Source organism: Biomphalaria glabrata, chromosome 3 (assembly GCF_947242115.1).
Source record: "Biomphalaria glabrata chromosome 3, xgBioGlab47.1, whole genome shotgun sequence".
NCBI lineage: Eukaryota > Metazoa > Mollusca > Gastropoda > Planorbidae > Biomphalaria > Biomphalaria glabrata.
Genome location: NC_074713.1, coordinates 19,515,521 through 19,576,468, shown reverse-complemented (window position 1 = coordinate 19,576,468; position 60,948 = coordinate 19,515,521). Strand labels below are relative to the sequence as shown.

Below are 60,948 nucleotides of genomic sequence, written 5' to 3'. Positions count from 1 at the left end.
ATTGATAATTTTATCAAAACCTCTGATTCTATTGATTGATGATTTTATCAACACCCTGATTCTATTGATTGATGATTTTATCAACACCTCTGATTCTATTGATTGATGATTTTATCAACACCTCTGATTCTATTGATTGATGATTTTATCAACACCTCTGAGTCTATTGATTGATGATTTTATCAACACCCCTTATTCTATTAATTGATGATTTTATCAACACCCCTGATTCTATTGATTGTTGATTTTATCAACACCTCTGAGTCTATTGATTGATGATTTTATCCACACCTCTGAGTCTATTGATTGATGATTTTATCAACACCTCTGATTCTATTGATTGATGATTTAATCATCACCCCTGATTCTATTGATTGATGATTTTATCAACACCTCTGATTCTATTGATTGATGATTTTATCCACACCTCTGAGTCTATTGATTGATGATTTTATCAACACCTCTTATTCTATTGATTCATGATTTTATCAACACCTCTGAGTCTATTGATTGATGATTTTATCAACAACCTGATTCTATTGATTGATGATTTTATCAACACCTCTGATTCTATTGATTAATGATTTTATCAACACCTCTGAGTCTATTGATTGATGATTTTATCAAAACCTCTGAGTCTATTGATTGATGATTTTATCAACACCCCTGATTCTATTGATTGATAATTTTATCAACACCCCAAATTCTATTGATTGATGATTTTATCAACACCTCTGATTCTATTGATTGATGATTTTATCAACACCTCTGAGTCTATTGATTGATGATTTTATCAACACCTCTGATTCTATTGATTGATGATTTTATCAACACCTCTGATCTATTGATTGATTGATGATTTTATCAACACCTCTGAGTCTTTTGATTGATGATTTTATCAACACCCCTGATTCTATTGATTGATGATTTTATCAACACCCCTGATTCTATTGATTGATGATTTTATCAACACCTCTGATTCTATTGATTGATGATTTTATCAACACCTCTGAGTCTATTGATTGATGATTTTATCAACACCTCTGAGTCTATTGATTGATGATTTTATCAACACCTCTGAGTCTATTGATTGATGATTTTATCAACACCCCTGATTCTTTTGATTGATGATTTTATCAACACCCCTAATTCTATTGATTGATGATTTTATCAACACCCCTCATTCTATTGATTGATGATTTAATCATCACTCCTGATTCTATTGAATGATGATTTTATCAACACCTCTGATTCTATTGATTGATGATTTTATCAACACCTCTGAGTCTATTGATTGATGATTTTATCAAAACCTCTTATTCTATTGATTGATGATTTTATCCACACCTCTGAGTCTATCGATTGATGATTTTATCAACACCTTTGAGTCTATTGATTGATGATTTTATCAACCTTTCTGATTCTATTGATTGATGATTTTATCCACACCTCTGAGTCTATTGATTGATGATTTTATCAACACCTCTTATTCTATTGATTGATGATTTTATCAACACCTCTTATTCTATTGATTGCTGATTTTATCAACACCCTGATTCTATTGATTGATGATTTTATCAACACCTCTGATTCTATTGATTGATGATTTTATCAACACCTCTGAGTCTATTGATTGATGATTTTATCAACACCTCTGAGTCTATTGATTGATGATTTTATCAACACCTCTGAATCTTTTGATTGATGATTTTATCAACACCTCTGAGTCTATTTATTGATGATTTTATCAACACCTCTGAATCTTTTGATTGATGATTTTATCAACACCTCTGAGTCTATTTATTGATGATTTTATCAACACCTCTGAGTCTATTGGTTAATGATTTTTTCAACATCTCTGATTCTATTGATTGATGATTTTATCAACACCACTGATTCTATTGATTGATGATTTTATCAACACCTCTGAGTCTATTGATTGATGATTTTATCAACACCTCTGAGTCTTTTGATTGATGATTTTATCAACACTCCTGATTCTATTGATTGATGATTTAATCATCACTCCTGATTCTATTGATTGATGATTTTATCAACACCTCTGATTCTATTGATTGATGATTTTATCAACACCTCTGAGTCTATTGATTGATGATTTTATCAAAACCTCTTATTCTATTGATTGATGATTTTATCCACACCTCTGATTCTATTGATTGATGATTTTATCAACACCTCTGAGTCTATTGATTGATGATTTTATCAACCTTTCTGATTCTATTGATTGATGATTTTATCCACACCTCTGAGTCTATTGATTGATGATTTTATCAACACCTCTTTTTCTATTGATTGATGATTTTATCAACACCTCTGATTTAATGGTTTTATTATTTTATCAACACCCTGATTCTATTGATTGATGATTTTATCAACACCTCTGATTCTATTGATTGATGATTTTATCAACACCTCTGAGTCTATTGATTGATGATTTTATCAACACCCCTGATTCTATTGATTGATGATTTTATCAACACCCCTAATTCTATTGATTGATGATTTTATCAACACCTCTGATTCTATTGATTGATGAAATTATCAACACCTCTGAGTTTATTGATTGATGATTTTATCAACACCTCTGAGTCTATTGATTGATGATTTTATCAACACCTCTGATTCTATTGATTGATGATTTTATCAACACTTCTGATTTTATGGATTGATGATTTTATCAACACCCTGATTCTATTGATTGATGATTTTATCAACACCTCTGAGTCTATTGATTGATGATTTTATCAACACCTCTGATTCTATTGATTAATGATTTTATCAACACCTCTGAGTCTATTGATTGATGATTTTATCAACACCTCTGAGTCTATTGATTGATGATTTTATCAACACCTCTGAGTCTATTGATTGATGATTTTATCAACACCTCTGATTCTTTTGATTGATGATTTTATCAACACCTCTGATTCTCTTGATTGATGATTGTATAAACATCTCTGATTCTATTGATTGATGATTTTATCAACACCTCTGAGTCTATTGATTGATGATTTTATCAACACCTCTGATTCTTTTGATTGATGATTTTATCAACTTATCTGATTGATTCTATTTATTGATGATTTTATCAACACGTCTGGATCTATACGTTGATGATTTTATCAACATATCTGATTCTATTGATTGATGATTATATCAACATATCTAATTTTATTATTAATGATTTTATCAACACCTCTGATTCTATTCATTGATGATTTTATCAACATATCTGATTCTATTTTAATGATTTTATCAACATATCTGATTCTATTGATCTTGGAAACGGCTATAACGATTTTCATAGAAATTTGACAGTTTATGTATATCTTTGGGAAAAAAAGTATCTAAATGGTTACACTGACCATTAAGATTTTCCAAATATAATAATCTTTAAAAATAAATAAATGTCTTTAGGTCTAGACCATACATACATCTGTCTATGGTCTAGACATTCTATATCTTGAACACGTAGGCCTATGCATCAGTGGGAATTCTATATCTTGAACACGTAGGTCTATGCGTCAGTAGGAATCCTATATCTTGAACACGTAGGCATATGCGTCAGTGGGAATCCTATATCTTGAACACGTAGGCCTATGCGTCACTGGGAATCCTATATCTTGAACACGTAGGTCTATGCATCAGTAGGAATCCTATATCTTGAACATGTAGGCCTATGCGTCAGTGGGAATCCTATATCTTGAGTACGTAGGCCTATGCGTCAGTGGGAATCCTATACCTTGAACACGTAGGCATATGCGTCAGTGGGAATCCTATATCTTGAACATGTAGGCCTATGCGTCAGTGGGAATCCTATATCTTGAGTACGTAGGCCTATGCGTCAGTGGGAATCCTATACCTTGAACACGTAGGCATATGCGTCAGTGGGAATCCTTTATCTTGAACATGTAGGCCTATGCGTCAGTGGGAATCCTATATCTTGAGTACGTAGGCCTATGCGTCAGTGGGAATCGTATACCTTGAACACGTAGGCATATGCGTCAGTGGGAATCCTATATCTTGAACACGTAGGCCTATGCGTCACTGGGAATCCTATATCTTGAACACGTAGGTCTATGCATCAGTAGGAATCCTATATCTTGAACACGTAGGCTTATGCGTCAGTGGGAATTCTATATCTTGAGCACGTAGGCCTTTGCGTCAGTGGGAATCCTATATCTTGAGCACGTAGGTCTATGCGTCAGTGGGAATTCTATATCTTGAGCACGTAGTCCTATGCTTCAGTGGGAATCCTGTATCTTGAGCACGTAGGCCTTATCCTCAGTGGGAACTCTATATCTCGAACACGTAGGTCTGTGCATCAGTAGGAATCCTATATCTTGAACACGTAGGTCTATCCGTCAGTAGGAATCCTATATCTTGAACACGTAGGCCTATGCATCAGTGGGAATCCTATATCTTGAACACGCAGGCCTATGCGTCAGTGGGAACTCTATATCTCGAACACCTAGGTCTGTGCATCAGTAGGAATCTTATATCTTGAACACGTAGGCCTATGCGTCAGTGGGAATCCTATATCTTGAACACGTAGGTCTATGCGTCAGTGGGAATCCTATATCTTGAACATGTAGGCCTATGCATCAGTAGGAATCCTATATCTTGAACACGTAGGTCTATGCGTCAGTAGGAATCCTATATCTTGAACACGTAGGTCTATGCGTCAGTAGGAATCCTATATCTTGAACACGTAGGTCTATGCGTCAGTAGGATACCTATATCTTGAACATGTAGGTCTATGCGTCAGTGGGAATCCTATATCTTGAACATGTAGGCCTATGCATCAGTAGGAATCCTATATCTTGAACACGTAGGTCTATGCGTCAGTAGGAATCCTATATCTTGAACACGTAGGTCTATGCGTCAGTAGGAATCCTATATCTTGAACACGTAGGTCTATGCGTCAGTAGGAATCCTATATCTTGAACATGTAGGCCTATGCATCAGTGGGAATTCCCACAGAGTTAAACAGACGTGTAGAAACATTTTATATTCCTTTTTTGTCATCTCCCATTCATTAATTAGTTAGAAACATAATCGCTCTTACAAAAAGTCATCAGCTGCATAAAGGAGAAACTTTTCAAAAACAAACTAGTTTTTTTTAATGTATCTTGTATTTAAACTGCGTCGTGCAATGTGGTCGTTTACAGAGGACGAGAAACATTGTGTACGTATCAAGTAGATTGGATTGAGTTGAGAGATTCCATGAAATCGTGAGAAAATAAAAGACACGATGTAAACACAAAAGTTTGCTTGATGTCCTTAAAAACGTCTTAACCAATGGACCTCATTCACCAATCGTAAATAAACACATTTAGCCTAAAGCGTTTTCTGGCATTTTTCACTGCAGAAACGCATTCTCCTGACCTAAAGCTCATTATTCATAATATTAAAAAAAAGGACCTTTTGAATAATATTGTACTTGAAAGATAATCTAATATGAATTTATAGGCCCTCAATACATTGCAAATAAAACCGATTATTTCCTTGAAAAGATAAGATACCCCACATATTTAGATTTTAGCTTTGAGGATCGCCGCCGAAAAAAAATTATTCGATAAATAATATTCAATAACATTGTAGTATAAGTTGTGAGTTATAGTCCCAAATTTATTTAACTAGAAAAATATCCGATTGAGTAAAGGTTGGGAAAAGGCGACTATAAATGTATTTTTTTCGGTTTAGAACTCATCTCAATCATGATTCTTATACTGAAAAATTTCGTTTGAATTCTAACTTTTCCAATGCAAAGTCTTTCTTAAAATAATTATGATAAATTCATGTGAAATTACATAAACTCTGGAAATGGGAGGGGCGGTAGAATGAAAACGATTAATCCTCGCTCCTTTAATGATTTCTGCTAAAGATTGCATTTGGCATTAAAGAATAAAAAAAAAAGTAGGGCGACTCGATATAAGAATTTAATTTATAGTATATATAAATTATATTAGTGGCAGATTTTTTTACATTTTGTAATTTCTAAACTATAATACTAAAAGAAAAAGTATTGGTTTGTCCGATGGGGGAAATGCAATTGCATATACCGCCCTTCCCACCTGGTGCAACCCTTTTTCATTTAAATTTACTAATGATAAAATTTGAGATTAGAGTATGGTACGACATAATATACAATGGGTTCACATATCAATAAGTAGTTTATATTATATAGATATTCAACTAATTTTGTTCACAAACTATGATTCTCCATAAAAATAGGACCGCCCCCCCCCCACTCAGAGGGCTAGAGTGGGAAGGGCAGTACATGCAATCACTCTCCCCCCAACCCCACCGAATCGACCAAATACCAAAAAGGGAACGACATAATATACAATTTATAGATTAATTCAACTAATTTGTTCACAAACTATGATTTCTCCATAAAGTAGGACCGCCCCCCCCCACTCAAATGGTTTAGGTGGGAAGGGCAGTAGAGGTATTCGCCCCCCCCCCCACCCCCAAACGGTAAACAGGGAACGACATAATATAAAGATCGGTTAAAATATCAATAACAAGTTTTAATCATATAGATATTTAATTGATTCTGTTAGCAAGCTGTGATTTCTACAAATAAATTGGACCGCCCCCCCCCCACTCGAAAGTGTATGGGGGGGGCGGGATTGATACCATTGCCCCCTCCCGACCCCACCAAATCAGTCAACATACTAGAGGAGGGGGCGAAATAATAACAAAAATAGGTTAAAATATAAATAATTAGTATATATTATTAACATAAGTAATAAATTTGTATACAAATTGTGTGAATTCTATACTAAAATTCGTCCGCCCCCCCCCCCCTGGATCCGCCAGTGTTTCAAACCTCCCGCAGGAATAGGGGAATGACAACGGGAAGGGTATGAACCCGGGACCATCGAGACCACCTAACGACAATCCAGCGGGTATACCGCACAAACAGGCAGCTATCTTGTATAGCTACAGGTACTCATCTAGTTTTATCATTGGCATGCAATGTAACTATCTGTACGATAACATGTTTTGTGTGAGCAGGGGTCAAAATGAAAACTTGTCATAGAGTTAAAACATACAAAGCTAAGCTTCTCGCCACTGTTACATTTCTCTGTCCTTATTTTTTATGACACGCCGGGAAGTTTGACTAGCATTGAATGGGTGCTGTGGCGATACGCGTAACGTGGGATGAACTCTGATTTGTGACAAGGCAGGCAGGCCAAGTAGAAATGCCCTGATACTCTGCTATATGGCCGTAGTGCCTCATAGAGCCCGTGCAGTTCTAGTGACCTCACAGATACTGTCCCCGCAGTTCCTCTACTGTTCTAGTGACCTCACAGATACTGTCCCCGCAGTTCCCCTACAGTTCTAGTGACCGCAGCTCACGGAGACTTACCGCACTGATGGCAATTGGCATAGTAATTGGGTCGAAAATATACACCTATAGGACAGTGTCCTGTTCGCCACTGTGCTGTGATTGATTGCTCCGACCATTTAGTCTTCAGCACGTCTTAGTAGGTGCGGGGCTGCCAGACTCCCCCCTGCCTTTATTGGAACAGTCCCAGAATTTCAACACCATGTTGTGTACCCACTTCCGTATGGCAGTCGTAGTCTGTAAAGATGAAGGTTCACTATTTCAAGTTGTCTATCAGCTTTGGACGACCCTTGCTTTGTACTGTGGACACTTTACCTTGAAGGAGGATTTTCGTCAGTTTGTACACAATGATTGAACCTGCTCAGCTTTCTGCATTGTGTTCCTATGAAACGTAGACTATTGACAAAAATGTCTCAAATTATGTTACGTAACATTAGAAAGAATAATTTAAAGAAAAACAAAGTGGTCTATGTTTTAAAACAGTTTATATTCAGTATTGAGCTAGACATATCTTTCTTCCATGACTTTATTGATTTATACTTTTGTTTTCAGAAAAAAAATATCAACTTTATTTACAATATTATTTTAATCACAAATACCAACACCATTTTTAGTGCAATATACTTTACTTTTTATTGCTTTTGAAATTAATTCCTATTTTTACAAAAATTTAGATAGGTTAAAATAAATCTTGTCCCTGTATAAGCTATCAGATCCTAATGGCAGAGACTTCTCATCCAATGATGTTGTCCGAACCTCCACTAACGTACGGACATTTTGCGTTATTTTGTTGCTCTGGGTGTTCTGATCTTAGCCACAAAGACTTCAGGGCTAAAAGGCAATAACAAATAAAGAAAAAACATCTGTATATATAATTATCTTCATGGCTCAACAGTTTGAATACCAAGAAGTCATGGAAAGATCACTATTTTATTTCTGCAAGTCGGACTAGAGTTACTCCGCGTAACTTAAGAGGCTTTTAAATAGGGGGTGGGAAACAAGTAGTATTCACCCGTCACTAAATATCAGGGCCGGACTTAACCATTGTGACCAAGAACAAAAAGTCATGAAAAGATCACTATTGTATTTCTGTAAGGTGGACTAGAGTTACCCCACGTAATTTTAGTGGCGAAAAAAAAGAAGGGGGGGGGGGAGAACAAGTAATCTACTCTGTATTCACCCGTCATTAAATAGCAGGGCCGGACTTAACCATTGTAGGGCACAGTGCGAAAAGGATTTCGAGGGGCTAAATTTGGGTAGGGATAAGGATAATAAGTGAAAATTAAGAGTTTGTATTAGAAAATAAATTCGTCTTTGCATTTTATTCATTCTTTACTACGTACAGAATTACTTTACGAGCCATGCGTGTAGCAAAGTCTTACAGTATATCATAAAAATTCTATTTCCTACATAAATCACGCTCATTAGCAAGAATTATCAAATGTTTCAATCTGTCTACGAGAATTGTTGACCTCAAGTAATTCTTCATTACTTTAAGGCGCGAGAAGCTTCTTACTCCAGATTCCACAATTACGGGTATTGCATAATGCCTTTGTTTATTACGCGAAGGATTTGCGTTTTCCATGTTGACTGACACCCCAAAAGTAAATTTTTTTCGTCTATATATTTCAGGAGATTTGTATGGGTTTTCAAAAGATTTTAATAATTTCTGGAGATTTCCAGGACTTTTTCGTATATTTTGTTATTTCATGAGATTTCCATGAGCTGGTAAATCAGGAGGCCGCGGGAAATCTGTTATAATTTGTAAAATGGTATAATTTAATAATTTATACACCTAGAATTATCGCGGGTCCTATGAAAGTGCGGGGCCCACTGCGGTCGCATAAGTTGCAGTGGCCTTAGGCGGGCTCTGCAAAATAGCGGCGCATGGTACTCCGTGGATCGACTTTTATAAATATAAAATATCTTTAAAGTTTAACTTTATTTCACAACTTTGAAATGCTAAATCTAGACTATCTATTTTTTTTTATAGAAGATCCAAGGGCTCCTGTACCGAGCTTGGAGTCGAACACTAAGTGAGGTTGTGACAGAGCGTCGCGTGAGGTTTGTGGAACATGTTCTCAGACTAAATGAACTCGGCATACCAAGAGATGCGATGACATTGAGGCCAATACGAGGAAAGCGCAAACAGGGACGTCCTCGAATAACTAGGCGCCACACTTTCATGGAGGACCTCAAAAACAGTGGACACCAGGTGGGAGGAGGCTTCAGACATTGCCAATGACAAATCATTGTGGAGACAGCTTTCCGCTCGATGCTAGGAACGGCGCGGGAGGACCTAAGTCTAAGTAAGTAAGGGGCCGTAAAGGCGATACACTTATTATTTGAGGACATATTTACTTAATCTGGTAGAGGAATGCGTGAGAGTTATTCACTAAACCACTTTAACTTCAAAGTGAAGCTGCTTTGTTTAGAGAAGCTACTTTTCGTTGAGGATCTGCTGATCTAGTTCTTAGCTTAACTTTCCTATGGGCTGCAGAGACGCAATGAGTCTTGCCCTTGCACCTCCTCATACTCGCGATCAATATTTAAAAACAAAATCCTAAATCTTCTAAATGATTGTCAGCCTTTGCGAAGTAGGTATAAAGCTCTTAGCTGTACAAATGGAAAGCGAAATTAATTTCAGGTATTTCACCACTAGAGATCTCTTTTACTTCAAGAACATTAGCCATTTAAAGGAATGGGGAGGAGAAGAAAGTCTAGCTAAAGGAACTGTAGGAAGACAAAGTGGATAACAGAGACAAAAATCGAATTTTCTCCTTGTACGGAACAGAAGTAAAGGTCATCTTAAGTGAAGTAAAGGTCATTATGAATGAAGTAAAAGTAATCTTAAGTGAAGTAAAAGTCATCTTAAGTGAAGTAAAAGTCATCTTAAGTGAAGTAAATGTCATCTTAAGTGAAGTAAAAGTCATCTTAAGTGAAGTAAATGTCATCTTGTGAAGTAAAAGTCATCTTAAGTGAAGTAAATGTCATGTTAAGTGAAGTAAAAGTCATCTTGAATCAAGTAAAGAGCATCTTAAGTGAAGTAAAAGTCATCTTAAAACCATCTCGTTTCTCCCCCCTTCCTTGCGCTTCTGTCTATTAACTGACCTGCCACTGCCGACTGGAACCCCGCATTATAGTCGCAGGCCACGTCATTGTACAAGTAGTTGGTGCGCACGTCTGAGTAGCTGTCGTCGGGGCCTGGGCCACTCACGAGGGCCCCGTACAGAGTGTGGACATTCGGCTCGGTCAAGTTCAACATGGGTGGACCACAGTGGGCTGGCAGGAACGGACATGAGCTGTGAAGTTTTAAAACGTGACAAAATAATTATTATTTATACAAAACTGTACATCAATAAAAGCTGAAAGTGAAGTTCAATTAGTGAAATTATATTAAATGTAATACCCTATAAATGTAAGCTTAAAGATAACTTTTTGGTATTTTGTCAGTGTACAAACAAACACTAAGAAATTGTTGCAAACTATAAACAGGGTCGGAGTAAAGATGGCCCACTTTTATCAATGAATCTTCAAAAAGAACCCAACCCATGCTTATAGTTCTGAAAATAACATTTAAAAAAGTTGTGTTTTAATGGGTTTAAAAACTTCGTTTTCCTGTCAGGTACAGAGTGCACTGAGAGAAGACACACACCTTTTAAGAAATGTCCATTAAAAACAACAACAAAAACAAAACGATTGCACAGACCTAGATCTGTGGTGAGGTCTCAGGGGATATTTGTCCCCGAAGCCTATGACGTAGCTGAATCCTGTGTCTCCTAGAGCGTAGTGAATCTGGCACATGGCCCAGTGCCTGTACTCAAGTGTATGGATTCCATTGTCGGCTGCTACAAGGGCCACGAGTGCCAGGTTGGCTGAGAAGTAAGAAGTTTTAATCAGAATTTTAAAAAATTCAACAGAAACAAATAGAAGATTAATTGCTAGAAATCGTTTAGTCACATTTGCGTTTCCTTTGTATTGCTTTCCACATTGAAATGAAGAAGAGATGTCACATGTGTATGCAGTTTTTTGTTTACTTTTAAAAAGTATTCTTTTTCTCTATTGCTTGTTTGTTTACGTTCGTGTGTTTATTGCACTCTCTAATTAAGTGCTCTTTATTACCTAGAGCCATTAGAGCATGAAAAGGGTTGCCTGAACCAATGAAAGCAGATTTTGAGTTTCTTATTAACATGCACGAATAGATTAGAACATTGACTCTCGTAGTACTTAATGATCTAACCCTTTTGAAGGAACTTATGCAATTTATAAGATAAGATACCCTTATATGCTAGTCTAGTGGTTAAATAGGTCAGTGTTTTAGTATATATCTGAGCCTAATCGAGCCGTACAGACAGGAGACGTGACAACGTGTTGGTCTAAACTGCCGTTTAGAGAGGTAAAGAGAAAGAGAGAGAGAGAGACTTTCTTGTGGGGAAGATGTGGTTTTTTTTTGGATGGGGAAGGACATTTATATTTTGAATAACGTGTTCTATGTCAAAGAAGAAGTTTGTCATGTGACTAGTGCTTATAATTTTGTCCAACTTACCAGCGTGTCGAAGTGAGCCCCATTCCATGCTATAAGCTAAACCTTTCGGCGTGTAGTGTGAGCTTCCGCCGGGGAACCAATACTTGAAGGTGTTCTCAACAGCCATCTTGTATGTGTCGAGCTTTCTGAGTTTGTACAATAAAACCTGCTCAACGAGAGCAGCGAAGGTGTTAGGGTTCGGATCTTCACTTTACAATCACAGTAGTGACAACATTGTACAAACTTAGTCAATAAATCACCCTCAGTAAATTCAAGGACGGAAGACTTCAAAAGTAAATAATTCACAAAGAACTGATCCATACTATACAAATAAAATAGAATATAAGATACTATGAGAAACACAAAGGTAAAAGCAGATTTCTTATTCCATACGCCAGGACTAATTCTATAAAAAAAATCTTCAGTAGTGCTGTTATGATCATGAAACAGTTTGATTTAATCAACTAACAAAATCTATGACATTATGGCAGATTAGAAAAGATTAAGAAATATTTTGGCAGTAATAGATCTAAATGTTATTTGCTGTTTAAAATATTTTTGATCAACATAGGTCATATGAAAACAATAAGAAAATATATTTTGTTAAACCATGAGTTAAAAAAAAAGAATATGAATAGCTCATGATGCTACATCTTTGAGAAATATCAGAGTAACCAGGGCCGGCCCTAACATTTGCGGGCCCTATGCGAAACGGATAGCGCGGGGCCCAGTCTAAATATAGGGATAAGGATAATTAGTTAAAAGTTAAGATTTTGTATTAGAAAATAGTCTTTACAATAAATGTTTATTAAAAGAAAACTGACAATGCAAATTTTTATCGCGCATAGGATTGGCACCCCTAAATAACAGCTTTGTCTATATTTTTAGGAGATTTGAATACGTTTTCAGAAGATTTTTATAATTTCAGGAGATTTCCAGTACTTTTTCGAAAATATTTTTTTTGGGAAAATAAGGAGGCCGCGGAAACCCTGTTATTATATATAAGTTATAATGGTTTAATTAATAATTAGCTCAGGGCCTATAAAAGTGCGGCAAACTACGACCGCGTAGGTTGCAGTGGCCTAAGTCCGGCCCTGGACCTAACAATGAAATGTGTGATTTGTTTAAGCGTCTTTCTTCAACTGAAGTTGGCATGTGTGCTATCTCTCAAGAAGAATATTATTTTCTAAAGATGCCATTTTCTTTGCTAAGTAACAATTTAATGGTAAGAGACTCTAAGCTTTTCCTTTACTTTTTGGACCAGTTAGGTCCTTGGAGAGATTGGAGCTTAGCTGGGAGAAGTACCTAGCGCTAAAAGAAGACTAGGCAGAGAGATTCAAATTAATTGCGAGTACTGACATTGGATTGGGTTAGCAATTCACCTTCCGAGAGCAAGAAAAACAACAAACAAACAAACTAAAAGAAACAAACTAAAAGAAACAAACTAAAAGAAACAAACTAAAAGAAACAAAGAAAAGAAACAAACTAAAAGAAACAAACTAAAAGAAACAAAGAAAAGAAACAAACTAAAAGAAACAAACTAAAAGAAACAAACTAAAAGAAACAAAGAAAAGAAACAAACTAAAAGAAACAAACTAAAAGAAACAAAGAAAAGAAACAAACTGAAAGAAACAAACTAAAACAAACAAACTTAAAGAAACAAACTAAAAGAAACAAACTAAAACAAACAAACTAAAAGAAACAAAGAAAAGAAACAAATTTTGTTGACCTGGTTGGCCACAGTTTTGTCATCCCAAGAAAATTCCGAGGCTGGATGAGGGTCGAAATACTTTTCTGCTTCAGCCAAGTAAGTGAGGTCATTGGTTGCCTGGTACAACCAAAGTGACCCCCAGCACAGTTCATCTGTGTAGTTGTTTGACCTAAATAAGAAAGACAGGTAGCCTAGAGCATCATCGGAATATATAGTTCAGTGACTGAATATCTATTAGAAATTTGTTTAAATCTAGCTAGCTCCTCTACCGATCTTTATTTGTTATTTCTAGTGTCCAGATAAAACTAAAACATGGTGATACGAACAGCACAGGAATCAAATATCATACATTTCAATAGGCCTGCTGACTGAGTACTGACTGAGTGCTGGCTGAGTGCTCAAGTGTTTCACTTCCAAACAGAGGGATCTCGAGTTAAGGAGAAGGCGGCGATTACGAAGTTACAGGATTCCTAGGACTCTTTGGGTACCTGACATGAGTTTGGGAAAGTAAAGGCAGTTGGTTGTTGTGCTGGCCACATGACATCCACGTACATTCTCTGCCATATAAACAGATGACTTTTAAATTATCTGGTGTATAGACTAAGGCGTCTGACGGTTGCTTTAACTCTTTGTTTCCCTTTGGTTTCTGCTTTTCTTTTGTTTCTTGTAAAGTCTGTTTTTTTTTGTTGTTGTTTTTTTTTTTAAAGTCTGTTTTTTTTAGTTGTTTCTTTTAAATTCTGTTTTTTTAGTTGTTTCTTTTAAATTCTGTTTTTTTTAGTTGTTTCTTTTAAAATCTGCTTATTTTTTTTTGTTTTTGTTTCTTTTGAAGTCTTCATGTTTTTTGTTGTTTCTTTTGAATTCTTCTTTTTTTGTTGTTTCTTTTTTTTGTTTTGTTTTAAAGTCTGCTTATTTTTTGTTGTTTCTTTTAAAGTGTACTTATCCTTTTTGTGTTCTTTTAAAGTCTGCTTATGTTTTGTAATTTCTTTTGAAGTCTGCTTATGTTTTGTAATTTCTTTTGAAGTCTGCTTATGTTTTGTAATTTCTTTTGAAGTCTGCTTTTTTTGTATCTTCTGAAGTCTGCTTATTTTTCTTTCTTTCTATAGAAGTCTGCTTATTTTTTGTTGTTTCTTTAGAAATCTGCTTATTTTTTTTTTTTTTTTTTTTTTGTAAAAGTCTGCTTTTTTATGTTGTTGTTTCTTTTGAAGTCCTTTTTTTTTTTTTGCTAATAAAACCTTAAAGCATTAGACTTTATTTTTATTCATAACATTGCATACAGAAAGCTGCAACAGAATACACTCTAGTTATGGCTTAATAATAATGTCCAAATTACAATTCGTTTTAAATTTTAACAAGACGTTAGAAACAAAACCATGCTGCCTTGATCGGTCAGTAATTCACTTACCTATAAAAGGGAGATACACCTGGAAGCGAATTGCTGTACAGTTCCCTGTATTTGTTTCCGAAATCCCAGAGTTTTTTGGCATGATTCAATAAAGTTGTTGAATAACTAGGGTCTGTTGTCATGAAAAAGAAATCTATTAAACAAAGTATCTGCATATTGTAAAACTTACTCTCATATTTTAAGTTAAAAAAAAATCAGCAAAAAATATACATTTAATAGTGGTAGTATATCATACAATATCCTTATGTTCTTTTTCATACAAGTACATAGTTTGAGTTCACAACTTCACATATCTAGTATGATGGACGAACGCATGCCGAATGTAATCGTTTTTGTTGATTTTAAATGTGATCAGCGTAACATCATTTGTAAGCCTCTATGCACTAATGCTCCTTACTGGGATTAATCCCTTACAGCACGATCCGGGTATCTGGCAGTGTTCTGTAGGGTCAGCCTGTCTCCATACAAGGTGAGACCCCCGCATACACCAGTTCTATCTGTTTCAAGACTAGTCGTATCTTTTAATGTGTTTCTGAGCATCCTACATTCGTAGAGGATGTGTTCCAAGGTCTCGTCTTCAGCATGGCAGTATCGACATCTGGGGCCGTGATTCTCTCGGATCTTAGCGAAGTAGGCTCCTATCGGACAGTGTCCAGTGCGGAGTCGTGCCAAGATTGCTTGCACCTTTCTATTTAGCTGCCACCAGTCGTCTTTTCTGTTTGAGCGTTTGAGAACTCTCCAGACTTTCCGTCCTGTGCTATAAAGGTCCCAGCTGTTGTACCATTTGGACTTGATCCATTCACAAATCATCGCTTTTGCAGACGTGCCCACCAAAACGCTTTAAAGACCAGCTCAGGTGCCAGCTTGGTTTAAGTGGCATCGAAGAGAGCAGCTGGCAGCAGGCGCCTTTCCAAGACTCATCTAGACATTTCCTAAAAAGATCTAGGGACTAACCAAAAGGAAATCCTCTACCGAGGCGTAGATGTGGAAAAGAGAAAAGGCAACCAGCGGCAAACGACGCATTTGTCTGCACTGGGTGTGGCAAAATATGTAAATTACATTTAAGACTAGTCACGTGCTCTCATCCTTCAACTTCGAACTCGAAGACAAGCCTCATTATCTTCAATGACAAAAATACATAAAAAAACTGAAAGCCACCTTTGTCTAAAAAAAAAAAAAAAGAATTAAAGGATTTAATCATGTCAGCGTAATTCCAATTCATGATTAGCAATTAAAGTGTCTCTATCTATAATAAATGGTGATCATGAAAATTATTTATTTACCGGGTGGTTTCGGTCATTACATTATCAATGAGCACATTATTTTGATGCTGCATATGCAAAGATCATTAATATTTACCTTTGGCTTTGAATGCAATGGATCCTGCAGCAAAGGCTGCAGCCGTTTCCATAGCAACATCAGTGCCGGGTTTAGTCGAATTGATTCTAAATGAAGGCCTTTTCTGTATCATCTTCTCTGGTGGTCCCCAAAATGCGTGGTCCTTGGTGGCGTTACCCACCTATTGAAAATAAAAAAAAATGATAAAGAAGAAAAACAACAAACTCATTAGTTGGATAAAACTAGCAAACTACTTCACCATGTAAATAAGTAAACACATCTATTTCTTTTGTCCACGTATATCTAAATGTATGTGCATGTATACCTGAATGTATGTGCATATATACCTGGACGTATGCGCGTGAATGTATACCGGGACGTATGTGCATGCCTACCTGGATGTATGTGCATGCTCACTTGACGTATGTGCATGTATACAAAGGCGTATGCACATGTATACCTAGACATATGTGTACGTGTACCTGGACGCATGTGCATGTATACTTGGATTTATGCACATATATACCAGGACATATCTTATCTTATATAATACAGACGTTACTTCAAAAAAGAAGATGATTACGTCCTACGCGTCATGCATTTAGTCATGCATATTAACCAATGACTTAAATTCTGCCAAGTCACTGGTTTTCCTGGCTAGCTCAGGCAATCCATTCCATGCTCTAATAGCACTAGGGAAGAAGGAGTATTTGTACAAATTTGTCCTAGCATATGGGACGAGGAATGTGCCTTTATCTTTGTGTCTTTCAGAGTATTTTATTAAATTTTGTTTTTGTATTTGAAGATTATGGTTCAGTGTTTTATGTATTATTGCTACTTTACTTTTGAGCCTTCTGTCCTGAAGGCTTTCTAAATTTAGTGATTTTACTAAAGGTGTTACTCTAGTCAAATGTGAATATTCGTTTGTTATGAATCGCACTGCTCTATTTTGTGTCTGTTCTAGTTTCTTAATGTTTTCTTGAGTTGAGGGGTCCCAAACGGAGGATGCATATTCTATTATTGGCCTAACCAAGGTTAAATAACATTTTAGTTTTATGTTCTTATTTGATTTATAGAAATTTCTTTTAATAAATCCTAATGCTTTGTTTGATTTTTTTGTAGTTTCATCAATATGTGGATTCCATGACAGTTTTTCATTTATTATAACACCTAGGTATTTTGCGTTTTTAGTCTGTGTTACTGGTTTGCCATGAATTAGATAAGTGGAATTAATTTGTTTTAGTTTTTTTGTTACTCTTAACAACTGACATTTTTCTGGGTGGAAAGACATGCTCCAATTTGATTCCCATTTCTGTAATTCATCTAATTCTCTTTGTAAAATATCTGTGTCTTGTGTTGTTTTTATTGTTCTATATATTATGCAATCGTCTGCAAATAATCTGACTTTTGTTCCTGAAGTAATGCAATTGGGTAAATCATTTATGTAAATTAAAAATAGTAGTGGACCCAAGACTGTTCCTTGAGGTACACCTGAGTTTACTGTTATCGGTGTTGATTTAGAACCATTTATTATTACAGTTTGTTCTCTCCCTGTACGTATGTACATATATACCAGGACATATTTGCGTGTCTACCTAGATGTATGTACATATATACCAGGACATATTTGCGTGTCTACCTGGACGTATGTACATATATACCAGGACATATTTGCGTGTCTACCTAGATGTATGTACATATATACCAGGACATATTTGCGTGTCTACCTGGACGTATATACATATATACCAGGACATATTTGCGTGTCTACCTAGATGTATGTACATATATACCAGGACATATTTGCGTGTCTACCTGGACGTATGTACATATATACCAGGACATATTTGCGTGTTTACCTGGACGTATATACATATATACCAGGACATATTTGCATGTCTACCTAGATGTATGTACATATATACCAGGACATATTTGCGTGTCTACCTAGATGTATGTACATATATACCAGGACATATTTGCGTGTCTACCTAGATGTATGTACATATATACCAGGACATATTTGCGTGTTTACCTGGACGTATATACATATATACCAGGACATATTTGCGTGTCTACCTAGATGTATGTACATATATACCAGGACATATTTGCGTGTCTACCTAGATGTATGTACATATATACCAGGACATATTTGCGTGTCTACCTAGATGTATGTACATATATACCAGGACATATTTGCGTGTCTACCTAGATGTATGTACATATATACCAGGACATATTTGCGTGTCTACCTAGATGTATGTACATATATACCAGGACATATTTGCGTGTCTACCTAGATGTATGTACATATATACCAGGACATATTTGCGTGTCTACCTAGATGTATGTACATATATACCAGGACATATTTGCGTGTCTACCTGGACGTATAGTTCCTCATCTTTGGTGTGGCATTTCAACAAGTAGTCTAGAGGCCACTTGATACTGTCCAGGAGATAATCTTCTTGTCCAGCTGACTTGTAGGCCTCAGGGTACATGATGTAGCCCCAAGCTAAAACTGTTACAGAGTAGGCCATTGGAAAGTTGAACTTGATATCATCGCCAGCTGAAATTATGATTAATTTGTTCATGTGTTAGTATGTACGCTGGATCTGTAAATTGTATGCATCAAGGGCCACATAGACCTGGACTATCTAAATAAAGTTACCAATGTGGAGGTGTATCTTCATCCCACGGAGAAAAAAAGCTAAACCGAATGGCAGATTTCAGCAGGTGGAGGCTCTCTGTAGAATTTTTTAGAAGGCCCTACTTTCTTCAATATTTATTCTTGTTTTTAATTGAACGTTTGTGTCACCTAATGCTGCTTTGGAGCAAACGATATGAGAGAAGGAAACTTCTTAACTGTCTAGAAAAAATGTTTCATGGCTATAAATAACGTATCATGTGGTTTATGGGATTTGTCTGTTTTCCTATAAATAGTAAAATTAGCTAAAAATTAATTCAGACCTGGCTGTCAACTTCTTCAGCTTATATATGATCACCATGTAATCGTCAAAAGAGTTGAGCCGAAGGCTTTTCGAACTCTAGGCGTGTAAGCCTGTAAAACATTGCTATTTCCGATATATCCGGCACTCCGGGTTCATGGACTAGAATGCATGGCCGAAGGTCGAACACACCGGGAACCCCCGCCATTTTCCTATGTTGTACCAAGCTAACCGTGCAGGACTCGCCATTAGTGTAACGGTCCCTTAAGGAACGGCGCATGGATTATCGACAGAGACGTGGAAGCTCTCTTTCAACTCCGCACCGTGCAGTGTGAAGGCTCTCGTATTCCCTTAAACACTCCCACAGGAGTTTTGTTTTGCTATTTACTTAGCCTAATAGCTTCCTCTAGCGATCGTTTCGACCCGAGTGCCACCTTGAGGCATAATAGCGAATTTGGGTAATGGATCACCAGCCTTAGCGCTAGCATATATAACATTTTTATTTTTAAAGAAGCAAGGGTGTAAACTCTTACCGTCATACCAGCCGCCAGTGAGGTCCTCGTGGTTGTCTCCCGTGTCGTTCAGTGCGCTATCCCCCCGGTAAGGGATGCGATTATTGGCTGGCAGCTTTCCCGAGCGTTGAGCTTCGTAGAATAGTATAGATTTGTAGAGCAGGTCGTTGTAGTTGTATTTAGATGTGTCCGCTACAAATGTTAACAATAAACACATGAGTTTTAAGAAAATTATAAACGCTTTCCTCATGATTCTAAATTCAAAATTAGAAAGTCGACATTTATCAAAAGTCTGTTATATACATGTATTTATAAAGCAACAGTAGACTTATAATGACTAGTTATTAGGACCCTAATGTCAACTTATGCGCGCAGCCTCAAATGTCACAGATTTGAAACTCTATTTTAAAAAATATTAAAACTATTAAACTTAAAGATAAGACAATAAGACAAGATAAGATACAATTAAATAAAACACAAGAGATACGATACATTTAGAAAATATAATATTATATGATATAAGATAAGCAGAAAAATATACTAAGATAATAAAAAGGAAATAAAATAGAGAGAGAGAGAGAATTGAGAAGAGATAGAAGAGATATGATAAGTAGAGATAAGATACTATGAGATACCAATGTATAAAGATAAGATGAGACTGGAAAGATAATTGAACGAATAGAAGACACTTTGAATCGGTTTAATACAATGGTTTGGTACTGCAGGTAGATTTCAAAATGGAATTCTGGTATGATACAATTCTTCTGTAAAAATGGAAAGACACTTTTACCAGTCTTTACGTTGCAAGCGTGAAGTGTCAAGTTCGAAGAATGGAAAAAACAACTTTGAATATCTTCAATTCTATCACCTCTTTCTTAACACACAACAAACAAGCTTTGCTATGAACGAAAAATGGTGTCAGCAATCCATAACAATCTTACTAGTGACAGCAGGATTGACTTTCCAGGTGTCTTTACCCATATTATACAAGACAGCAGTTGCTGTGGGAGCCTTGCCATTGCCCAGAAAATGTGAAATGAATCTGTAACAGGAAGTTATAACATTTTTATTATTCAAATTAGCAACCACAACATATATTTCAATGTTTTTATAACATATATTTCGATGCTTATTTTTTTTCTAAATTTCAACAAAGACTATAATTATATTAAACACAGTGACTTGGGAATGAGTCAAAATGTGTAAATAAGTTGTTTTATTAAAGAAATAGAAACTATATAAAAGGGGAGGGGGAGAAAAAAGAGGCAAGAGAAATAAAAAGAGTGTAAGAAAGACAGAAATAGAGAGAGAATAAGAGAGGAAGCGAGAGAGTGAGGGCAATAGGAAAAAAAACAGAGAAAGAGAGCTAAAAAGAGGGATAAATACTTAAATAGAGTAAAAGAGAAAACGGGAGAGAAGAGAGGGAGAGAGAGAGAGGGAGGGAGAAATAGAGTGAGAGAAAAAAATGAGTGAGACAATATTGTACATATAGAGATAAAGTGCGAAAGAAAGAGCGGAAGTAAAAAAGTGAGCGGAAGAGAACAAAGAGAGTGAAAGAGAGAGAATGAGAGATAAATATATATAGACAAAAAAATAAATCTAGATGTGCAATAAATGTGATTGCTTGAACTGACAGGAACAATTCAGTTGACTCGGTTTTCAAAACGAATGCCATTCCATATGTAGGTAAAGAGGTAACAAATAAGTTCCCCTTTCGTTTCTCTCTTTTTTTTTTGTAAGGTTTATTTTTATATACGCTTTTAATTGTCAGTCTAAATCTATTATAAATTTAATTACTGGACTGATCCAAACTAATTGATACAAGTACGAGTATTGTTTTTTTTTTTAAGTATTTTTTATGTTTTTCATGTTGTTAAATTCACTCTTGACCAGAATTTTTTTTTCTTAGTTTTAAAAATCTAAATACAATAAAAATGTCCATATTCCTGAGTTTTTGTATCTTTACATCAATATGTATGTATGTATGTATGTATGTATGTATGTATGTATGTATGTATGTATGTGTGTTTGCATGTTTGTATGTATGTATGTATGTATGCATGTATGTATGTATGTATGTATGTGTGTTTGCATGTTTGTATGTATGTATGTATGTATGTATGTATGTATGTATATGTGTTTGCATGTTTGTATGTATGTATGTATGTATGTATGTATGTATGTATGTAAGTATGTATGTATGTTTGTGTATATGTGTATATGTGTGTATCTATCTATCTATCTATCTATCTATCTATCTATCTATCTATCTATCTATCTATCTATCTATCTATCTATCTATCTATCTATCTATTTATCTATCTATCTATCTATCCATCCATCCATTTGAAAGTAGCAGAGTTTAAAAGAACCGAAAAGAGAAAAAAAAGCAAATAATATGTTAGAGGAGAAAGAAAAAAAGAAAGAGTGAAATAGAGAGAAGTTACAGAGAGAAGAAAGAGTGAATGAGAGACGAATAAGGGGCAATTTCAAAGAGACTTCAAGAAACAAAGAAAGTAAGAGAAAGAGAGAGAAGGAAGAAGTGTCAACAAATTGGTAAACATCCACTTACACCATTCTCATTTTCTGACCCGCCTTGAACACGCCTTGGTCAGGCATACTGACCATCGTAAACACGCGTCCATCTGGGGATTTCTTATAAAATTGACCAAGACCTGCCTAGTGAAAGAATAGTTTCACTACTGTCTCATCAAGTAATATATATAAAAATAAAAACCTACAAAATATATAAACATTTCAGCAACTTTACAATTTTTTAAAATCGTTTTATGAAAATTCCAACTTAAAAACTAAAGATCTAAATCAATGGTGCCCAGACTATGTCAGCCTCGGCGCCCTTTGAATTTCCAACTCTTATGTCGCGGCCAGATGACCAAGAAGGTATAAAAACGAAATTAAATTGACCCCATACTATTTTATTAGAAACCCGAGGATCTAGTACTTACATTAATAAATGGGATCTTGAGGTTTATATTTTTTACGCGTCAGAAATAGGCTTCATTTCTCTGCTTAAAATGTGAACAACATTTTTGTAGCTGGTATTACCACTGACTCATTTTCAGTTATTTTTCGGAGGGCGGATTTTCTATGGGTATCACTGAATTTTAAATGAGTTCTGAATAACAAATACCAATGTTCAATGTTTATTGAAAAGACATTTTAGCAACTCACCGCATTTGATTTGCTCTTTAATAAGAAAAACAAATGCTAACAAAAATAAAGCTTATACAAGGAACAGAAACCAATTTAATACTGTCATATCTCTAAATACTGCACGATTTATATCCCTTGTTCTATTAAAATCAAAAATAGTTAATAACCACTTATAAATTAACTTATATTTTTTTGTATTCGTGTCTTGTCTTCGTTAATGACTATTAACTAATTGTGCAAAGTTTCAACTTGATCCGAGAGGGTAGTGAGGCGAAAAAGGGATTGGGAGGGGGGGGGGGAGAAGAACGTGTACAAGATTTGTATTAGACAGACTGACAGACAGACAGAGTTGATATAGGTTTTGTAAAAAAAATATCACTTCACCATTAGTGCCTCATGATATTTGGTTGTGATTATAAAATATAGATATATCTCTTTATAGTGTCAACACAAAGGCTTAAACCCAATACCCAGTTATATGGACAAAGAAGGCAACAAAATATTAACATATGACATGTGATTGGTGATTTATTAAAGATGTCAAGCAAAAAGGTGACAGATGACATTTGAAAGGTGACATGTAAACAGTAAAAGGATTTAAATATTTGAAAACGAAACTGCGTTTAACTTAAAAAGATTAATAAAATTCATCTCAAGAAAACAAAAAAGCACAAACGTTTAATTTCTGAAGTCTAAAAAGCTCTACAAAAAGGTCACCTAGAACTACCCAAATCAAAATATGTCAGTACATTGATCAAACTTACAAAGATAGTTCAGATATACAATGTTGAAGTCTATTATCTTCTCATTTTACTTTAACTAATAATGTAAAATTTTAAATTATTATTTAAATACATTCTTGTAGGTTTGGATTGAAGAAAAAATAAGGAATGCTTGTAGACTTACTTCTACACCTGTGACTGGTGAACTGAAAGTAATGTTCACCACCCAGCCAAGCAGATCCTCACCAGGGTAGAAGACCAGCTCCCCAGTGAAGCCCTCGCTCCATTCTCTTATTAGCGTCATCGTTGCTGGGTAACCGTTGGCATTATAAACTGGGTCAACAAAAGAAACTAGGCCATGTCAGACTAAGGAATATCAAACTAGGTTTACTATCACCCGATATCCGAGTGCTATGGATTAGGTATTGTTGCTAGTGACAAGTTATACTCACCTGGCGCATGAGTAGGCCCTGAAGCTGTAGCTGGAAGAACATCAAAGTGAAATAAGTTCTAAAGATCTCACAATACGGGAACACGAATGTCTATTTTTTTTTCTTTTGCAGTTCCTACTACGGGGGGAATGTTAATAACTAAGACTGAGACGGGAAAACTGGCAACGGCTTGGCCACCTAACAATGGGGCTAGAGTTCAAATCCCAACTCGAGCAGAGTTGTGCTTGCTGGGTGCCTACAATTAGCACAGTATTCTTCTCCCAGATACCACTTGCCTTCCCCCCCCCCCCCCAGGTCCACAAAAGAGATTGGACCATAGCACACTAAGCAGGCTATGGCATGAAAGATGAGCCTTATAAAAGTAATCTAAAAAGAAAACTAACCAAAAAAATATGTTTACGGTTCATAAGGGTGTGGTGGAGCCATGGCAGCGACTAATTCTACATTCCCCTTATGAGAGGCTAGGTGTGAAGTTAGAACTGGTTTAGCCAAAGCCTTTTATCGAACCAGCAATTTCAGTGGTCAGCAACAGGACACTTAACTATAAATCTATTCTCCCATTTCCAATTAGGAGGCTTAAACAGGTAGCAAATACGTATCATCAAAACAAGAGCCTCTATAGCACCTTGATCTTATGGCCCCTTTAATTCACTCAAGGTCAAGCATTTCAGGAAAACCACAATGTTCCTACCTACTCCTAGGCTGGAAAACCTAATACAGGAAACATCGGCTGAATTCTCTGATACTTAAATAGAGGAAATGTAGAGTTCTATAAACACTGAATAATATCGATGTTAGCTTCTTGTATCCATTAGGATGGCTGCCTGGTCGTGCTTAATGCGCGCTGGACTGTTAGGACTTCTCGATGGTCACGGGTTCATACCCTGTCCTCCTACCATCCACCGTAGTCCTGCAGGAGGTTTGAACTTGGAAGTAAATTATCTTCAACTCCGAAGGAACATCCGAAACAGTTTACAAACAAAACAATATATAGGCAATCTTTTCACATGTTTATTAATAGTAAAATTGTTCAAAACATAGGGACACTCGTAGAAAGAAAGAATCTTCTTTTTTGAAGTAAAGTCTGTATAAGGTAAGATAAAATAAGGCACAATTTTGTCTCACTCTCAAATCACTTTATGATTTTCCCCTTTGAAAGGATGAATTCTATTTTTAATATGTTATGCTCATTCTTCGCACCAATTTTTACAAAGTTAATGTCGACTCACAATGTCTGTCTGTCTGTATGGTAAAAAGGTTGTACACAAGCTGAAATTTTGCACAATTATTTCTTTTACCTGACAACACAAGAATCAATAAAAATTAAAATCAATAAAAAATATCAAACTCTAGTTAATTAATTAGTTAATTGTTTGGTATCTCGAAAAATGGAAAGAATTAGTACTTGACTTAAGTGGTGGTAAAAGCTGAATTATTCCCCTATATAGGTCGAGTCCTTGTGAACACAAAATGAAAAAGTGGACAAGACTATAAAAACAATAGATAATTATACAATCTTCCTTGTTCATAAGCACAGCAGTTACCGTGTTGGCTTGAGAAGCCTGAGAAGACTTGAGCTAAGGGTTAAAATTTTATTTTTTTATATTTTTATAAATGTTTCTTTATTGTTAGTCTTGATCTATTAGAATTTTAATTATATGACGGATCCAAACTAATTAATACAACTATGCTTAATATAAGTTTTTTTTTTCATAAAGTAGTTTTTTTTTAAATTTCCAAGTTGTCTCTTGACTTAATGATTCTTCTGTTCAATTAATAGAAGGCATAGTATTTGTTTTCAAATTAATACGAAATAAAATTCAGGATAATTAGTGTGCATGGTTAGAATAAGAAAACCAAACAACAAATACGTTTAAAAGCCAAATACTTCAACTGAACAATGGTCACTTAACTGGAATGTGTTGGTGGCTTGGTAGTAACATGGGCTGTTTGCGTCGTTCTAGCGGTCGAGGCTAAGTGTTGAAATATAATAATAACATAATGATAATGTGTTTAAAATAAAATTAACGAAATTTTTATTATAAAAATTCCTTCACAAATATTCAGAACCTTAGTTTATACCCAAGTCAAAATATAAATATTTAAACAGCTCAACCAGTAACATTAGTAACAATCAACACATTGCAACTATAATAATATGAGTTTAAAATAATATGTTAGCACATTTTCGGCTTTAGAAAAAAAATGTAGGCAATGAATTAGATTAGGATATACACTTATTGTGGTGAAGCTTGTTTATTAGAAGAGAATCTGTTGATTACACCACAACATTTAGTGACGAATGTATTGCCTGGTGACAAAGTAAGTCACTAGCTTGAAACCTACCTGTGTGAGTTGTTGGTGTCATGTTGTTGGAGGATGTTGAGTGCTGTGTGGTTGATGCTGCTGTTGATGTAAAGTTAAAGTTCAAGATCAATAACACGCAGGCACGCACATACATGAAGGAAACAAAACGTACATTGCAAATACCCATGGTCCTTTTTTTTTTTTTTTTTTTTTTTTTTTAGGATTTATTTATTTTAATAATTAAAGAAAATAGCATCTATTTATCTCTTTTAAAAAATCTAAGTCATGAGCTCACTATCTCAAAGTATAAAAGTCATGAGCTCACTATCTCAAAGTATAAAAGTCATGAGCTCACTATCTCAAAGTATAAAAGTCACTTTTTTGTTGCCCAACAAGATTTGAAAAACAGATGAGCCTAACACTGTGTAATCATTTGCTGCTTTATGGAGCATCGACCCGAAGAGAAAAAAATCCAGGTATTCATAATTACTTGTCTTAGGAAGATTCTAATGATCTCGAATGACAAACTGTGGCAAAGAACAAAGCAGCAGCCCATAGAAGTAGATATCTGGAGAGATGCTGGAGATGGATAGGTCACACCCTTCGTAAGCCTGCATCCAACAATATAAGGCAAGCCCCACATGGAACCTCCAAGAAAAAGGAAGAGAGGACGGCCCCAGGAAATACATGGCGCTGCTATTTGGAAAGTGATGCCAAGCAGATGGGAAGACGGGGTGGGGGGGGGGCCAGTTGGAAAAAATTGCCCAGAACCGAGACGCCTGGAGGAAGCTTGTTGGTGGCCTATGTCCAAGACGGGACTAAAAGCAGAAATAAAGATATAGTCATCAATCTGGCATACGTTAGCAATGACACGAAGAGTCGCAAATCTCTTTTTGAAAAATTTCACCGAAATGTTCCACATGCTTTAACAAAAAAATAATAAGAAAGTGTAATGACTAACTTTGTTGATTTACTCATATTTTAGGCTTTCATCATTTTGCATGAATTGTTTTTCAAGGATTCAAAATATTAATGCTAAAGATAACTGGAATTTCGGTTAAATTATTTCATTTCTGAAAGTACGTATTGAAAAATGTAAATAATACATAATAATAATAAATAAAGTATATTTTTTTCATTTTTAATAATTTTTTTAATTAAAAAAGATGTGCTCAGCTATAACCTGTGTTTGGTGCTCCTGTAACGTCTCCTGCGTGGATTGTACCTGTGATGACAGGTGCTATATCTCCGGTACCTGCAATATAAACAGGTTCTTGGTTGATAAGTTATTTCGATCTACTGGGATAATTAGAGTAACATCTTTAGTAAAATCAGTAAATTTAGAAAGCCTCCAGGATAGAAAACTTAATAGTAAAGTAGCAATTATACATAAAACACCGAACCATAATCTTCAAATACAAAAACAAAATTTAATAAAATTCTCAGAAAGACACAAAGATAAATGTACATTTCTCGTCCCATATGCTAGGACAAATGTGTACAGCTTCTTCTCTAGTTGTAATAGAGCACGGAATGGAGCAGGAAAACCAGTGCGACTTGGCAGAATTAAAGTTACTGGTTAACGTGCATGACTAGATGCATGACGCGTAGGACGTAATCATCTTCTCTTTTGAAGTAACGTCTGTATTGTATAAGATAACATAAGGTGTGTATGAGTTAACTACTCACCGTGACCTTGAAAGTCTAAACACAGCTTGTCCCCCACGTGCTCCTCTTTGTTCCAGTCTTTATTGTGGAGAACAAAAACTTTACCCCCCTCCAAGGTCTCCTTGACATCAGCAGTGTAGGCCTGCAAAGACATTCTTGACTTGAGATTTGAGGAAGCTTGAGGAAGCTTGCGTTACTTACCAACAAAAAGATTTTTTTAAAAGATATAATATTGATGTAGCTACATTCTAATAAATAAGGCATATTTCTAGAACTGATGAAACATGCGGAGAGGGTGTCTAGGAGGTTTCTAAGATTCCTTTAGGTGCTCAGAAAACGCAACTCCGCTCGAGTTAGAATCCGAACTCGAGGCCCCCCTTTTAGGGTGGAGTGGCCAAAGCCGTAGCCAAGCAGTTTTGGCCTCTAAGCCAAACATTGTACATTCAACAAACAGAATACTTGTCATGTTAGACAATACACAAACAAGCTTCCTGTGTCTACAGCTGCAGACATCAGATTTCGGACTTGAGAAAGCCTGACAGGAATTTCATCTCCAAACAATGGGACTGAATCGAAACAGAAGCCCAAACTATGGGAATATGTCAAACTATGAACACGTCAGATACTTGTCAAGACGAGCCCCCATTTGTCAGGTTTAGGATTTATTTGGGTTGTTAACTAGCTGTATACTATTAAGGTCCCGGGGTTCAACCTGACAAGAACATCACTCACACACAGTCGTACATACAGTAAACAACTAGGTGAATAGTTTAAATAACAACAAAAATAAATGAATTTAATTGTATGAAACATATATGTGTATGTACAATGAGGATGATAAATAGACAATATATATATTAGATAATAGGTATATATAAAGATATTATTCAATAATTAATTTAAGCACCTTTGCTACTGCTATCAACTTGTCACCCTGGTTTTATGGTCCACCAGACTCTGACCGACTGGTGTCACAAAACTGCCAACCTCGGTAATAGTAAAGTTAGACCTCAGATAATCGCCAATTTGACAATGACACTGAAAAACTGTAATATATATTTCTGAGACGGCAAGCGACGCCCACAACTCCAACACTGGCACCCTATAAACAAAATAAACACAATACTCTCAACTTCTACACTAAAAATAGAAAGAGTGTCAACCTCATACAACATACAATAATAGATATCACAAACGAATAACTCACCCTAAACAGGGGTCCCAAAAATCCAACTGAATAATAAGTCCGAGAAACTGGTACAGACAAATAACGTTTTACGGGCCAACACACCGTCCGCTACAACCAAACTCAGAGGGTGAACTGCCTCATGACAAAGAATGACCCATAGATGTCACCGGACTTTGTGACGTAGCAAAACAATTCAAAACAAAAAAAATACAAGACACTCTCGCCCCGTACACGTACTACCAGTAGAGGAAATAAAAAAAACAGAGTTAGGAGAGAGAAATAGACACTTGTCTATACTACACGACAGCGAGTCTCAAAGTGGAAACTTTCAAAGAGAAAGCCTGATAGGAATTTCAACTCCAAACAACGGGACTGAATCGGAACAGGAGCCCAAACTATGGGATTGATCTGAATATGTCAAACTATGAACATATCAGCTACTTGCCAAGGTGAGTCTCAGAGTGGAAACTATAAAGAAATATGTACGTTTGCAGGTGAACACACACTTTAAAGAAGACTGACACCAGTGAGATTCATTTAAATAGGTTACTTAGGTCTTAACACCAAGCAAGTCTTTAAATGATGTGTATGTGTATTTTGGTCTAGTTCTAAACTTCAGATACATTATACTTTTTTTTTTGGGGTAGCTTTTGTTTTTCTTTTGCCATTTACATTCAGACAATTTTTTAAAAGTTTTAAATTCTTCTTAAATCTGAAGAAAAAAATATTGCCAAAAATAAAAGATCTTCGTCAAGGAAAGCACTTATGACTGTGACATGATCGCCAATCATCACTTGGTGAGGAGCCGTGATTGTAGAAGTTACAGGTTAGGAGAATTCCATCAGAAAAAAAAATGGATCCTTCAAAGAAGTAAAATATTTTAAACAAAACTTTTTTGAAAACAAAAGTTACACTAAGTGAAGTTGTATCAGTTAGTTTGGATCTGTCATGTAACTAAATTTGTAATATATCTAGACTATCTGTGCTATTAGAAATATTTTTAACCCATTGATTTTGTTCAGCTCACTAAATGTTGTTTTTTTTTAAATTGATTCTTGTGTTGTCAGGAAAAAGAAACAATTGTGTGAAAATCAAGCTTGATCCGAGATTGGGTGTGGAAACAAAAAGTGTACAAAATGTATCAAACAGACAGACAAGCAGCTTTGTGGAAACAGTATCAAATCAAGTCAATACTGCATTATACCCAACCTACCCGTGCCACGTTGAGTGCGTCTTTTCAAAGTAAAAATGAGATTTAACAGATGTTACTTTTAACAATAAAAATTATTTGTATTATTATTACATAAACTAAAAAAAAAAAACTATTATAGTTTTTAAACTGGTGATTTTCACATGTAAAATATTCGAAACCGGAATTTGCGGTAGAATTTTACATTCGATAAACATTTAAAGTTAGTTCACTGTATAGTGGTGGCTGAGTATTAAAAATTAAAGTCGTCCGAACTGAGGGGTCGAATCCTGGGATTTTTAATTTCGGGATCTTCTGGGCGCCCAGCTCTAGCTTGACAATAGTTGGGGAAAAGGCGATTGGTTGTTCTGCTAGCCACATGACATTCTCGTTAACCGTGCGCCACGGAAACAAATGACCTTTACATCATCTGCCCTATAGATGGCATGGCCTGATCGGGGAACTTTCCTTTATTTTAAATTTTATGGTATGCTTGTTGTAAATATCGAATTGTCAGTTGTTTATTATTTTTGTCTCGAATTTTAAAACAGTGAAAATATAACAGTGAATTAGACCGACATTTGAAGAATATGTTTAAGATTGTTATGAAAATAAGCACAAGCCTGGGATACATTCCAACAATGACCTTATGCCAGAAGTAAAGGAACAAATAGCGCCAGACAGCAACAGAGCTTTCTATAACACATAACACATATTTAGAAGCAAACTTACATCTAGGAAGACAAAGATAACCCTTTACAAACTCATCATCAGACCTGTAGTCATGCAAGCGGAACCTGGACGCTGACAAAACATACACTGAAAATCTGCTCAACACGTGGGAAAGAAAAATCCTCAGAAACATTTCTGATGCCATAAGGCAACCGAATAGAGCAAAATAGACCAGCTCTATGAAGACTCCTCCATAGGGACGAACTACAAGGGAACAGATGATATCTGGCTGGTCATCTCGAAAGGATGCCAGAGGACAGAGGAGCAAAGAGTGTTCACCAACAAAAACCAAAAGGCAGGCGCCCCAAAGGCGGACCACGAGAACGGTGGTTAGATGACGTAGAGGCAGATCTACAACAGCTAAAAGTCCGGCCATGGAGACGTAAAGCACAGGATAGATCAGAATTTAGAGATGTGTTGTAGCGCCACTGGGATGAATGGCTGGATCGTTGTGAAAAACTTTTAGTTCCAATGAATTCTCTCATCAGATAGTTTCAAGTATCACAATTAAAAAAACATTTTCACGATTCAGGAAAACAATAAAAAAAAAAAAAAACATTTAATAAAAAACCTACATTTAAACTGGTAAGCGGTTGATCAAATGTCAGTGTGACCGTCCAAGAGTGCATCTCTTCAGTGATGGGGAAACAGGCAGACGCTTGGAAGCCTCCATTCCAGTGATTGGTGACAGGGACGGTGATGTCCGAGGTGACTGGACTAAAGAGGACTACCACCAGTAGCAGTAGCCTACACCACATTTTCAACTTGACAGGAGTCAAATAGACACTTTGAATGGGTTGTGAGTTGTTAAAACATTGATCTAGAAATTCAAAGAAGATATATTCAGAGTAATTTTAAAAGTTTTCAATTACATTTACTTTACAACGCGCAGTATCCACAATACGTCTCTACAATGGGACATGTTCAACTAGATGAGTCAAAGTCTTCCGAAGAGTGAGATCTGTCAATGATGATGGTCATGGTTGATCTACTAATTGTTTTTATAAATAACTTGAATGTTTCTCATTTATTGAATTTTTTTTTTTCTAAATGTGAATTTCTTTTTTGTTATATATTTTGATAGATCGATAGATAAATCAATATATCAATAGATAGATATATAGATAGATAGATAGATAGATAGATAGATAGATAGATAGATAGATAGATGGATAGATAGATAGATAGATAGATAGATAGATAGATAGATGGATAGATGGATAGATAGATAGATAGATAGATAGATAGATAGATAGATAGATAGATAGATAGAAAGATAGATAGATAGATAGATAGATAGATAGATAGATAGATAGATAGATAGATAGATAGATAGACACTGATTGCTCCACTGATGGCTGCCTGGTCGTGAGGTTTGCGCGCTGGACTGTCGTTCGGATTTATCGATGGTCGAGGGTTCAAATCCTGCCCGCTCCCATCCCCCGTCGTCCTGCGGGAGGTTTGGACTAGGAAGTAAACTATCTTCAACTCTGAAGGAACATCCGAAACATGTAAAACATTTTACAAACAACACTAATAATCACATTGCTAGAAAACTTTCCTCTAGCATTAGAGCCTATAGAAAAATGGAAAAAAAAAGTTTTATTCAAACCTTCAAAAGTCTCTCAAGTTACTTGTTACCAAAACAAAACAGAACTAGGAAATGTTAAGTCTTATCTGGTCAATGGTAAACAATTACAGTCATGACGATAGATACAAACATAAAAAACACTACAAATAAAATATATGTACCTTTGTGTATGTGTGTGTGTGTGTGTATTTTGTTTGTGCGTGCGTGCGTGGGCATGTTCTTATCTACAAAGGCTAAATTGAGTAATTAGACTAGGTCACATATTTTAGATTTTGAACTTGAGCAGTAGATGGGTACTCTAATTTGACCTGGAACTTTATTCCACACTACGTCTGTCGTAAGGGTTTGAAGTATCTTGCTGTTTCACCAGTGGTATTTAACATTTGAGATCTGCACCCTCTTTTCCTAAGACCAAATAGGGCACTCACCTAATTAGAAGTCTAAAGCGGGGGCGACCATTTTCAAGCTGTGTGTATCTCACCTCAGTCTCTTGGTCAAATTGGCTCGCGTAATAAAACGATAACATAGTGACAAACATTTCCTAATTTGACTTCTAACTAATCTGTTTCTTTCTAAAGACACACATTGGCATTTTGTATTCGAGTACTTTCTCAGTGTTTTACCACATGTTACAAAGATTTGAACTATTTCAAACTGGCATATAGTTAAGATGCAGTCACGATGGCTGAAGGGTAAAGCTCATGGCTTTCGAACCAGAGGTAGCGGGTTTGAATCCTGGTGAAAACTGTGATTTTTTTTTCGGGATCTTTAGGTCACCTGCAAGTTCACCCGACTGTAATGGGTACCTGTCATCAGTTGTGGAAAAGTAATGGCGGTTAGTTGTGGTTCTGGCCACATGACACCCTCGTAAACCGTAGGCCACAGAAACAGATGACCTTAACATCACCTGCACCATAGACCACAAGGTCTGAAAAAAAAACTTTACTTTTACTTTTTTGTATAGTGAAGTAGCAAGATGGTGGTCTGGTAGTGTGAACTAAGTTCTGAACTGTGAACTCGATTGTCTTGGGTTTGAACCCTTCACGCCGGAATTCTCACCTTCCTATCGAAGGTTTGGACTTTAAAGAAACATCGTTAAGTTGTATAAAAAAAAAACAAGAAGAAGCTGCGATCCATCGATTTATTAGATGATCTTAAATCCAACCAACTAGAACACTAAAGTAACATTTAAAAAAAAATGTCATATAGTGTAAACTTAATTATATTGCAGTCTTCCATTTATATCAAGACGATATAAAAGGTAATATTGGCTTTAGATAGAAATGTACAATGTTAACAGAATTATTCATTGGGTTTCAATAGATTAATAAAATATAATTTGTTTCGAACAAATTTAAAAAAATTGAATTTGAAAATTATTATTATTATTATATATATATATATATATATATATATATATATATATATATATATATATATATATATATATATATATATATATATATATATATAATATATATATATATATATATATATATATATATATATATATATATATATATATATATTTATGCCATTTGTATTACTTACTTACTTATAATGTAAATCAACCACCTGCGAACAATAGTTATGCTTGCCCTGCTTGTGGCAAAATATGTAGGTCACAGATGGGGCTGCGCATCCACGGGAAATACTGCATTCCTCACTAATCTTTGGACTCGAAGACAAGCCTTATTATTATTATTATTACTTACTTTAACAAAATAATTTTTTATGACAAAAAATGGAAACTTTTGTTTAAAAAAATCAATAGATTCAAAAGAGTTCTCTGTGTCGTTGTACTAAGAAAATAATATACGGAAAGGTCAATAGTCAAATGCAGATAACTGTTGTTAAAAAAGGTCATCTATTTTTAATTAATATAAGTACTACTGGACTTACTATGAAAGGTTAACCGTATAAGATATTATCTTTTCTTTTACTAATAATAGTTGGGGAAAGAAACCTATCTTGTAGGTTTCCATGTGCAGTTCTTAGGTTTTCTTTCAAGTCAAAAAATAACGCCAAACGATTTTTTAATTTTATTACTTTAAACGATCAAAACACCAGACTACAGTTTGAATAGTCCTGGGTACATTTGTGAATTCGATCGGAACTATTTGTAATTTTTTTTTGTTTTTTTTTGTGTGTGATTTTCTACACTTCGTGCCGACATTGAAAAGGGCCGGATAACACCAAGTTGCGTCAGGATATGGCCCGCGTGCTGCAATTTGTTTGTAACTTTTTTCTAGTAACGACTGTTACTATAAGAAAAGATATGAAGATGTCTTAGCTTCGCGTGGAAGTATTGTACAGTCTTAGGTGTCTAGCCCTAGTGTTTTGTTATGAATACGTACCTTGAATATGACTTAGTTGGTGTCTTGTTTTCGCATGGAAGTATTGTACAGTCTTAGGTGTCTAGCTCTAGTTTTGTTATGAATACGTACCTTGAATATGACTTAGTTGGTGTCTTGGTTTCGCATGGAAGTATTGTACAGTCTTAGGTGTCTAGCCCTAGTGTTTTGTTATTAATAAGTACCTTGAATATGACTTAGTTGGTGTCTTGGTTTCGAGTGGACGTATTGTACAGTCTTAGGTGTCTAGCCCTTGTCATTTGTTATGAAATATTACCTTGAATATGAGTTTGCTGGTGTCTTGGTGTCGCGTGGAAGTATTGTGTAGTTTAAAGTGTCTAGCCCTAGTGTTTTGTTAAGAAATAGTATCTCAGACTGTAGTTAGAGATTATGTCCTGCTATTAAGCACTCTATAATTTCGTAAAATAATTGTTGCTAAATGCCTGGAGCTTGTCTGCATTCCTATTTAGTATTCTCTATGTTTGCGCAAGGCCCCTCGGGCCTCTTCCCGTAGGCGATTGCCCACGTCGCCTTCGCTTTGCGCCGCCACTGCGCTTGCGAAATGTTTTTACAAGTTACAGATTTCTAGGACTTCATTCAAAATGAACACGTGTTATATGCTGACAGAATATCGAGATTGTCGCTTCTACTATTTAGTAGTGCTAGGTTAACTTTTAAGAAATCTTCAACTGTCTCGCTAGGAAGCAGCCTGCATATCTTCTATGTCAGTTCAACCAAGATGTCGCATAGGCGCCTAGCTTATCTTTCAGGCGTTTTCTAATGCCGCCGACACATCTGATACCTAACTTCCCCTGTTACTTTTTTAACGGTACAAACAACATTTTTAAAACCACAGAAGAGTTAGAAGGATCGTGCATGGTGGGGCCACCACTGATGGGTGTCAGGGTTCACTGAAGCTTGGCTGGACTTGGTTGGTGTGTTTCTCGACTTGCCTCTTTGGGGGGTATGAATCCTCAATAACACTTAACAATACTTGTTTAATTACTCAAATAAGAACAGTTACCACTGGATAGCCTACAAATCAACTCCAACTCCAAATCTCCAAGAATATAACAATATTTTAATATCCAATATTGCTTAAGTAAATATTAATAAACAAACACCCGTCCAGGAACATAATACAACTAACGAACTACCAATTCACTCTATCAACCAACGGAAACTACCATTCAAAGACATCACGTGTATACTGTTCACATTCATGCCTGGGGGGGGGGGGGAAGAGAAGAGGAGAAATAAACAAAGGGATATAACTCTTTCATACTTAAATAGTACAAAGAAATAACACAATCACTCTCGCCATACCTGCCCCTGACAATGGGGACCTGTGTGAAGAAGTCTAACCATCTTGGAGGGTCTTACTCTTCTTTGTGAGAAACTAGTTGGAGTGACTATTGATGCCACCAGAACTATGGTTGGATGCCACATCGGACTAGCAGCAATAGCTATCAGAAAACTTGTAAACTCAATGATGTGCTCAGCACTGTAAGTTTTCATCAAATTACAAGCGCAAAACTTTCAAAGATTGTCTGACAGAAATAGAGTCCGAATATGAAGACTATCTTTTGCACAGTAAAGTGTCCTACTTAAGCAGAGGAAAGGCAGAACTAGAGAAATCAAAGCAAGTGACTTAATTTAACAACCCCTATTTGTGGGATTGAGCTTTTTAAAATAATATCACATCACACATAAGAAAATTCAAGACCAAACTACAGGTACATCAACTTAATTTTGCATGAGTATGCTGATGTGAATTACAGACACTTGTCATGCACTTTCAAAAGAAAAAAAAGGAAACGCTGACTGACTGCCTCATTACGCGGACTCAACTGACCACACACTGACCAGCGGTCAACAACAGGAAAAGGAAACATCATCTGCTGTATTATTTCTAATTAAATAATGTGAAATAAAATGTTGGTAACTAGCTTTAAAACCTCGATAACTATAGCATTGAATAGCAAAACTTCTCTGCCACCTAGCGAGGAGGCTCAAGTTTGAATCCTGACTTGAGCAAAAACAGTTGGCAGCACGGAAATCTTCTCCCTCTTACCCCCTCCCACCCTCTCACACCCCCTCACATGTCTGCAAAGGAGATTGCTAGAGAGCAGTATAACACGTCACACAAATGGAAAAAAATGTGAAAGAATTTAGTTGAGAATTTTACTTTTTAATATAATACTAATATCAAAATAGAAATTATAAAGGAATTAAGATAAAAAAAAATCTGAACTAAAATTAAAATTAGGATAGATCGCGGTACAGGCGGTGGACGTGGAGAAATGGGGGGATGAAATTGCTCTGAATCCATTTAGCAACGTATTTGCTGTAATCGCCTTCTTATCTTATAAATTAAAGACGTTCCTTCAGACCCTTAGTGGACATAATAACTACGTCCTATTTGTATGCATGTACTTTGTAACACAAGATGAAACATTAACATAACAATCTTCTCTACTAAATCCCTTCACAAGAGAATGTAATTACATCCCATGATTATCCACTTATACATGACAATAAGAGGCCAGGACTCTAGTCATTCATTTCTTTGTCTGATTCAGTCAACCTGGTTCATGCTTCAATGGCATTTTGACTTTTTAAATATTCGTTTACTTTTTGTGTATCATTCATATATTTTTGTGTATCATTCATATATTTTTGTGTATCATTCATATATTTTTGTGTATCATTCATATATTTTTGTGTATCATTCATATATTTTTGTGAATCATTCATATATTTTTGTGTATCATTCATATATTTTTGTGTATCATTCATATATTTTTGTGTAATATTCATATATTTTTGTGTATCATTCATATATTTTTGTGTAATATTCATATATTTTTGTGAATCATTCATATATTTTTGTGTATCATTCATATATTTTTGTGTATCATTCATATATTTTTGTGTATCATTCATATATTTTTGTGAATCATTCATATATTTTTGTGTATCATTCATATATTTTTGTGTATCATTCATATATTTTTGTGTAATATTCATATATTTTTGTGAATCATTCATATATTTTTGTGTATCATTCATATATTTTTGTGTAATATTCATATATTTTTGTGAATCATTCATATATTTTTGTGTATCATTCATATATTTTTGTGTATCATTCATATATTTTTGTGAATCATTCATATATTTTTGTGTAATATTCATATATTTTTGTGAATCATTCATATATTTTTGTGTAATATTCATATATTTTTGTGTATCATTCATATATTTTTGTGTAATATTCATATATTTTTGTGTAATATTCATATATTTTTGTGTAATATTCATATATTTTTGTGAATCATTCATATATTTTTGTGAATCATTCATATATTTTTGTGTAATATTCATATATTTTTGTGTATCATTCATATATTTTTGTGTAATATTCATATATTTTTGTGTATCATTCATATATTTTTGTGAATCATTCATATATTTTTGTGAATCATTCATATATTTTTGTGTAATATTAATATATTTTTGTGAATCATTCATATATTTTTGTGAATCATTCATATATTTTTGTGAATCATTCATATATTTTTGTGAATCATTCATATATTTTTGTGTAATATTAATATATTTTTGTGAATCATTCATATATTTTTGTGTAATATTAATATATTTTTGTGAATCATTCATATATTTTTGTGTAATATTCATATATTTTTTGTGTATCATTCTTATATTGTTCCTTCTCTAGCTTTTGTACATGTTTTTGAATAATTTATATAATTAGTCAAAAAATTTTATTAAAGAGACTTAACTCTATAAAAGCTGTATTTTCTCTTCTTTGTTTTATTACCTCTCTTTGATTTTGTTAAAAAGCTAGGAATACCAGACGTCCTCTTTTGACCACTTTTGAGGTCATAACCTCTTCATGTAGACCTTGAAAATATCTTTTCTTTCGGCGACTCTTTTTTTTTTTTCCATCCTCCCTTTCACTGTACCTTGAAGGATGAGTTTAAAGAGTGACTCTTGTCTTACTATAGGACCGCACTTGCTCAGCTTGTAGTGTTGGATCAGAAACAGTTTCACTATTAAGCTCTTATGAAGCTTTAAAGATAAACAGTTAAAGACTCGGTCAAAGAACGAATGAACAATTGATATTCGGGATGCACATTTGAGACCAAAAGAAAATCAGCTCTTAATGATAGATTTAAAAGGCGAGAAGATAACGGTTATGTCTGTGACAAAATATGTAGGTCATAGCTGGAACTGTGTGGTTAACTAAAATGCTGTAATCGTCATTAATCTTCGGACTCGAGAAACCAAAAACATTATTATGAATTTAGCGCCCTTTGCAGTATTTAGTTTATTGGAAAATTTCTTATATCAGTGGTCTTTTTTGGCCTACCTCCCCCTTTTCGTATTTTTTTCTTTAAAAAAATCCGCCAGCGTCCCCCTCTAAGAAAAACAGTTATAAAGAAGCGTGAGAAGGCAAATTTGAACAAAATTGCATCTATTTATTAATTTTTATGCTGTCAATAACACTTATCCCGCTTGAGAGACGACCGCATGCCAAAGGCGATCTTCTTTGGCGAGATTAGAGGAGGACTGAGTTACAGAAGTGCCCCCCCTTCCCCGTTAGCTCTGTAAAGATTTATTTAGGTGTCATTTCGCTCTCACTGGCATAGTGGCATAGAGGAAAGTACCTGGCAGCATTCTCTGGCAACAGATAGTCTCTGAGAAAAACAGTGGGACAAACATTTGAAACTCAAAGAAAAGCCCTTATTGAATACAGGCGCAAAAGACGGAAAGAAAACTTAAATAGAACACCAGCATACAACGGTTTTGTCTTCATAAAATTCGGGAAAATATGTAGGTCGCAGTTGGGTTTGCGTAGTTATGTGAAACACTGGACTCAGCCGTAATGTTCGGAATTGAAGGCAAAAACAGCCAATATTATCATTATACAAAAATTATGTCAAATAATTTGCAGTGATTACACACAAAAATTAATTGTAAAGACTTTCTTTCAAATCCTAAGAAAAGTCTCCGTTTAAATTTTTGAATATTAGGGCCTACTGTTTTTAGGTTTAATAGTAAATTTAGTTTTATTTTTTAATATAAATATTATTATTGCTGAATTCACTACAAAAAGAAAACAAGCTAATGGGAACCTTGTGCCTCCTGCAGTATGACAAGATTAGAAATTTCAAGCTTTAAATTAGTCAAAGCAAGGCGAAGGTCTCTTCTAGTGGCTACATCCGGTCTATTTCTTTGCATATTCATTAAGTTTGTTACCCACTAATTCTAGGTTAACCATGTATGTTGATGAAAAAGCTAAAACATAATTCCATTTTCGACCACAGTTTTGAAATTTCACAGAAACATTTAAATGCAGCCACATCTCTGTTGTGCCTCCAGGGGCGTAGCTTAAAATTTCTATCGTCTACATTTTGCGTAATATTTAATTTGATTAATTAAAAAACACTAATGGGGGCCCGGGGGGATTTTCTAATTTTCCCCCCTCCCTCACCCTAGCTACGCCACTGTGTGCCTCCTATGTTTACATTCTTTTTTACTGATGACATAATTTTGTAAATCTATATTTTCCCGCAACTCAATTTGAACATCAGTAACAGATGTTTAATAATTGTCATTTATATTTATTTTTTTTTAATTTTAGAAGCGAATCGTAATTTTCTTCATACAGCATTGTTAACTGAATTACACAGATATCGGTGTCCTTGGGCTGTAATTCATTTGTCAACAAACAAGTTATGTGAGATTGTAAAACTCTTTAAAATAGATTTAATATCTCGATAAAAGAGAAAATGATATTATCAATAAAAGTCAATCTCTTTCCTAGCAGTCGGAGGTTCGTTTCATTCATTTGTGTTAGATGCCTACCATGTAAAACAATTTTTTAGCCTGATTTAAGTCATCGCAAAACGTCGAATCTTCCTGTTTCTCAAAAAACAAATTGTATTTAATAAAGAGCTTAAAAAAACGAGCAATAACAAATCCCTTTCGAAATCCAGCAAACTTCAGTTTACAACAAGATTATAACATCTTTTTTTATCATTTGTTTCACAAAACTGTTGAAAGATAAGATTATTTTCGGCATGGGTTTGTATTTTTTTTACAATTTTAAAATTAGATTCAAATAGAAATGAAATTGCGGGCTAAACTTTTCTCACAATGTGAATAGTGAATAGATCTGTTCTTTATTCTATATTACTTATGAAGTCATTGAAGCGTCCAGTCACTGATGGCTCCCTATATGTCGTCATAAGCTACATAACTAGACAATTTTGAAATAATAGTTCATCTCTAACAGAAAAAAAGTCTTTTTGTGTAACTAACATAAGTTTGAAAAAAAAAATTAGTTTTAATCAATTTTTCAACAATATCATAAGGCTTTTAAAAAAGCTATGCATTTTGCTAAAAAGCCACTAAAACATATCCTGCTTTGCCGTTGTTTTTTTTTTAAATACTGTTTTAATGTAGATTTTTATAATTGTTCATGAATATTCTTAAATTATTTTTGGATATCGCTATATGTTCGTGAAGCTGACTTGGTTTCATAACCTCATTTGAAAATGTCATCAAAGTAGAACTTACTATTTTTCTAGTGGCAATTCACTAAATCTCAAGGAAATATTACAAGACATACCAGTGAGTTTTCGTAACATTTTATCAATGTTTTTTGTTTTTAAAAAGTTAAATTATTCTATTTGAATGTTACCTTTAATGTTTTTTTTCAATTAACATTTACATATCAATATATTAACATATGTAGATAAAATAAACTATAAATTAAAAGGCGCATTACCTAGTTTGTTTGTCAAATCTTAAACGTTAATACACGCAAGGGGCAATAGATACCCTTCGATAACAGCAAAAGAGTAAGAATTTAAAAATAGAAAATGGGATTCCCGAACTCAATTTCTAACGCTGTTCCTATTCTTAAATTAGAAGCAAGTTAACTATAATTTGTCTATATTTAGTTTCCCAGCTTTAATGTTGAAGAATTTTTTAATTTGTTTTGTTTCAGTGCAACTTTAGTTTCTTCTTCCCGCCTTTATGCCCAGCGCCCCCTTACCGCCCCATTTTGTGCCCAGCTCCCCCCTACCGCCCCCGCCCCCCCCCCCAAAATCTCGAAAACGCACCCCAGGGGCGATAGCGCCCCCGTTGAAGACCACTGCCTTATATAGAACAAGAGATAAAACTTGTAATACATTGTAGGCCTTATATAGTGGATACAGTAATTAATAGAGCTTATTTATAAATGCAGCCCATTTATTTCTTTGGCTAAACTACAATATCACGTGAACAGCACAACTAGAGACAGCTTTAACTTTCCTAATAAATGCCCGGCACCTACGTCAATGAAAGCTTCTATCTTTACCTGGGTATTGAACGAGTTCTACCCGGGTTTGGAAGCTAAGCAGTTTACCCTACTAACAAGATTAACCCGATCCTTTCCATTTCATTGGAATAAATCACTATTTGTATTGAAAGAGTCATCCCAGCCATATTTATTGTTATGAGACACCTACAAATTGATCTAAGACGTAATAAAAGCGTGTGTTTTTTTTAAAATAATAAATCACAAAGTCCCCACAGTGACGCAAGAAGGTTGATCAAGATGAAATCTTAGGAGTGTGGTCAGTGTTTGAGACGGTGGCGCCCCGAGGGCTGCCCGCGGCCGCTGGGGGACATATACATCACTAGCGCTGACGGGCCAAAGCGACCCGGACATCTCCTAGGATCTGACCAGTGTCCGGAATTCATAAACACTAGTTTATCTCGCGTAATGAATAACGAAACTGGACCAGTCCCTACAGCACTGGCGCTCTGGGTGAACACCGGTAAATCTAGTGAAAAGTTAAATGTCTGCTTTCTCTTTTTTCTCTCTTTTCCTTTGATATTGATTTTATAGAATGATTTATACTGGCCAAGGATTCTCATTTTTTTTAACAATAAAACCTTAAAATCTAGTTGTAGGCTGGTATGTATTCCAAGGGACCAAGACATATCTACAGAGTTCTTCTACTTTAATATGGAACTTTTTTCTGCAGTGTTTCTTACAAAACTCTTTGTTGATCTAGGAACAAATTAAATATTAATGACTGAAACAAAACAAAAATTTTTAAAAAGGACAAAAAAAAAATCTTATCTTAGATCTCTCCATTTTTTGTTGACATCTTGAGATCCAGCACGGCGTTACATCACCATCTACTCAGACAACACTGATACATATGTGTGGGGGAACATCTAGTTCTAGATCTAGACCTAGATTTAGATCTTTAATCTATATTTAGATCTAGAACTAGATCTGGCTAGATCTATGTCTAGTTTGTATGACAAATGACAATGGAGATATAAATTTGTATTTGCAATGGGAACGTCTTGTCAAGTCATTTGTACACATCTGTTGCTAGCTCACTCACTAAAGTAATCTAGGTCAAGAATGTTTTTTTTTTCCGTGTTGCCAATTTATCTAATCTTGTAAGAATAATAAATGTTTTTTAGTTTCTCTTTATTACATGTAACATGTTATTAATTTGGAATGTATGGATAAGTTTAATAATCATTATTTTAAAAAATATAAGTGTTAGCTAAATGAATATATGGAGATGCTGTGGCTGAGGGGTAAAGCACTTGGAACCGGAAATCCCGTGTACGAATCCTGGTGAATACTCTAGGTGGACCACTTCGGGGGCCGATTTTGAGTTTGTGTTTCCACAAAAACTGTCTTTGTAACGTTTTTTTTTATTGATTTATGTTTTTAGGTACATTAAATAATTGCTTCGAGTATCAACTTGATCAGAGAATGAGTGATGGACAACTAGAGTTGACAACTATTTAATAGGACTTAACACAACACATTTAGCCATATCTGTGAATACTGAAGGATTAGTTTCCCCTTGTTGGTATCAAACAAAAAAATTAATTGACATATTAACTAATTTTTTTGCATTGAATTATGTTTTATCTATGCCAATGATTTAATGCTCAAAGTTTCATCTTGATCCGAGAATGGGTGTGGAAGAAATAACATGTACACACTTTTTACCAGACAGACAGATTGACAGACAGAAAAGCTTTGTAAAAATACTTTAAAAAATAAATTACCTCCCTTTTACAACATATAGAGCGATTATAGTACTCCAAATACCTAATGCTTGTTAGATTTTATTAAAAAAATGAAACATTTTATCCCATCATATCCCCCTCCCTCAAAATAGAAACTTTGTTACTCTAATAAACGTGTGCAGTACACGGATTAGATTTACTGTATAATATACGGTGCTTTTTTTGTAAAAGATAATAGGTGCAGGTACTGAGTGATGAATTTAACTACTAATAAATTAATAAGAAACGTTAAAATGCAAGAAAAGTAATAATTTTTTACCCACATTGAAAAGGTGCCGATACGCAGTACCGGTGGGTACCGTCACAAAAAAACAACACTGTATTAATATTTGTATTTTTATTACATAACTTTAGGTAAAATGTAGTTGTATCTCCAATATAATTTACCACTTTGGAGATCTAAATGAACGCATTCGGAATAATACAGGCTGGCATTTTTTTAACATAAAACTTAAAGCTGCTTTTAATTTAATCGGGTTCCACTTAAAATTATAGCTAAAATTACACAGAAAAATAAAATACAAAGTTTAAATTGTTCAAAATTCACGTTTCTTTAAATGGCATGAAATCGTAACTGTTTAAGATAAAATATGTATAGTGTTAGCTATTGAGCAAACTACAGCAAGAACAACAATTCATTCCCTTTGTTGGATAGTACTAGATAGATGGTCCCAGAATTGTTTGACCATTTCTTCATTTAAGTCTGTCTCCGGTGGGAACTCGGTGTAACGATTTCTTTTCATAACCGACAAAAGGTCTTTGGGCATATCTTTAGGGTCAGTGGCCTGATACACGCAGAGGTGTAAGATTTGTCGAGGCTCGTAGTGCTCCTCCATAATGGCCATTTGGACAGCGTATTCGGAGTACCAGACATTAAAGAAGTAAGGAGTGACCACTGGAATCGTCTTGTAGCTATTCTGGACTGCACTGAGGATGGCGGTAGTCATTATTGTGCCAGGAATAATGTCTCGGTCAACCAGAAGTAGCCTGTGGCCACGCTTGACCTCTAGCTCCTGAATGAAGTCTCTGAAGACAAAGTTGATAGTTTGGTCTTCATATAGGATATAGGCGTCGTGTTGAAATTTCTTCCCAGTCCCTTTCTTGGGTCTAAACCCAGCATACTTGGTCAGAGCTATGTTTCTCAGGTAGCGAAGTTTCCACCTGAAACGATAGAGGGTAGCTAGTGAGACCATCAGGGTGACCACTACAGCAGACGAGATGGAGATGACCAAAATAATTGCCTTTGATGCGCATGCTCTTTGGACTTGTTGCGCCCTTTCCATCAGATCTCCTAAACTGACCGTTTCACCGGTGCTTGTCTGACATTTCATATACATCTGGTTGACCAAACGGACATTTGTAAACGCCAACCAGTTTAATATTTCTATTCCATCACAAGTGCATGGTAAAGGGTTAAAGGAAATGTCAAGAGACACTTGTCTCGATATTGCCAGAAGGTCAAGGTCATCACGGGTCACTTTATCTATCCAGGTAATGGAATTTTGACTGAAGTTCATAAACCAAACACTAGACATCTGACTGAGGCTGACGTTCAACGCTTGAAGTCTGTTCTTAGTCGCTAGTAAAACCTCCAAGCTCTTCAAGCCGGACAGAAAATCTCGAGGGAGCTTGTAGATTAAGTTCATCGATATATCCAGAAAGCGCAGATAACCCAGTCCTAAAAATATTTTCTTCCTTCCCAAAGCAGCGAAATATTCCCCCAGAATATTGTTGCTGATGTTGAGAGAGATCAAAGAACTGTTTTGGGGGAAAAAATGTTCTGAGAGTTTCATAGCGTAATTGTGGCTAAAGTCCACTCTTTGTATTTTGGTAGGTAGGTTGCTTTCCCCCCACTTCACTAAAAAGTTTTTAGTATGTGATATAGAAATCAAAGAGCTATTAAATCTCCACTTACTCTTCCACCATAATGCAGTAAATTCATAAAAGTGGGAGCCTTGGACAAGTCTCAGATTGAGTGGCCATGCACCTATTTGGAAATCTCCTTGGGAATCAAACTTTGATTGCTCTGAATCAGCACACAGACAACTCTCGCTATCACGCATCTTCAATGTGTGCGAACGGCTAATAAATGATTCCTGCCCTGCATTTTGTGTTACGCTTTTGTTTCTTTTTAAATTAGATTCTTCTAAAAATGAAATATATTTTCGATTTTTATTTTTTAATCCACCACGATTTGTCTCTGTCAAATGATATCTCTGTAGACTGTCCCCCTGATGGTCAAGATAGATCTCTATCAGTTCAGATAAATGACTTAGACTGGATAAGGAGAACACTTTAATACTTAGTTTGTTGTCCATCAAAACGAATCTCTTTAAAGTTTTTGGTAGGAGTATCGCGAAGTCTTCCTCGATCAGAGCGATACTGTTCTCAGACAAATTCAATTCTTCCAACGAGAGATGCTGCAAATAAGCCGCATGTTTTCCACTCAGAGACCGACAGAGATACCTGCCTCGGGAAAGTGAAATCAATGTAAGATTTCTAAGAGAAGAGTTGACCAGACCTCGCAAGTCATTCAAAGCCTGATAGAGGTCATAGTTCAAGAATATTTTATTTATTTCTAAAGTTTCAAGGTGTTTTACACCTAAGAAAACAGCAGGATCTAGTTCATGAAAATTGCAACCATATAGAATCAATGTCTTCAGATAAGGAGAGTTAGCCAGAAAATCTCTATGGATTTTTCTTAAATTGCAGATGCCAATGTGACCTCCGAAAAATAAGGTTGTTAATTTTTTTATTTTTTTCCACTCTTGATCAAGTGACGAGTTCAGGTTGACATCTATATACAAGCTTGTTAGCTGGCTAAGTTTTGACAGCGCCCTGCTGGGATAGGGCTGTGGAAAGTTGACATTTCCTTGCAAATACAGTTGCTGTAAATGTGTCAGTTTTTCAAACACCAGCGTAGGAATACTTCTAACGTTGTAGTTTAGTTGATTTTTACTCAGATCTAACAATTCTAAATTGATAAGATTAGCAAACGTGTTGGCGTTCAATACTCTTATTTTGTTTCGTGAGAGATACAAACTTTTTAGATTCTCCAGTCCTTCCAACATGGCTGACGAAATGTAACTCAGCCTGTTCTCACTCAGCACAAGTTTCTGCAGGTTCACAAAGCTGAGGAAGCTTCTGTTCTGGATGGTGCTAATGTTGTTATGACTAAGATCCAAAGTTATCATTGCAAAGGAATTGTTTTCTTGTGGCTCAAAGAAAATTTTTTTAAACCGTGGGTTTGAGCTGATGACTAAGGAACTGACTTGGGAATAAATACTCAAGTGGGCTGTGTTGAGCTCCAAAATAGTGTTCACGGACAAATTAAGTGTTTTAATATAAATCGGAAGTTTGGTGGGCATTTTCTGAAGCCTCCTATTACTGCAGTCAGCATCGACACTGTCATCTTTCCTTCGGTAACAAATACAAGGGGGACAACTGAATGCATCAAAATATTGATAGTTATTAATGATTTCCCTTGTATTGTATAAATCATGTTCTGAGTTTTCAAATTCCTCAGTTTCAGTTTGATGATGTATGGAGCTTATTGATGAGACATTAGAATAATTTACCAGTTGTCCGCTTTCAATTCTGCTATTGGTCAACGTAACATTATGACCATCGAAAGTAAACTTGGTTCCAGATATTGTAGACAAAAACTCCATAACGTTGAAAGAGATGACCAAGCACGTGACATGGATCCAAAACATTGTACCAGACAACTGCATCTCTGAAATACAAGAACATACACAGCTCAACGTCATGACGTGATATCTTTATAATACGTTCACACACTCCATGGACATATCAAAGTTATAAGGGGGCGTGATGGCTTAGGGATAAAGTGAACAGAAGTGTATCGGATTTGAATCTTGGTGAAGTTTTAGATTTCAAATTTCGAGATTTTTCGGACGCCTATGAGTACATCCAATGCACAGAAAAATATGAACTGTACATCATCTAGCCTTATAAATCGCAAGGTCTGAAAGGGTCAATTTACTTTTTGTACTAAAGCCTCCATGTGGATAGATATTGAAGAAAGACACTTAAAGAGGTTTATGTTTTATTCCATTTGATAGAAAAGTGGACTACACATTCTCTTTTTTTTGTTTCCCAGTGCTAAATAGACAATAGACTACAACAATCACTAAGTTTGAAGTGTCTAATTAACATTCTAATGAGATCCAAGTGTGACGGGAAACGGACAGATGACACAAACCTGACGGGAACCGTTAAAACGCAGAAAACTTTTTCCATAAACAATTAAAAGATTCAACTTGAAAGTAGTTCTATGTAGAAACACAATTTTACTCACTGTAACTTTTACTTTATACTTATACAAAGATTCAACTTGAAAGTAGTTCTATGTAGAAACACAAATTTAACTCACTGTAACTTTTACTTTATACATAAACACAGATTCAACTTGAAAGTAGTTGTATGTAGAAACACAATTTTACTCACTGTAACCTTTACTTTATACATAAACACAGATTCAACTTGAAAGTAGTTGTATGTAGAAACACAATTTTACTCACTGTAACCTTTACTTTATACATAAACACAGATTCAACTTGAAAGTAGTTGTATGTAGAAACACAATTTTACTCACTGTAACCTTTACTTTATACATAAACACAGATTCAACTTGAAAGTAGTTGTATGTAGAAACACAATTTTACTCACTGTAACCTTTACTTTATACATAAACACAGATTCAACTTGAAAGTAGTTGTATGTAGAAACACAATTTTACTCACTGTAACCTTTACTTTATACATAAACACAGATTCAACTTGAAAGTAGTTCTATGTAGAAACACAATTTTACTCACTGTAACCTTTACTTTATACATAAACACAGATTCAACTTGAAAGTAGTTCTATGTAGAAACACAATTTTACTCACTGTAACCTTTACTTTATACATAAACACAGATTCAACTTGAAAGTAGTTCTATGTAGAAACACAATTTTACTCACTGTAACCTTTACTTTATACATAAACACAGATTCAACTTGAAAGTAGTTCTACCCCGTAGTTCTATGCAGAAACACAATTTTACTCACTGTAACTTTTACTTTATACATACATACAAAGATTCAACTTGAAAGTAGTTCTCTGTTTCTCTTTCATATCAGTAATTATGAACACCTCAGTCTCCAGAACTAAATCCTCCTCCTTTCTGAATCAGATGTCCTTTATGGTTCGAGACGAGCACATCCCTTTTATGAACCACGTGACCCTGGAAAGTCTTTTATCCCGTGGCCAGAATGAGAAATTGGCTCTTCACCGATCTCTCTGTCAGGAGACCCCTGGCGAATAGGTGATCATATAATCACACCAGGGGCCAAGCCCCACGTGGGGGCCATCCTTATGCCTATACTCTCCCATCGTGCCCGTGGGAAGACCATCACCACGCGTATGGGCCCCGTTGGGGAACGGGGCGATGGGGGGTTCGGACTGGTTAGCAAGCCTTTTTCACATCCCCACGACGTGCAGATACACTCGCTAGAGCATACAGTGGTAGCTCACTGGGAGCCATGTTAACTCTCGTTCTTAGCCTATCCACTTTACCGGGCGGACGTTTCCACGGAGGTGCCACGATGAGGCGACGGGAGGTGGTAATCCTTAATTACACCATAAACCCGCGTCCCTTAATAAACTATAATACTGATTTTATAAGACTCTTAAAAAACTAACATTGAAACAGAACAAATAAGTAAATCTTAGTTGTTTCATTGAGGACATTGTAGCAATGAACTTAGACACATCGGTCCATAAACTAAAGTCAACTAAAGACATTATCACTTACCGAGTAAATAGTTTGTTCTCTAAATAAAACACTTGTAGTTCATACTTCTTGATTAGATCCACATCTATGTATCATGACCAATGTAACGAAGACACAAATACTAGAATAGTAGAGCGACATCTCAATAAACACTTGGCAGACATCATCCCAGCCAAAGGCGGAAGTATTGCTCAGTTTGTTAAGATAAAAAATTTGAAGAGCTTCAGATAACAATTAATTGTATTGGCTTTAAGTGGCCCCATAAAGGAAAGGAAAAGACCCTATTACTTTTTTCCGTCTGTCCTTCCGTCCGTCCGTTTCTCACGTTTAGTTCTCAACAACTAGATCAGCTTTAGTATTTACATTTGCCATATGTTTGGAATTCAAAGTTACACAATGAAAATCATTTAACCTGTTTAAAATTCCGTTTCTTCTTTTTTTATTTATAGTTTTTCGTTGATAATTTAAAAGTATTTTGCATACTAGAAAAAAAAATCTGAATATTTGAGAGGCAGCAGGTTCCCTCTATAGAGTTCTGATCTTCAGACATTCATTCTCTTGTCGTCTACAACACACTTTTTCTCACAGTTAGAAGAATGTATGCTTGTTAAATTAAGTCAAATCTTTAAGGAGAGAGCACTGCTCAGTACTATTATTCGAGATAAGTTCGAGGGCAAAAACAGCAAAGGTACTTCTGTCATGATCGTGATTGTCGCAAAATCATCTTCGTGTTCGATAAGTTGTTTTGTCGCAAACAAACTTTGGGATCACACAAATAGGGCTCCACATAACGATGTACAACAGAGAGGTTTGACATTTCTGACATGATCGAGTCAAGAAGAATCGCGTTAGGGGAGACGTATTGAAATGTCACTCGTCTCCATGTATTTAGTCAAATATCATCTGTGGCATTTTACGTCTCGAGAGACGATCTTTTTCCTTTGCAACTTCTTGTGTGATTAAAGAGGTCAATCCTTTATATAACAGCTGCGTTTACAGGCTGGACATCTGTAATCACCAGGCGTCGTAGCATTTTCACCATTATTTCTGCTGCTGTTATGTATGGCATCTGCAATCCGAGACCGTTCCTTTATGCTCTCTCTCCATGTGGATCTATCCAGTGCTACTTTTTCCCAGTTTGAAGAGCTTCATGTCGCGTTTGCATACATCCGTATACCGTAAAAGTGGGCGACCAGCAGCTCTCATGCCTACAGAATGTCTTGTGGAAGTTGACCTACTGGCATTCTACGAATGTGGCCAAGCTCATGATCATTAACAAATAAAATCTTATTGTACACTTATGTTTCTACATTTATATACACTAACATTTAAATATTCTTCTTTCAAGTTAAGTTCATTTTCGTTTTAAAAAAAAAACCTTTTTTTTTGCTAGTTACTACACCTACAAAGGTTTACTTGTGCTAGCTGTCTGGATCTACAACCCAACATTCAACTTCTTAGTTGTCTAGTTTAGAGTAATGAGGTTTGAGAGGCCACAACACCAGCACAAATATATAACTAAATGTTACACAGCGATTGGTTGGAATGTACAAGTCCCTAGTTGAGTACAACCCACGTGATGACCATAAAAACCTTCAATTTGAGTTCATTACTAGCGCAATGTCTGTGGACCAGCCTGTGACCTGAGATCGTCCCCTCAGTACAACTTTGTCTTTCCCGTTCCCCTTACCCAGGTCCCCTGGTGAACAAGTTGAAGATGAATGAGTTCAGAGTGACCTTGATTAAGTTTCTAATGTTGACGTTTGGCAAACATCAGGATTGATGTCTGTTGGAGTTTTGGATCAAATCTTTAACGCGGGTCACTTTGAACAGAATATCAGCATAGTTATAGTTTTTTCTCTCTCTGTCTTTTTCTCTCTTTTTCTGTCTCTCTATCTCTTTCTGTCTCCTACTCTCCCTCTCTCTTTTTCTCTCTATCTTTCTCTTTCTATCTTTCTCTTTATCTTTCTCTCTCTCTTTTTCTCTCTCTTTCTCTTTCTCTCTCTTTCTTTCTCTCTCTCTCTTTCTTTCTTTCCCTTTCTCTCTCTCTCTTTCTCTCTCTTGTTTTTTTCTTTCCTTTTATCCCTCTCTCTCTCTTTCTTTCTTTCTCTCTCTCTCTCTCTTAGTTTTCTTTATTGGCTACTCTAATTACTTGTTAACACTTAGCAACCTCTTTTAGTTCACTTATTGAAAACTATTCTCCGATTGTAAATTAAACATAACCATAATGTACAGTAAGCATTTGGCCTTATTCAAAATTCGATTGTTTTTTCAAAAGTAGTGCGCATTAATTCTGCCATATCGTCCTCCCAAAAGAGGAAATAAGAGCTCTCCCTGGTCAGAAGTGCATTGTTGTTAACTCAAGCTCTGCTAATGTTTTACAACTCATGCCTGCATAACACAAAGAGAAAGGCACATTCCTCGTTCCATATGCTAGGACAAATTTGTACAAATACTCCTTCTTCCCTAGCACTATTAGAGAATGGAATGGGTACCCTGAGCCAGCCAGAAAAAACAGTGACTTGGCAGAATTTAAGTCATTGATTGACATGCATGACTAAATGAGTGACGCGTAGAACGTAATCATCTTCTTTTTTTGAAGTAACGTCGGTATTATAGAGGATTTCAGAATGTAATGTGACAACATACATTATCATGCGTAATTCTTGATCTGAGCATTTTGGAAACAGAATGTCAGAATTTAAATTTTGAAGTGAATGTGTGTCATTAATCAACTTTAGTTTAAAACAACCACTATTTCTACACGGCCCAATACTCACTTTATAAGAGAACATTTACTCTATATTACAACAATTACGCTATATTCAATGTCATACACAATACTAAACCAGTTCGACACTATGGTCTAGTTGTTACTGCCCTTGTCGTGTCTGTGACGTCCTCCGATTCTAAATATAATAAATACTTCCGTTTATTGGGTTACTTCCCTTAGGAAAATAAAAGAAAAATGAAACTAGTAGATTTCCTTATAAAATGGGAGATAAGTCTGTCGGGAAAGCCAACACTATCGCTACCGATAATTCGTTTATTTGGCTCTAGAAATCACACTATAACTAAAGGAAGAAAAGAAAATAGAATATTGTAAAGACGGCTGCGAATGTTGCTGGGGAGGGAGGGCCGAATAAGAACAAGAGGAGAGGGGGGAGGGGAGTTGGGAAACGGTGGAGAGGAAGAGACCAATGGGCAAAATGGGAAATAATCATATTATAACACGGATTCAGGGAAATGTGACTCTGGCATACTTAACGGAATAGTAAGAAATTTCTTTCGCGCGGTGATTGCCCTTGCTTGGGGGGGTTGATAAAATCAGGACTTGGCAATTTTTGTCAGTGGGAATCACTTCCTTCCTCTTTTTTTGTTTTCCTATGTGACGGAATGTCAAACTTTCTGAACAGTCATCCTGCTTAGGTCTAGGTCCTAGGTGGACCTTCTTTCATCTTTTATAGAAGTTTTCTCTTCAGATTGGTGCCCTAGGTTTCCTAACTTGGGTATTAGCTGGGAGATAGGTCAAATCTACCCGCATTGTTTTGTTATTGATTGAATGACAATTGAATAACTACTTCAGAAATTCAATTACCAGAGCCATTTGGTGATCGCGTGTCCACTCTTTACATTAACTATACTGATTCCGATTTACATCAAACTAATTCGTTTTAAATTAGCTGTCGAAATATTGACTATTCAGAAAGCGATAAAACATTTGACTTAGTTTTTTTTTATATGAACTGTTGAATTAGGCATTTTTAACGGCCTCCGAAATGGGAAAAGACGCTATTAGATTTGTGTGAAATGTTCGCCCGTCCGTCCGTTCTTCCCGTTTAGATCTCGTAAACTAGAAAAGATAGTAAAAATTCGACATAATAATATTTTAGACTTAGACCATTCAAAGTTCTGATGCAACGGCTACTTTTTTTTCTGAAAGCGAAAAATTTTATTTTTTAAATCACTTGTGTAAGCATTTTTTTCATAAAAAACACACCACTTTTACAACTATTCACTATTAATAGTAACAAACACTGTTAGCGAGGATATCCTTATACCCTACGATAAACAGATTTATGCAAACGGTTTTAGATTTTTTGTAAACAATTTTTTTTTATAAATTTATTGCTAAGTTATATAAGTTCTGTCATACTAATGACTTCATTAGCAAAAAAAAAAGTTACTATTTTTTTTATCAAAGAGAAAAAATGTATTTAAAATGCATATAATAAGTGGAACATAATTTAAAAGAAGAATTAATAAGTCGATCTTCATATCATCACGTTAACATAGGACATCGCACTATAGATTGTTATATTTTTATCAATGAGGCTTTGAATAAGAGATTGAACCTATACGAAAAAATCAGATCAATAAGATAATCATATGAAATCAGTTAGGCCAGGCTCACATACATCTAATTTCACCTTCACTTTTACCTGTCCCTTGGTCTGCTGGACCGTTGGGGCACCATACAATATCTTTCAACCTTCTAGATCCAATTGGAACAATAAATAATTGCACAGCTTTGCGTTTCCAGCTGGCCTAATTGGTAGCATCGTTCGCGCTAGCAGCTGACTGTGGCACGGGTTCAATACCCGGTTTGGGAGAAACATTTTATTATTTTTTTAATTTTTTCATTTTATCTTAACTTGTATAATTGATGTATTGTCGTTTTAAAAATGTATTTCTAATGCATATGTTAATTCCTTTTCCGTTTTTCCTTTAAACAACTAAAGAAGTTCAACAACAGGCGGCTGTAGAGCTTTATCATTGGACTTGAATATATTCAGGCTATCTTACAACTATAACATAAGATTGGGCTGGTTCCCTACTGGAAGAGCTCTTTACAGGCTGTGAACATGCGTGTGTATTGGCGGGTTATTTAACTCTTTCTCTCCGCAATTATTTTTCTCGTTCCCGATAGTATTATTCGTTTTGCTCATTTGTATTTCACTCTTCTTTCGTGATTTAACTTCAATAACTTTTTTGTTTCTTATCAGAAAATGTTTGATATTGAAGTATAGGAGAATGCATGTTGTTTTTTTTATACAACACAAATTAAAGTTTATAAATTCAAAAATCAATTCAGTTTAATGGGGGTCAAATCAAGGTTGGCATCGTCGATCAGAGAGAAAGAGTTTAGTTGTCGAGGTAATGTAGTTGTTTCTTTTCATTCCTCGGTTCCTACCACCGCACCCCCCACCATCTACTCACGCGCTGACGAATTGGCATCGAGTCCATGGCATTGCGTGCTCACCTTTAATCTGTGAAGATCTAATTGTGAGCCATGTTTTATCTTTCCCTCTCCCCGCCCCTTTCGGCGCATGTCTTCTGACACTCCGTGTTCAATTATTGCGTCATCGATCCATGAGTACCTGAGAGTACTCTCACAGCGATGTGCTTATTAAAACAAAAAGGAAATAGCGTAGAAAGAGTAATTAGAGACTAATGCGAGTTTGTATAATGGATTTATTGATTGAATCTAGTCGACTGACTTGATCAGAGGTTCCCCCTCCATTTCACGTGTTTTAAGGTAGCACTCCTTCAGGGGAACCAACATTTTATATTAGTAAAGCATAGAAGATGTATAAATAAAGTGTTTTTGTTTTGTTTTTGTTTTTATATGTTTCGGATGTTTCTTGAGAATTAAATGTTGTTACATCTTTGCCTAAACCTTCAGCAGAAGGCAGGAAATGGCGGCCGGCAGGGTTTAAAACTAGGACCATCGAGACAACAGATCAGAGCGCATACCACGCAACCAGACAGCCATCCGTGATCAAGTGGTTGATTGCTTGGCTGCTGAATCAATGGCTCTCAATTCTTTGATTTCTTATTGGAAAATAATAAATACTTGCTAAGATCCATGAAGCTAAATTAAAATTTATTTTATTGCTTAACTTGTCGCTAGATACCCACGTTATATCTTAGCAACAGAAAGCACATTTATTTTGTCCAGACAGAAGACGTACTTTAATCTGTATTTAAAATGCATCAATGAAACCTTGCCAGACATTTAGATTTCTTAATTCACTAATCAGAAAGAACTAAAAAAGTCTAACCTAATTAACGGAACTAACAATTCGTTTTGATAGCATACGTCAGCGTATTTATTTATATTTGTGTTCTGGGTAACCAAGTTAGATTTGAATCAATATCTCAAGTTTTTTTTTAGATTAAGACTTAGGTCCCCCGCCTCGCGCCGTTTGGCGTACAGGGCGGCAGGTTCTCTCCAGAGCTCGGTCATAGACGATTTGTACAACCTCTTCCCAGCTGGTGCACACGATTTAAGGTCTTCTAAGAAGGTGTGACGCACTCTTATACGCAGACGTCCTTGTTTTCACTTTCCTCTTTTCGGCTTCCATGTTAAGGCTGACCTTGGTAAAGGAATGTCCCGCGAATCTTTTACGGTTTTAAGTCACCATTTCATTCAGGGGACCAGCGTGCTTGCGAGAAAGAACATCTCTATTGATGACATGATCTCGGTATGTTATTACAAGAATCCATCTCCTACAGGTCTGCCGAGTCACGTTTAGTTTCTTTTCGGAGCCTTTGTATAAATTTCAAGTCCATCAAAGGTAGGTGGACTTTGGGACGTTGATTGTCTTGAAGTCCTGGATCTTAGTCTCAGATTGATTGATTGGGATGCCCAGATAATTTGTTTTTTTTTAAAGACGGACCCTGCTTTCCCTATAAATTTAAATTGGATTAATTCAATACCATTACAGACATTCTACGTCATTCAATTTAAAAACATGTTTCCTATTTCGTTGTAAAATGTAACCCTAAAAACTATCAAACAAATTGTAAGTGGAAAAGTCATCGCTGTCAATGTCGAGTCGCTCTCTGCACATTGAGATTGACATGTTCATTGAACTGTGATGGCATAGGAAATGTGTCCTGTTAGAGTTGTCATCAAGAAGCTTAAGATTTATGATGGATACAATGAAAGTATACAAAAAAAGCGTGTAAAAGTTAACATTTCATTGGGGGGGGGGGAAATTCATTACAAATTACAACACGGAACTTTTTCTCATTACATCTAAGGAGTCCTAAGGGATGGTGTCAGCAGTGGCGAGTGTCAGCCCTGGAGTGTGTCAGCCCTGGAGTGTGTCAGCCTCATCGAAATGTCGAATGTGATTTTCGGATACCAAGATAACAATTACGATGTATACATTCATAATTAAACTTACAATCACTATTATTTATAACAAACACTTTCAGGCTCAGTTAGGGGCTTGAACAAAGTAAGAGGCCCTAGGCTATATCTTGAGTGACCTCCTATTGGTAAATAATGCACTGATTATATTCCCTTTCCTTACCCACACCCTCCACCCAGCCACTACATCCATGATTGAACTATATAAGTGCGTTGTACTTTGTTTTGAGTTAAACTAGCGCTTCACATTTCCCTTTAGTTTTTCCAGAAAAAAAAAGCCGGTCCTAATTTGGTCTATTTCTCATGAAACTCTTACATCAATGGCTCAGTGCAGATCCCAGTCTGGGGGGGTGGGGGGAGTGTTGCCTCCCCAGTCAGGTCTATTTGACTGATCGCTTACCAGCCCATCCTTGTCATTAGGAAACTGGATACGGGCCACGATACACTAGCCACTCGCTGCTGTTGAGTGTTTGCTTTTCCATTGTCAGCAGGTCCTCCAATCTCGCGAGGATTTCAGTTGGTCAACACAAAGACGAACAATACGGGTGGGGGGGGGGGAGAAAAAAAAGAAAAACTGATATAAAGATGTCTTTGTTTGAACGTTAAAAAAAAATTAATCAGATTTTTGTTGATACTTATCCTTATGTCTACTATATCCACACTTTGATAATATAAGATAATATAAGCATCTGATCTTATCTTATATAATACAGACGTTACTTCAAAAAATAAGATGATTACGTCCTACAATGATGAAAGCGATGCCTATGCAGATGTTTTGTTATAACAAGCTATCTCAGAATGCATTGCAATTAGGATTATAGTTAAAACTTTAAAATGTTTCTTTCAATAAGAAAATTAGATATGTATTTATATGACACAAATTCCGATTTCTATCAATTACAAAAAATGCATCAGGAATGTTATATTTCAGTTCATTCAACGTCGCCCATTTACAAGCTATCCCGACACGATCAACATCTAAGTTTTTGGATACGACTGAGACAACATATGTCCCGTAAGCTGACCAGTGAAATCGGCTCTTCTGGAGTGTCACCAGAGATATGTCACCAGAGATGTGTCACCCGAACCAGAGATGTGTCACCAGAGCTGTGTCACCAGAGCTGTTTCACCAAAGATGTGTCACCAGAGATGTGTCACCAGAGATGTGTCACCAGAGATGTGTCACCAGAGATGTTTCACCAGAGATGTGTCACCAGAGATGTGTCACCAGAGATGTGTCACCAGAGATGTTTCACCAGAGATGTGTCACCAGAGATAAGTCACCAGAGATGTTTCACCAGAGATGTGTCACCAGAGATGTGTCACCAGAGATGTTTCACCAGAGATGTTTCACCAGAGATGTGTCACCAGAGATGTGTCACCAGAGCTGTGTCACCAGAGCTGTTTCACCAAAGATATGTCACCAGAGGTGTGTCGCCAGAGATGTTTCACCAGAGATGTGTCACCAGAGATGTGTCACCAGAGATGTGTCACCAGAGATGTGTCACCCGAACCAGAGATGTGTCAACAGAGATGTGTCACCAGAGCTGTGTCACTAGAGCTGTTTCACCAAAGATGTTTCACCAGAGATGTGTCACCAGAGATGTGTCACCAGAGATGTTTCACCAGAGATGTGTCACCAGAGATGTGTCACCAGAGATGTGTCACCATAGTTGTGTCACCAGAGATGTGTCACCAGAGATGTTTCACCAGAGATGTGTCACCAGAGATGTGTCACCAGAGATGTGTCACCAGAGATGTTTCACCAGAGATGTGTCACCAGAGATGTGTCACCAGAGATGTGTCACCAGAGCTGTGTCACCAGAGCTGTTTCACCAAAGATGTGTCACCAGAGATGTGTCACCAGAGATGTTTCACCAGAGATGTGTCACCAGAGATGTGTCACCAGAGATGTGTCACCAGAGATGTGTCACCCGAACCAGAGATGTGTCACCAGAGCTGTTTCACCAAAGATGTTTCACCAGAGATGTGTCACCAGAGATGTGTCACCAGAGATGTGTCACCAAAGATGTGTCACCAGAGATGTGTCACCAGATATGTTTCACCAGAGATGTGTCACCAGAGATGTGTCACCCGAACCAGAGATGTGTCACCAGAGATGTTTCACCAGAGATGTGTCACCAGAGATGTGTCACCAGAGATGTTTCACCAGAGATGTGTCACCAGAGATGTGTCACCAGAGATGTGTCACCAGAGCTGTGTCACCAGAGCTGTTTCACCAAAGATGTGTCACCAGAGATGTGTCACCAGAGATGTTTCACCAGAGATGTGTCACCAGAGATGTGTCACCAGAGATGTGTCACCAGAGATGTGTCACCCGAACCAGAGATGTGTAACCAGAGCTGTGTCACCAGATCTGTGTCACCAGAGCTGTTTCACCAAAGATGTGTCACCAGAGATGTGTCACCAGAGATGTGTCACCAGAGATGTGTCACCAGAGATGTTTCACCAGAGATGTGTCACCAGAGATGTTTCACCAGAGATGTGTCACCAGAGATGTGTCACCAGAGATGTGTCACCAGAGATGTGTCACCAGAGATGTGTCACCAGAGATGTTTCACCAGAGATGTGTCACCAGAGATGTGTCACCAGAGATATAAGCTGTGTAAACAAAACCACAAAGCCTGTATAAAGGAAACATCTGTACATTTATAGCCATGTCTACCAATACAATCATATTTATTTCCCTTAATCAATATCGAGCTAAATTAACTAATTACCATTAATTGATTGATTAATTAGTTTTTTTTATTCACGCTTTGTAATTCACAATAAATAAGTGTGCATAGTTTTAACTTGATCTGAGAATAAGAAATAACGTGTATAAAATTTGACTTGGACAGACAGAAAGACAGACAGACAGAGAGAGTTGATATAAGCTTTGTAAAAAGAAATCCATTGGTGTCAGAAGATGTGAATGTGGTGGACATTCAATGTAGTCCAGATTTCCAAACCAAAAATAATGTAACAGTAGCCTTCCTTTTGGTCATCCTGTACACTATAGAAGACATTCGCAGAGGGGTATGACAAGATAGCGACTGCAGTGTTCCTCAACATGTGTATGTGTGTGTTTACTAGGTCATGATGAGGAAAGGGAGTAATTATTTTTGACCTTGGAGAGTGATGAAATCTGGACAGGGTCTGTCATAATTTATGTCAAGGAACTTCAGATGATCTAGAGACATGAAAGACAGACATACGTGTTTTTGTTGTGAGTTAGATCTTGTTTAAATATCATTTCAGATCATTATTACTAGAAGTTGAATCTGCAATATTGTATTAAAAGCTACATTGCGTTTTAGTTCACAAGAGAACTTTGCTAAAGTTGTTGAAAGTATATTTATTAAAATTATAATTCTCCTACATTCGTTTAGCTGCACTAGCTGTTTGGAGATACAAGCCAATGATCGATTATCAACACTCTAGAAAAAAAAAAGCAAAAGTGGATTTAGTATGAAGTCACTTTCAGTGTGGTCCTCACCATCACTCGCTCATGGCTGCCTTGTCGTGTGGTATGCGGCAGTACCAGATTTGGGAAAGGGCACAAGAGAGGGGGGCCCGTACAACAGAGATTAAACTATTATATACATATGGACGGATCATCAACTTTTAAATAG

The 60,948-nt window shown here is 35.9% G+C and overlaps 3 protein-coding genes across 5 annotated transcripts; 1 reads left to right on the top strand and 2 right to left on the bottom strand.

Moving 5' to 3' along the window:
• Positions 1–7,849: 7,849 nt before the first annotated feature.
• LOC106069215 (endoglucanase A-like) lies at positions 7,850–33,013 on the bottom strand. 3 transcript variants are annotated; one of them, XM_056023879.1, is made up of 19 exons: positions 32,866–33,013; positions 31,829–32,073; positions 28,165–28,285; positions 27,659–27,730; positions 26,515–26,574; positions 26,082–26,141; positions 24,169–24,198; positions 23,901–24,049; positions 22,393–22,499; positions 20,762–20,862; positions 19,842–20,012; positions 18,745–18,929; positions 16,379–16,538; positions 15,020–15,131; positions 13,636–13,786; positions 11,928–12,072; positions 11,091–11,256; positions 10,493–10,683; positions 7,850–8,212 (listed from the first exon to the last, which is right to left on the bottom strand). In XM_056023879.1, the coding sequence occupies exons 2-19, from the start codon at positions 32,009–32,011 to the stop codon at positions 8,115–8,117; spliced, it is 2,262 nt and encodes a 753-aa protein (XP_055879854.1). In that variant the 5' UTR covers positions 32,012–32,073; positions 32,866–33,013; the 3' UTR covers positions 7,850–8,114. The 3 variants fall into 3 exon arrangements, with proteins under 3 accessions (XP_055879854.1, XP_055879855.1, XP_055879856.1); XM_056023880.1 differs by lacking the exon at positions 32,866–33,013 and adding an exon at positions 32,798–32,819; XM_056023881.1 differs by lacking the exon at positions 26,515–26,574.
• Positions 33,014–44,542: 11,529 nt separating this feature from the next.
• Positions 44,543–50,304, bottom strand: LOC106069216 (toll-like receptor 4). Its single transcript, XM_013228834.2, has 2 exons — positions 50,167–50,304; positions 44,543–48,081 (listed from the first exon to the last, which is right to left on the bottom strand). The coding sequence occupies exon 2, from the start codon at positions 48,077–48,079 to the stop codon at positions 44,981–44,983; it is 3,099 nt and encodes a 1,032-aa protein (XP_013084288.2). The 5' UTR covers positions 48,080–48,081; positions 50,167–50,304; the 3' UTR covers positions 44,543–44,980.
• A 7,912-nt stretch (positions 50,305–58,216) lies between these two features.
• On the top strand, positions 58,217–59,986 carry LOC129925019 (uncharacterized). Its single transcript, XM_056022881.1, has one exon. The coding sequence runs from the start codon at positions 58,217–58,219 to the stop codon at positions 59,984–59,986; it is 1,770 nt and encodes a 589-aa protein (XP_055878856.1).
• Positions 59,987–60,948: the final 962 nt, after the last annotated feature.

Excerpts from the sequence above, each read along its gene's own strand:
- LOC129925019 (XM_056022881.1), top strand. The coding sequence starts at position 58,217 with ATGCATCAGGAATGTTATATTTCAGTTCATTCAACGTCGCCCATTTAC.
- LOC106069215 (XM_056023879.1), bottom strand. The coding sequence starts at position 32,011 with ATGTGGTGTAGGCTACTGCTACTGGTGGTAGTCCTCTTTAGTCCAGTC. Across the intron at positions 15,132-16,378 it reads CATTGCATTCAAAGCCAAAG|ACCCTAGTTATTCAACAACT; the intron begins GTAAATATTAAT and ends TCATGACAACAG. Across the intron at positions 11,257-11,927 it reads GGGCTCACTTCGACACGCTG|CCAACCTGGCACTCGTGGCC; the intron begins GTAAGTTGGACA and ends CTTACTTCTCAG.
- LOC106069216 (XM_013228834.2), bottom strand. The coding sequence starts at position 48,079 with ATGCAGTTGTCTGGTACAATGTTTTGGATCCATGTCACGTGCTTGGTC.